The 72,089-nt window shown below is 36.1% G+C and overlaps 3 protein-coding genes across 4 annotated transcripts; 2 read left to right on the forward strand and 1 right to left on the reverse strand.

Annotated features, from left to right (window-relative positions):
- Window positions 1–2,273: 2,273 nt before the first annotated feature.
- On the forward strand, window positions 2,274–17,499 carry LOC141720898 (E3 ubiquitin-protein ligase UPL2-like). 2 transcript variants are annotated; one of them, XM_074523577.1, is made up of 17 exons: window positions 2,274–2,481; window positions 2,576–2,705; window positions 4,135–4,230; window positions 4,315–4,521; window positions 4,688–11,159; window positions 11,701–12,677; window positions 12,748–13,047; window positions 13,135–13,339; window positions 13,464–13,735; window positions 13,857–14,152; window positions 14,591–15,704; window positions 15,791–15,937; window positions 16,142–16,222; window positions 16,305–16,530; window positions 16,620–16,759; window positions 16,993–17,099; window positions 17,216–17,499. In XM_074523577.1, exons 2-17 carry the CDS (start codon window positions 2,610–2,612, stop codon window positions 17,316–17,318), a joined length of 10,839 nt encoding a protein of 3,612 aa, XP_074379678.1. In that variant the 5' UTR covers window positions 2,274–2,481; window positions 2,576–2,609; the 3' UTR covers window positions 17,319–17,499. The 2 variants fall into 2 exon arrangements, with proteins under 2 accessions (XP_074379678.1, XP_074379677.1); XM_074523576.1 differs by having other exon boundaries at window positions 2,274–2,455.
- A 3,392-nt stretch (window positions 17,500–20,891) lies between these two features.
- LOC141719571 (uncharacterized) lies at window positions 20,892–22,013 on the reverse strand. Its single transcript, XM_074521948.1, has one exon. It carries the CDS (start codon window positions 22,011–22,013, stop codon window positions 20,892–20,894), a length of 1,122 nt encoding a protein of 373 aa, XP_074378049.1.
- A 4,679-nt stretch (window positions 22,014–26,692) lies between these two features.
- LOC141719572 (uncharacterized) lies at window positions 26,693–27,352 on the forward strand. The gene has a single exon (XM_074521949.1). It carries the CDS (start codon window positions 26,693–26,695, stop codon window positions 27,350–27,352), a length of 660 nt encoding a protein of 219 aa, XP_074378050.1.
- The last annotated feature ends 44,737 nt before the right edge of the window (window positions 27,353–72,089 follow it).

Genomic DNA, 72,089 nt, shown 5'->3' on the forward strand with positions numbered 1-72,089 from the left:
ATGGAGTAGTTAAGTAATTTGAATTCAAAAACATGACCATTTTAGTTATAACCTAAATGGGTTATGGGTGGATAGTACATGGATACACAAATTAATATGAAGTATGGGTTAGATAATTTTTTTTATCCATTGGGGGTCAAAATTAAGTTAATTGGATAATTCATGGGTCTAGTAAAGTGTATATAATTTAGGTCGTGGGTAATTTTTTTTACCCATAGGTAAATTAAGAAGTAGTCATTAAGTATTATAGATGTTGTGTCGGTGTAATAGTTTTAGAGTTGAAAGATTTTAAATATTGTATCAAATTTTGTGCGGGTATAATTGTTATAGAATTGAATATATTTTATCTTGTTTTAGGAGGTCATGGCTTCAATTGGAGGGAAAAGTATTTTTGTAAACTAATAAATATATATAAAAGGATATGTAAGTAATTTACTAAATATATAAAAAAAATCATGTTATATATTCCCCTTTCTTTTGAGAGTGAAGTTTGGTTTTAAAAAGTTAATATTTTGGAGTGCACAAGGAGCACTAAAGATCAATTTTTTAGGAGAGGTTAATTTTGAGAGATTGAAGGTTACATTTTGCATATACACCAGGGATATAGATAATTAAATCGGCCCTTCTAATGACATAAATTCTAGAACGAGTTTAATGTTATTAAATATTAATTCAATCCGGTAAATAATTAATTCTTGCATTATCTATCTAAATACCATAATTAAATTATTTAATTCGGCTTCATATTATTTGTTTATTAATTTTTTCATGTTTAAAAATTGCATGCCCATTAATTAAATTAAATATATGATAATTAAATTTATTAATATCTTTTATCCTTGATAAACTACTCAATCTTATAATCATGAAAAAACAATTATGCCTGCTTATATATTATTTATTGAAATTTAAACAAAATTATCATATTGATGCGGGTTTAAAAAAATAAAATAAATATTAAAAATAAATTATTAGTTGAATTTGGTGGATATAGTGTGGTTAAAATACAATTATGTAAATTATTTATCCGTGATAAAATAAAAATTAACATTAGACTAAATATAATTCATATGATATTGATCTGAACTAAAACTTAACTTTTTAATAAAATATAATTATTTTATATAAGCACACATATAAATATCAATAAAATTATATCATTTAATCAGTAATATTATGTTTTTCAAATAATTCTTATTAAATAATCATATACTTATTTATTTTATTAATATATTTATATCATGAAATCATTCATTTAATAATTTTAAATAAAAATAAAAAATTCCATTCAAATTAGTATTTTAATAAATTATATAATATTTAAAAAATATATATGCATCGCAAAGATTTTAAGTTATTATTTTTAACTTGGATATCAAATTCTTCTAAAAAAATTGAATATCAAATTAATCTTGTTGCTCATAGGTTCAAATTCCTTAAAAAAATTGAACCAATTTTAAACACAGGCCCATAGCTCGTAGGTTCGATGGAGGGAACTTTCAGTGATTAATCGAATAATCGGTGATTAATCGGATTGATTAATCGGAGTATTAATCGGAAACAATTTATTTAATAAATAATAATAAATAATTCTATTTAAATGTCACTAACATTTCATATGATTTACAAAAATAAAATCACATATCATTAATTTAATATTGATATTTAAATGGTAAGATTTTTTAAAAAAAACCATCATCACTAGTTCATAATTGATATTTAAGTGATTTATATTTTATACTAATTAATTACTACCGACTATTCATTAATCACAACTTGGTAGTTAGAAAATTACCCCTGCTAATTCGAACATTAAGATTTAAAATATTATTATTAATATTAATTACTAAAATTTAAATATTAATTATTATTTTCAAAAACCTTTACTAAAATTTAAATGTTAATCATTATTTTCAAAAACCTTAAATTTTTCCTAATTTTTTTTTATTAATTTCAAACTTTAACTGATTCGACTGTTTTTGACCCGAATCTACCGATTTTTTCCGAATTACCCGATTTTTGATCCATTTTTAAAAAAATCGTATTTTGACATGATTAACGATTAATCGAGACGGAAATCATCCAAACTCCGATTAATTGGATTGGCCGATTTTCAGAACGCAAACACCAGGTATACAAGTAAAATAATAAATCACATGAAGTACCATATTTCTGGTAAAAATAATGAAATCATGGAATATCCAAATTAATAACGTACAAAGAAAATGATATCTAACATATTTAAAATGCGTTACTATAGTCTATAGTCGCACTATAAAATCCCCCTCACCTCCCCCCCTCTTCTACAATTACACACACTAAACCCTCTCGAAAACACACACTAGTCCCCTGCTCTGTCTCTATATCTCCAAACATATACACACATCTCTCTCTATCTCTCTGCAAGCTTTATTATTCATATACATATCAATCAGCGATTTTCCGTCTCAGTCAGGTGCGTATATACATACATATATCTGTGTAAGTATAGTTGTTTTATGATCTGTGTTTTATATAATTGTTGGTTTTGTTTTTATGTAGATTGATTATAATGATGCGTACATGTTTTTTACAGTCTATGAAGTAGTGGAGAAGCGAAAAGAGGCGTTATGGCAACCCTAAGATCGAGCTTTCCGTCGAGGCTGCGGCAACTCTTATCAGCCCAAGGAGCCATGAGGCCGTCCCTTAAACTCGTCTCCGAAACTGTAAGACTCTTCAATTTTGCTTTTAGTTTTTGTAAATGTTGTCATTTTTTTTAATGTTAAAAGTGATTGTTTTAATAGACTGGTAGAGGCTTATGGTTTTGTGTGGTTATGTATAGTTTCGTTTTTTCCGTTGCCGGAATGATTGTTTTAATTGATTTTTTGTGTTGTGTAGATATGGATTGATTGAATGAATTGGTTGTGTGTATGTGTGATTTTTATTGACTTTTAATTGAACGAGACACATTTTGAAAAGAACGATATTTGTTGTAAATTCTTATATTTGCTAAACTGGTGATGATATTATTCTCACATTACTTGTAATAAACAATAATGTATCTTTGGATTGTAAAGATTTTTAATTTGAATTAGATGATCTTGCAACTGATTGAATTCAACAATGTACCTTTATTTGGATATATATATATATATATAGGCCTTTCTTCAAGAGAGAACCCTAGAACCGTAAAGAACCCTAATTCTATTATATAATTTCATCAAATTTGTTGCTAATGTAGAATAATATTTATATTTAAATATAATAAAACGTTTAACAATTGAAATTTGAAAAAAATAATAATTTTAAGTTTGATTCTACTGTGCAATAATTTTGGATAAGTGTGATTTTACTGTGATTCTACTAAACTATTTCGTCAAATTTCAGTGATTTTTTAAATAAAAAAATTGTGCAACTTCGTTTTTAATTTGGTAATTAAAATTTGTAACTATATATGATGAGCAATGAAATAAATTCTGTATTTATATTTTTTTAAATAATGGTTCTATATGGACCTCTATCTAAGGGAGCCCTCCATGGATTGCAACTATATATATATATATATATATATTTGTTTTTCAATTACATTTTTTGCTGTGTGATATGGTTAGTCGACTATTATTTTTAATCTAGTGGTTGAATGCTGATTCCAAACAAGCTGATAATTTATAGTTTGATTCGGGGAGCTCTTGTCTGATATGTTATATCGAGTCAGAAGATGGAATCCTGAATTCCCTTGGTTACAGAGGGTATGCTACCTGTAGTGGTATAAGTCCTTGCTTTTGCAACTCTAATATACGAGAAAGAAGTGATAAAAAGCAAGAATTTTTATTTTAGGGTATCCTTTGTATTCATTTTAAGAGGCTTAGATAGTCCTTGTAATAAATTTTTTACTACATTTTAATTATCTATATTTCTGTATAATGTGCTGGTAGTGTAGGTATCCTAAAATGACATGATCCTGATGATGTATTCTAGTGGTCATTCCGTAGATCAGTGTTGCAGTATGCTTTTTGATGGACAAAAGCAATAACATAACACTGTCTGCGATAAAAAGAGTGTTTTATTGTACTTTCTGTGCTTAATTGTGGTTAGCTGTATCATTTCACTGTTCTCACTTTACATTTTTTCTTCTCCATCTATTTGTACTTGCAGCCTCCTGCGATACAGGTGTTCATTGATAAAGTCATCATGTGCCCATTACAAGATATAGAATTACCACTTTTCGGTTTTCGATGGGAGTACGGAAAGGTAGTAAGCTATTTATACTTGTTTGTTATATCTCAGTGCTTCATAGGTCTTGTGGTTCAAAAACTAATTCTACTTTTTGGTCAGGGAAATTTTAATCACTGGAGGCCACTGTTTCTTCATTTTGATACGTACTTTAAAGCATATATATCAGGTAGGAAAGACCTCCTTTTGACAGATGAACTTTTAGAAGACGATGCCCCATTTCCAAAGCAGGCAGTCCTTCAAATTTTACGGGTGATGCAGATCATTTTGGACAACTGCCACAACAAGGTCTCATTTAGTGGCTTGGAGGTATAATGGATGATTATGTAACTTATCTGTAACATATTAGATTTTGTGACTTGGTGGACATATATCGCTTATACACATTTTTGTGCATCTCATTTTAATTTTTAGGCCATTATCATTGTGTTCTTACAACCTTTTTGATGTCTATCCTTTTGGTGTTTCCATTCAGCATTTCAAGCTCTTGCTTGCTTCAACAGATCCTGAGATTCTGATAGCATCTTTGGAGACTCTCTCGTCATTGGTGAAAATTTCTCCGAAACTGCATTTTAGTGGAAAGTTGGTTGGATTGGGTTCGATAAACTCTTGTCTGCTATCACTAGCACAGGGGTGGGGAAGCAAAGAAGAGGGTTTGGGTTTATACGCATGTGTCATGTTAAATGAGAAAAGCCAGGAGGGAGGGCTCAGTTTGTTTCCTTCTGATCTACAGAATGAAACTGATAGATCACAATATCGGGTAGGATCCACTCTTTATCTTGAATTGCATGGTGTCAATTCTCAAAATGTTAAAGGCGCAGGTGTTATTCACATCCCTGATCTCCATTTGCGGAAGGAAGATGATCTCTCCCTCATGGAAATGTGTATTAAACAGTACAATGTTCCTCCCGAATTAAGATATCTATTGTTAACCAGAATCAGATATGCTCATTCTTTCCGGTCATCTAGAATATGCAAGCTGTACAGCAGGGTTTGCCTTCTTTCCTTTGGTGTACTTGTCCAGGCTAGTGATTCACACGATAAACTAGTGTCGTTCCTTGCTAATGAGCCTGAGTACACAAATGAATTGATCAGGATTGTGAAATCTGAAGATACAATCTCCGGAAATATCAGAACACTGGCAATGCATGCCTTGGGATCTCAGTTAGCTGCGTATTCATCATCTAATGAAAGGGCACTTATTTTGAGTGGATCAAGCATCAGTTTTTCTGGGGTAAATCGAATGATTCTCCAAAATGTTCTACAGAGAGCTATTTTATCAATGAATAGCTCCAATGACCCATCATCAATTGCTTTTGTTGAAGCTCTCCTGCAATTTTATCTGCTTCATGTCATATCTACATCAAGTTCACGTAGTAGTACTCGTGGGTCAGGAATAGTGCCCACATTTTTGCCTCTATTTGAAGATTCTGATATGTCGCATCTGCACCTTGTGTTTTTAGCTGTGAAGACTCTTAAAAAGCTCATGGACTACAGTAATTCAGCAATGGCTCTCTTTAGAGACTTAGGGGGAGTGGAGCTTCTGATGAATAGATTGCATGTAGAAGTAGACAGAGTGATAAATGCAACTGCTGATGATAAGTTGATGAACAGTGGTGAATCCTCAAGGCATTATGATGACATTATCTATTCTCAGAAGAGGCTTATCAGGGTTTTATTGAAAGCACTAGGATCTGCTACGTATTCACCAGCAAACACATTAAGATCTCAGAACAATGTCTCCTTACCCTCCACTCTTTCCCTCATTTTTAAGAATTTAGAATTTTTTGGCGGTGATGTATATTCCTCAGCTGTGTCAGTTATGAGTGAAATTATTCATAAAGACCCAACTTGTTTTCCTGTTCTGGATGAATTGGGTCTTCCGGATGCTTTTCTGTCATCAGTTGTAGTGGGAATACTTCCTTCGTCTAAGGCTCTTATGTGTGTTCCAAATGGCCTTGGTGCAATTTGTCTCAATGCAAAAGGCCTAGAGGCTGTGAAAAGAACTACAGCGTTACGGTTCCTTGTTGACATATTCACGAACAGGAAGTATATATTAGCAATGAGTGGTGCTGTTGTTCCTCTGGCAAAAGCTGTTGAAGAGCTTTTGCGCCATGTATCTTCGTTGAAGAGTGTTGGTGTTGATTTAATCATTGAAATTATCAATAAGATTTTCTTGATAGGGGACTCGAAGCTTACTGCACCCTCGGAAAAAGTAATCGGAAGTACGTCAATGGAAACGGATACTGACAATAAGGAAAACCGGAGTTGTATACTGGTTGGTGAAACAGATCCAACTCTGGGAGGAGTCAATGATGAACAATTTATCCAACTTAGCATATTTCATGTGATGGTCCTGGTTCACAAAGCAATGGAAAATTCTGAAACATGTAGGTTATTCGTGGAGAGGTCAGGAATCGAAGCTTTACTTGCGCTTCTATTATGGCCGAGTATTGCACAGTCATCAGAAGGAATGTCAATTGCTTTCTACAGCACCATGGTCTTTAAGGGTTTCACCCAACATCACTCTGCTCCTCTGGCACGTGCATTTTGTTCCTGTCTTAAGGATCAATTGAAAAAGGCTCTGACAGCATTTGACACAGTTGCAGGTTCCTTTTTGCTGGACCCTAGAGTGGCACCAGATAGTGGGATATTTTCTTCACTTTTTGTTGTTGAATTTCTTCTATTTCTTGGTATGTCAAAAGAAATTCGCTGGGTAAATGCACTGCTTACAGAATTTGGTAATGGTAGCAAGGATGTTTTGGAAGATATTGGTCGTGTTCAACGAGAAGTTCTGTGGCAAGTTGCTCTGCTTGAAGATGCTAAGCTTCAGATAAAAGACGATGATACTGAATCTGGAGAGGAGCTGCGGCAGTCAGAATCAAGTATTAATGAATTTGAAGACCAAAGAGTCAACTCATTTAGGGAATTTCTTAATCCTTTGTTAAGCAGAAGAATGTCAGGTTGGAGTTTTGAATCCCAAATTGTTGATCTTATAAATATGTATCATGATCTTACTCGTGCATCCGGCCTTCAACAAAGACAGGGCAGGAATGGCACTTCAGATTTGCGGCTGGGAGCCAGCCAGCGTCTGCATCAGCCTAGTGCCACTGTTAGCATTGGGTCTAGTGGCAAGAAGGAAGATGACAAACAGAAATCTTATTATTCTTCTTGCTGTGACATGGTGAAGTCACTGTCTTCTCATATCACTCGTTTATTTCAGGAGCTGGAAAGAGCGATGTTTCTTCCCTCTCGTCGACGAGATGATTCGGTAAACGTGTCTCCTTCCTCAAAATCAGTGGCTTCTATTGTTGCTTCTGTATCCCTTGACCATATGAGTTTTGGAGGTCATGTTATCGGGGGGTTGGAGGTATCTGTTTCTGTCAAATGTCGTTACTTTGGTAAGGTTATAGATTTTATTGATAGTGTTCTTCTTGATAAGCCAGAATCGTGCAATCCTGTTATTTTAAATGCTTTATATGGACGCGGGGTTGTTCAGTCAGTTTTGACCACATTCGAGGCTACCAGTCAGCTGCTTTTTACAGTTAACAGAACTCCTGCATCTCCGATGGACACTGATGAGGGGATTCTAAAGCAGGATGAATTAGATGCAACTGATCATTCATGGATACATGGTTCATTAACTAGCTATGGTAAATTGATGGATCACCTTGTAACTTCATCTTTTATACTAGTCCCGTCTACGAAACACTTGCTGACACAGCCTGTAGCGAATGGAGATATACCATTTCCTCGGGATGCCGAGACATTAGTGAAAGTCTTGCAATCCGAAACACTCAAGGTACTGCTACCTGTTTGGACACACCCCCAGTTTACTGACTGCAATCATGATTTCATTGCAACTGTTGTTTCTATCATTCGACACATTTATTCTGGGGTGGAAGTGAAAAATGTGAGCAATACTATAGCACGTTCATCTGGTCCTCCACCAAATGAAACTACTATTTCCACAATTGTAGAGATGGGGTTTTCCAGGCCTCGGGCTGAAGAGGCATTAAGACAGGTTGGATTAAATAGCGTAGAGCTTGCAATGGAATGGTTGTTCTCACATCCAGAAGAAGTACAAGAAGACGATGAATTAGCACGTGCACTTGTTATGTCTCTTGGAAGTTCTGGGTCAGATATACAAGAAGATCTTGCGAATGAGATCAGTGAGCAGATAGAGGAAGAAATTGTTCAACTTCCTCCAGTTGGAGACTTGCTATCAACTTGTAGAAAGCTTCTGCAAATGAAGGACTCCTTGGCTTTTCCAGTTAGAGACCTTCTTTTACTGATATGTTCCCGAAACAATGGGGAATACAGATCAATTGTTATTTCATACATCATAGAGCAGGTGAAGCTCTCTACCGCAATCTCTGACAGTGGTACTAGTAACATGCTAGCCTCACTTTTTCATGTTATTGCTCTAATTCTGAATGAAGATGTGGCGTCACGAGAAGTGGCTTCAGTGAGCGGACTGGTCAAGGTTGCCTCAGATATACTTTCTGTCTGGGTTTCTGGTTTACATGATAAGGGAGTCCCCCAAGTTCCTAATTGGGTTTCAGCTGCTTTTGTTGCTATTGATCGACTTGTGCAGATGGATCAGAAACTTAGTGATGATATTTTGGAGCTGTTGAAGAACAGTGATGATGGTAGTCAGAGGTCTTTGGTAATAGATGATGAGAAACAACACAAGCTGGGGTTGGCCAATGGATTGAAGTATATTGATATACAGGAGCAGAAAAGCCTTGTTGAGATTGCTTGTTCTTCTATGAGAAATGAGCTTCCTTGTGAAACAACACATGCTGTTCTACAATTATGTTCTTCACTTACCAGAAACCATTCTGTAGCACTTAGTTTTCTTGATGCAGGGGGTTTGCCTTTGTTGCTTTCCTTGCCAACTAGTAGTATGTTTGTTGGGTTTGACAATGTTGCTGCTTCTATAATCCGACATATTCTTGAAGATCCCCAGACACTGCAGCAATCAATGGAATATGAGATTAAGCATAGTATTGCAACTGCTGCTAACCGACAGTCCAATGGTAGACTCACACCTCACAACTTTCTCCTAAATTTAACCTCTGTCATTTCGCGAGATCCTGTAATCTTTCTGCGGGCTGCACAATCTGTATGCCAAGTTGAGATGGTAAGTGAAAGACCATATATAGTGTTACTCAAAGAACGCGAGAAGGATAAGCTAAAAGAGAAAGGGAAGGAGAAAGAAAGGGGAGAGGAGAAGGACAACTCACAGTCTCCTGATGGAAAGGGTGTGCAGGGAAAACTTTCTGATATAAATTTAAAAATTGCTAAAGTTCATAGGAAACCTCCACAGAGTTTTGTTAATGTAATAGAGCTTCTTTTGGATTCAATTATTACTTTTTTCCCTATGAAAAATGAATTGGCGTCAGGCGATTGTTTATCATCAATAGATATGGACATTGATGTTGCTGCAATTAAGGGTAAAGGAAAGGCCGTTGCCTCTGCTCCTGAAGAGATTGAAGTCAACAAACAGGACTCTTCTGCATCCGCGGCAAAGATTGTGTTTATTTTGAAGCTCTTAACTGAGATTCTGTTGATGTATGGTTCATCTGTTTATGTTCTCCTCCGGAAAGATGCTGAGGTTGTTAGTTGTAGATCTCTTCCTCATAGGGATCCTGCTGGAATATGCTCTGGTGGTATACTTTACCACATTCTCCATGAATTTCTTCCATGTTCCCAAAACTTTAGGAAGGACAAGAAAATTGTGGTTGATTGGAGGCATGAGCTGGCAAGCAAGGCTGGTCAGTTTGTAGTTGCTGCTTGCGTTCGTTCCGCGGAGGCAAGGAAGAGGGTGTTTATGGAAATTGGTTATGTTTTTAAGGATTTTGTTGATTCTTCTGAAGGTTTCAGACCACCAGAAAGCATCATCCAAGCTTTTGTTGATTTGCTCAATGATATTTTGGTTGCTCGTACACCCACAGGTTCTTGCATTTCAGCTGAAGCTTCTGTCACTTTCATAGATTTAGGTCTGGTGAGATCAGTTACTCGGACTCTACATGTCTTGGACTTGGATCATGGTGATTCACCTAAGGTTGCTTCTGGGATTGTGAAAATTCTTGAGGTGGTTACCAAAGAACATGTTCAGGCCGCTGAAAATAATACCGGGAAAGTTGAAAGCTCCACAAAGCCTTCTGAGCAAGGTCCGGCTGGAAGAACAGATAGCGGTCCTAACACATCACAAGCTATGGAAACTGTGCTTCAACCAAATGTGGCTTATGTGCCAACTGATCATGTAGGGTCTATTAACTCTGTACAGATTTATGGTGGATCTGAGAATATCACCGATGATATGGAACATGACCAGGATTATGATGGATCTGCTCCACCAAATGAAGATGATTACATGCATGAAACTTCAGATGATGCAAGGGTTCTACAAACTGGACTTGATACTGTAGGCATAAGATTTGAAATTCAGACTAATGTCCGAGAAAATCTTGAGGAAGATGATGACGAGGATATGTCAGGTGATGAAGGTGAAGAAGACGATGAAGACGGGGATCATGAGGAACACAATAACCTTGAAGAAGAAGTTGCATATCTGCCACATACTGATACAGATCAAGATGACCATGAAATCGATGAAGATGAGTTCGATGAAGAGATATTAGAGGAGGATGACGATGAAGACGCTGACGCTGACGAGGATGAAGGTCTTATAATTAGGCTGGGTGATGGAGTGAATGGAATTAATATGTTAGACCATATTGAGGCCTTTGATAGTGATCAAAACATTTCCAATGAACTTCATGTGATGCCTGTTAATCTCTTCGGCTCAAGACGTCAAGGACGTACTACCTCAATATACAATCTCCTAGGGAGAACAGGTGACAGTGCTGCTTCCACCCAGCATCCACTCTTGGAGGAGCCTGCTTCTTCGTTGCCCAGTATCCCCCCCAGACAATTAGGTATCTGCCCTGTGTTCAATTTATTGTAATTTATCTTCATTTTTTCTCAACAAATTTTGGGACTTCCTACACTTCTTTTCTGGTTTTTATTCTATATATATACATGCTTATAACCCGTGCAATGCACGGGTTTCCTTTGGTATTTAATTATTTTATGTTTTAAATATATATACATATATATATATAAAATATTCTGTTATTTCTTTAATTTTTATTAAATATCATGTATAGATATTATTATTATACTTTAGCTTATGAGAGTTTGAATGTAACAATCAAACAACTCATATCGTTTTATTACCAAAACTTTTCTTATATTATATTATTCATTTAATTATACTTTATTTGTTTGATTATATCAGTACCATACCAAACTATAAAACCAACTAGCCAATCTTTTAATCTTTTGGCTTTAATAATATTGTATAAACATGTATGGAGTTGCATGATATATTTCATTATTTTCAGACCTCAAACAATTATTATGATGCTTGATGATGTAAATAAGACTAATTATTTATCAATTTTATCTTCTCTGCAGATAATGTACGTGGCATTTTTGCTGGAAGGAATTCTGAGAGCTCTTCCTTGAGAATGGATTCTCTTTTCAGGTCATTGAGAACTGGACGCCATGCACACCGACTAAACTTGTGGGCAGATGGTAACCAGCAAAGTGGTGGGTCAAATGCTTCTGCTGTTCCTCAAGGCCTTGAAGATTTGCTTGTGTCCCGATTGACGCTTGCAGAACCAAAGAAACTCTCAGGCGAAAACACAGCGGTACTTCATAGTAAAGGTGAGGCAATACAACCACAAGGGATGGTAATAGAGACTGCTGCTGGAGATAACAGAAACAGTGAGACCAATTTCACAACACCTGCACCCTCTTCCACTTCGCAGGATGATTCTGCCAGTTGTCATATTAGACCAGAAGTAAATGAATTGCAGCAAGTTGCGGATTTGTCACATTCTATTTCTCAATCTGTTGAAATGCAGTTCGAGCACAGTGGTGCTGTTGGACGAGATGTTGAAGGCATGAGCCTGGCAGGAATTGAGGCAACAGTTGGGGAGAGCCTTCGTGGTCTAGATGTTGAAGTTGGCCTTGATGATGCTGTGCCCCGAAGTGCAACGGATGTTCCTCTTCACAGTGCAAATGAGGTCTCAGAACATCCCAGTCAAGCAGGCCAGGCTGCTTCAGCTGAGGAACAGCAGAATGGTGGTGATGCTGACTCTCGATCAATTGACCCAGCCTTCCTTGATGCTCTTCCTGAGGAGTTGCGTGCAGAGGTTCTTTCTGCTCAGCAGGGTCAAACTGCCCAGCCTTCAAATACTGAGCCTGAGCCTCAGAATGAAGATATTGATCCTGAATTTCTTGCAGCGCTCCCTCCAGACATTAGAGAAGAAGTTTTAGCTCAGCAACAGGCGCAAAGGTTACATCAATCACGCGAATTGGAGGGACAGCCTGTGGAAATGGACACAGTTTCGATAATTGCTACTTTTCCTTCAGAATTACGGGAAGAGGTAAATTTTAGCTGTTTTAAGTTGCACACCTTTTTGGGTTTAGCGTTTCTTATTGTCTCTAAATCCTCAGGTTCTTTTGACATCATCTGATGCAATCCTTGCCAATCTTACACCTGCTCTTGTTGCGGAGGCAAATATGCTGCGTGAGAGATTTGCACACCGTTATAACAGGACCCTCTTTGGCATGCATGCAAGGAATCGTCGCGGGGAATCTTCTAGACGCGGCGATGGTATTGGGTCTATTCTGGATAGAACTGGGGGAGTTATTCTTCGTAGATCTTTGGGAAGTAAGACAGTTGAAGCTGATGGCACTCCTTTGGTTGATATTGAAGATCTGAAGGCATTGGTTCGGCTGCTTCGTGTTGTCCAGGTACTAATGTGGTGTATGGTTTTAAGATTACCTGTTACCCTCATAAGTTTTTGTATCCTGATGTTCTACTTCTGAACCTTTTTATAGCCACTTTATAAAGGTCAGCTACAGAGTCTTCTCTTGAATTTGTGTGCTCACAATGAAACCAGAACTGCTATAGTGAAAATTCTTATGGAGTTGCTGATGCTTGATATGAGAAGGCCCACTAATCTTTTGGGTTCTTTAGAACCGTCATGTAGGTTGTATGCTTGTCAAAGCCATGTGGCATATTCTCGTCCTCAATATTTTGATGGTAAAATATCTACTTCTCATGTTTTCAGTTGACTGCTGTGCATGTTTAGTTTTTTGCTGGTGTTGATTACAAAGCCAATTTTAAACTATCTACATTAAGTGTTAATCACTATTTCTATTTACAGGTGTTCCGCCTTTAGTATCTCGGCGTGTTCTGGAAACTCTAACCTACTTGGCTCGAAGTCATTCATTGGTGGCGAAACTTTTCTTCCAATTTAGCGTGCATCAATCTGCACCTGAATCTTCTAGACTTGATAGGACTCGCGGAAAAGCTGTCATGGTTGATGAAGACAAGATTGAAAAACAGGAGCATCAGGATGAATACTTATCCATCAAATTGCTTCTGAGTCTATTGAATCAACCTTTATATTTGAGAAGTGTAGCCCATCTTGAACAGGTACCCAATTCCTCATTCCTCTTTTTAACACTGACGGTCAGCCACATGTTCTTTTATATATCATGACCATAATATGCTACCAAAATTCGGCTTACTCATTCTGATGCATGTTCTGTTTCAGCTGCTAAATCTGTTAGATGTCATCATTGATAATGCTGAAAGCAAATCAAAATCTTCAGATGTGCCTGGATCATCTTTAAATGAACAAATATCCGCCCAGATTACCACATCTGTTGCTGAAATAAATACAGGTTTTGCTGGCACGTCATCTGGCTCTGATGCTAGGTCTTCCAAGGCTGATGACACCTCCAAACTCCCAGTTAGCAATTCAAAGAGAGAGCTTGATTCTGTAGATGTTTTGCGTAATCTTCCTAAAGAAGGACTTCGTTTTCTATGTTCACTTCTTGCCCTTGAAGGGTATGCCATTGAGTCTTATATGTTGTTTGCTAGATTGTTCTTGTTTTTCTAGTGTTCATTTCTTTTATAGTTTCTTCTGAGTTATTACAACCTTGCTCCTTCGTGGTATAGTTTCTTCTGAATTTCTTCTGGGCCTTGCATGATTGTGTTAATCAATATTTGAAATATATGATATTACTGAATTATATGTACTGATACTATAAATAGCAATTTACTCATAGCTGGAGTAGTTCTTGGTACATCATATTATACGTTATGGTTTTGAATTTTTTTGTGTTCTGCTTTGTAACTGCTTTATGTTTCCGTCTTGCCTATTTTTGTTGCAATCAGATATAAGTTATTAGCTTGTGGAATGCTTATCCGCCTTTAGGTTGCAGCTTCAATTCAATTGTATGTTCTGTACCTGTTGATAATTTGGCTAACATACATTTTTTTCAGTCTGTCAGATAAAGCTTATGCCTTGGTAGCCAATGTATTAAAGAAGCTGGTCACAGTTGTGCCTGTACATTGTCATCTATTAATTTCTGAACTAGCCGGGTCTATACAAAACCTCACCAAATCAGCTATGAATGAGTTACATATATTTGGGGAAGTTGAGAATGCTATCCTCACAGCAACATCTTCTGATGGAGCTGCTGTCCTTAGGGTTTTACAGGCACTAAGCTCTCTTCTTGCTACCCTGTCTGTGAAAGATAATAATGGTCAAGTTCTTTCTGAAAAAGAGCACGCTGCTGCCCTTGCTCTGCTTGGGAGCATTAATGCTTCTTTAGATCCTTTGTGGTTAGAGCTGAGCACCTGCGTGGGCAAAATTGAAAAATATTCAGATTCCCCACATGATTTGTCAACCTCTTCCGTGGCTTCAACATCAAAACTGTCTCGTGTAATGCCTCCACTTCCTTCCGGAACACAAAATATACTACCATACTTAGAATCCTTCTTTGTGATGTGTGAGAAGTTAAATCCTGTGCAGACCGGAACAGGTCATGATCTTGGTGGTGATGTAGTTTCTGATGTTGAAGAAGCTACCACTTCTGATACTAAGCTAAAAGCTTCAGGGTCTGCTCATAAAATGGATGAAAAGCAAATTGCATTCATTAAATTTTCGGACAAGCACAGAAAGCTTCTCAATGCTTTTATTCGGCAAAATCCTGGTTTGCTTGAGAAGTCTTTCTCACTTATGCTGAAGGTTCCCCGCGTTATTGATTTTGACAACAAACGTGTTCACTTTAGATCCAAAATTAAGCATGACCACCATCACGGTTCTTTGAGAATTTCTGTTAGAAGAGCTTACATTCTAGAAGATTCATATAATCAGTTGCGCATGAGGTCCGCACAAGATTTGAAGGGAAGACTGACTGTTCACTTTCAAGGGGAGGAAGGTATAGATGCAGGAGGACTTACCCGGGAATGGTATCAGTTGTTATCTAGGGTTATTTTTGACAAGGGAGCACTATTATTTACCACAGTTGGGAACGAATCAACATTTCAGCCGAATCCCAACTCTGTTTACCAAACGGAACACTTGTCATATTTTAAGTTTGTTGGAAGAGTTGTAAGTGTATTTTTTTTTGTTTTTTATTCGGTAATAGTGATGATATATCTACGTGCATAAATAATGCAAGTGTGCCTGTTGCGCAGGTTGCGAAAGCGCTGTTTGATGGTCAACTTCTAGATGTTCATTTCACAAGATCCTTTTACAAGCATATTCTTGGAGTTAAAGTGACTTATCATGACATTGAGGCTATTGATCCTGATTATTTTAAAAACTTAAAGTGGATGCTTGAGGTGTGTTCGCATTTAACCTCCTCTCTCTGTGATCTTACTTGCAGAAAGTAATTCTGTCCCTGTAGTTTCACTATGTTTAAGTTTTTTGTATTACATGGTTCTTGAATGCTTTATTATCTTTGTAGATCCTTTACACTGTAAATTTTGCATTTGATTAAAAAAAATTTAATTGTGGGCATCAAAAATGATATTTTCTTTGTGCAGAATGATATCAGTGACATCTTAGACTTGACATTTAGCATAGACGCAGATGAAGAGAAACTAATTTTATATGAACGGGCACAAGTAAGATGTTTCTTCAGGAATTTTATATTAGTTTTAAGTTGCTTTAATCTTTTGTACTGAGAACGATTATTGTGGGTGGCAGGTGACTGATTACGAACTCTGTGAAAATGGCCGCAATATTCGCGTTACTGAGGAAAACAAGCATGAATATGTTGACTTGGTCGCGGAACATCGTTTAACTACTGCCATTCGTCCTCAGATTAATGCATTTTTGGAGGGGTTCAATGAATTGATTCAAAGAGATTTAATATCTATCTTTAATGATAAGGAGTTGGAACTTTTAATTAGCGGGTTACCGGATATTGATTGTGAGTCTTCTAATTTTTAGTACTCAGGGTTCGTGATTTCTTCGTAATGAAATCATCCTGTATTAAATTTAATAATTTATTTTGTTCAGTGGATGACTTGAGAATGAATACCGAGTATTCGGGGTATAGCGTAGCATCTCCTGTTATACAGTGGTTTTGGGAGGTTGTACAAGGATTTAGCAAGGAGGACAAAGCACGCCTCTTACAGTTTGTTACTGGCACCTCCAAGGTATGTATAATTGCTCTGCCCTGTTTGGAGTGGGTGTTATGTGTTCTCCCTGGTTTGGTCACGTTATGTTTATCTTTGACCTTTTGCTTAATTTGGCGATCTTTTAGCATGATTGTATTCTTTACTTGCGTTATGATGGCCTTTGTCTTGTGAAGCCAGCTGGCTAGATAATTTTTCAAGTTAGTAAATAAATTGAGTAGGCCTTTAAAAATTTCTTTGGCGGATTTTTGAAGGTGCCTTTAGAAGGGTTTAGTGCTCTACAAGGAATTTCGGGGTCCCAGAAGTTCCAAATTCACAAGGCATATGGCAGCCCAGATCACTTGCCTTCGGCCCATACATGGTAATTTTATATATCAACCATTGTAAAAGATTTATGGTGCATATAAGATGGATGTTCAGTCTCTTGATTAATGGTAACAAGTACTTTGAACTAACTTGATCTCTCGTTGGGCACAGTTTCAACCAATTGGATTTACCGGAGTATCCATCCAAGCAACATTTGGAGGATAGACTGCTTCTTGCTATCCATGAAGCGAATGAAGGTTTTGGGTTTGGTTAGGGTAGAATTTAACAACATGAAAGGAACATGTAGATAATATCATGAGATGTGGATTGGACAGATGTTTTTGGAATTCAAGCAGGCACATGTTTATGTTTAGTACTGTACAGTCAATTAGCTGTTACAAATACTTTCAGTGGTTTTTTAATTTGTCAATTATTCAAGTTTTTAAGCTTTCTAATTTTATTTGCCACCAAGATAAACATAGTGATTCAATCTTTTGATCACCCATTTTATGCAAACCCTATTTGGGGGCTTAAGCATTGCACACGGAAGATTTATTTTGTTTTTTCTCTTTACCATTTTTTGTCAAGAATGCATTGCTATTTCAGTGTTAAACAGGGATGCAAGTGTATCATATTTTTCTGCATCTCTCATTTCAGTGTAATTGTTTGTCCTTGGTTTTTAAGCAGGATGCCAGGATTTGATGAAAACAAATTAATGTTTGCACTAATGTAATCAGAAAACAGAATAATAATATTCATGAAAGAAACCATGGCTTTTATAGCAGCCAAGCCTTACAACGTGTGCAGCAACGTGCATCAACAATAAGCCAGAAAAACAAGGAAATAACAAACCTACACCTACATGAACTCTAGACCAGGTCATCTCCTAAAAACAAGCAACGGGACATGACTTATTCAAATAAACACAAACTAAATAAAACCAACAAATCCTCCCCTTAAACTGAAATGCTAGACAGCATCAGTTTAATACTTCAAGCTTCTGAACTCCAAGCAAATTCCTGAGCTTCACATACTGTTCCAATTTGATTGGCTTAGTCATTATGTCTGCAATTTGATCATTTGTTCCACAGAAAACCAACTGCATAGCTCCTTCCCCACATAAATTACGCAAGTAGTGGACCCTTACATCAATGTGTTTTGTCCTGCGATGCATAACTGGATTCTTTGACAACTTAATTGCTGAACTGTTATCACATAAGATGTCAAGGCACACTGCACCTACAGCTCCCAATTCCTGCAACAAACCCTTTAGCCAAATGCAATGACACGCTGCTGATGTTGCTGCAACATACTCAGCTTCAGTAGAAGACAAAGTAACTATGTCCTGTTTCCGTGAACTCCAACATATTGTTGCACCATTTAGCAGAAATACATACCCAGAAGTGCTCTTTCTGTCATCCATATCACGAGCATAATCACTATCTGTATAGCCCAGAAGATTTGTGTTCAAAGACTTTCCATAGAAGATTCCAAAATCCAATGTTCCCTTCAAGTACCTCAACACTCTTTTAATAATCAACATATGCTCCTCCCTGGGATCAGCCATAAAACGAGATACTGAACAAACTACAAACATTAGATCAGGTCGTGTTACCGTCAGATACATAAGACATCCAACCAGCTGCTTATAAAGCGTTGTATTTACCCGATTACTTCCTTCCTTTGAAATAATTGTCCCTGGAACAATTGGATTCTTGACTGCATTGCAACTCCACATATTGAACCTTTCAAGAACTTCTTTGACATATTTCTTCTGACAGATGTGTATGCCATCATTTGTTTGACAAACTTCTACCCCCAGAAAGAAACTCATTTTTCCCATGTCTGTCATTTCAAACTCCCTTTTCATTGAGGCCTTGAATTCTGCACTCATGAGCTCATCATTTCCAGTAAATATTAAATCATCAACATAAAGACTTACCATTAAAATTCCATTTCCTGCCTTCTTCAAGAACAAAGTGTGATCATAGTTGCTTTTCTGGAATCTTTCCTTCAAGAAGTAACTCTCAATTCTTCTGAACCAAGCTCTTGGCGCCTGTTTTAGACCGTAGAGAGCCTTTCTTAATCGATAAACTTTGTCTTCCTCCCCTACTTTGATGAACCCTTCAGGCTGATCTACATAAACTTCCTCCTTTAATTCACCGTACAAGAAGGCACTCTTGACGTCTAGTTGATGAACACACCATCCTTTCTGAGCTGCTACTGCTAAAATACTTCTGATTGTATCCCAACGAGCAACTGGTGCAAATACTTCAGTGTAATCTACTCCTGCAGTTTGCGCATACCCTTTAGCAACTAACCGGGCCTTGCATTTTTCAACCTTTCCTTCTGCATTCAGCTTTGTTTTGTACACCCATTTAACCCCAATTTTCTTTGCATGAGATGGCAGGCTTACAAGCTCCCAGGTGTTGTTCTTTTCTATTGACTGAATTTCAGACTTCATTGCATTCCTCCACCTTTCTTCTTTTGCAGCTTCATTGTAGCTTACTGGATCAGCATAGCAAACATTTAGAGCAAAGTTTGTGAATTCTTCTTCATCTAGTTCTTCTCCGCTTGCAAAATCACGCATCCATCCAGGTTCTTTCCTTACTCTTTGAGTTCTTGTCTGTGAAGCCTCTGTTTCATCCTCAACATTGTCACCATTATCCCCTTCATTTCCTTCTTCTGATTCTGCATCACTATTGTCTTCATCAGTTTCTTCTTCTTCACAAACTCCGTCATCTCCCCAAGCAAGAACATTATGCTCTGATGAGTTGTGTAGATTCCACTCCCACTTAGAGTTTTCATCAAATATGACATCCCTGTTAATAACAATCTTCTTTGTAATTGGATCAAAAAGTCGATAGGCTTTTGTTTCACTTGCTTCATCACTCACTCCAAGCAAGACACATCTGTAACTGCGATCGTCAAGCTTTATCCTTTTCTGCTCAGGAACATGCACATGACCTATTGAGCCAAAAACTCTGAAGTGACCAACTCCTGGCTTGATTCCTGTCCACATTTCCTCAGGCACAATGTCTTTTACTGCCTTTGTAAAACTTCGATTTAGCACATGAGCTGTCCACCTTGCTGCTTCTGGCCACAAATATCTTGGCATTTCCTTTTCTGAGAGTAGACAACGAACCATGTTCATGATAGTTCTGTTTCTCCGCTCTGCCACTCTGTTTTGTTGAGGAGTGTATGCTGCAGTCAGTTGTCGTTTTATTCCTTGATCTCTGCAAAACTTGTTGAATTTTTCTGAATTGAACTTGCCACCCCTATCCGTTCGTAGTCCTCGAATGACAGTTTTAGCTTCCTTTTCGACACAGTTTTTGAAGACTTTGAAAGTTTCAAAGGTTTCAGCTTTATCTACAAGAAAGTATATCCAAGTTTTTCGCGAGAAATCATCAACAAATACCAGTAGATATCTCTTACCACTGTTAGAAACTGGAGTGATTGGTCCGCACAAGTCTGCATGTATTAGTTCCAGTTTCCCTGCTGCTCTCCACTTGCTTTTCTTTGGAAATTTTCCTCGCTGTTGTTTCCCTATGTTGTATATCGTACACACCTTGATTGTGTCCTTGATTTTTGGTAACCCTTCCACCATTCCTTTCCTTTGCATAATTTGAATGGAGTGTTTGTTTAAGTGTCCAAACCTCCTATGCCAAAGGATTCCCACATCTTCTTCTTCTATCTTGAAACAGCTTCCAGACATTTGCTTCCTTTTTGCATTAATCAAGAACATACGATTAGCCGTCATTCGTGCTTCTACGATCATTCCTCTTTGCTGATGATAGATCTTGCATACTCCATTTTTTATGACAATTGTCAGCTGTTTCTCTTGTAGTTATCCCACACTCAATAAATTGCTGGTCAGATTTGGGATGTAGTAAACATCAGTCACCACTTGTGTTATTCCTTCCACCTCAATTTTGATCTTCCCCTTTCCTTGGACATCCATCTTCGAACCATTTCCCAATCTAACAGTGGTTCTAAAGCTTTCGTCAAGTTCATTGAACCATGATTTTTCTCCTGTCATATGATTCGAGCACCCAGAGTCAAGAAACCATACCCCATCGCTGTCAACACCACCCATGTTTGTGTGTGCCATTAAGAGTAGCTCTTCTTCTTCATTAAACTCAACATAATTGGCCCCTTTCTCCAGGCTTGTACATTCAAATTGGTAGTGACCTAATTTTCCACAACGAAAGCAGTTAATGGCTGACCTATTGACATATGATCTGCCTCTCCCTCGTCCTCTGACACTGCTTCCTCCTCGTTGAGATGTCCACTTTCCTCTTCCTCGAGCACTCCTTGGCTCGTTTTCAACTTGCAAAACCTGTTCTTCAACTTTCTTCTCAGTCACCTTGCGTTCATGAACAAGCAATGATGCCTGCAACTCATCCACTGTAAGAGCATCAATATCCTTTGATTCTTCGATAGAGCAAACCACATAATTAAAATTCTCCGTGAGACTGCGAAGAATTTTTTCAACAATTTTGACATCATTCATTGTTTCTCCACAGTTTCTCATGTCGTTGACTGTCTCCATGACTCTTGCAAAATATCCTGTCACTCCTTCTCCAGCTTTCATCTCCAAAACTTCGAACGTCCTTCGTAACCGTTGTAGTTGTGCACGCTTCACCCTAGCACTGCCTTTGTACTTGACCTTCATAGAGTCCCATAATTGTTTAGCAGTTTCTTTCTGGGTGATCGTTTTCAGAGTGGTCTTGTCGATTGACTGAAACAGGTAGTTCTTCATTTTCAGATCCTTGAGTTTTGCTTCTTCAAGGGCAGCCTTCTGTGTTGCATTCGGAGTTTCAAGTTTTTTTAGATCATCAAAACCTGGATCAATGACGCTCCAATACTCCTTTGAACGCAGAAGATTCTCCATGACTAAGCTCCAATTGTCGTAATCTCCATCGAATTTCGGAACAGCTGGTGCATTAAAATTGCCTTGTTCTGCCATTTTTCCTTTAGTGTTTTTCCTCTCAAACACTCACTTTTCTTAACCTTGCTCACACTGTATTTGCTCTGATACCATATGATGAAAATAAATTAATGTTTGCACTAATGTAATCATAAAACAGAATAATAATATTCATGAAAGAAACCATGGCTTTTATAGCAGCCAAGCCTTACAACGTGTACAGCAACGTGCATCAACAATAAGCCAGAAAAACAAGGAAATAACAAACCTACACCTACATGAACTCTAAATCAGGTAATCTCCTAAAAACAAGCAACGGGACATGACTTATTCAAACAAACACAAACTAAATAAAACCAACAGTATTAGATCACTGACTCTTTCCAGTCAATTAGTGACATGGGGACTGGCGAGATCATTCCAGCTTGAAGTCTGCCTCTTGTACTTCAAGGTCTATATAGTAATTTAGAAGTCAACGTGGGAACATTTTTGAAATGCTAATATAGAAGACTCGTTGATCATGAAAGCAAAGTTATCCTAGAAGATAACTTTGTTAATTGTTACTGTATAAAAGATAAATAATATATGTAATTTACTTGATTAAAATAATATTTACTCCCCAAAATTGAATGTAAATACAAGATTCACTCTTTATGAAGAAACGATTTGTATTGAAAGCTGACAGAAGAAAGAGGATGGCTCTGTTTGGAATTGTTTTGATATTAGAGAAACTGAGAAAAAAATGTTAGTAAAAACAGTTTAGTAATATTTTGATATGTACATATTTTCATGTAAAAGTTTTTTAAAAAAACATAATACTTTTAGTCTGATATCAATAACTGATTATTACATAAATTGAAAAGAAGCTTTTCTCCCAAGTACGGGAACATTTTTTTTAGAGTAGTTTTAAGGTTTAAAGCATTTTTATTAAAGTATTTCTAAGGTTTAAAGAATTTTTTAGAAAAAGTTGATGATATTTGTAACAACAATGCGAAAAAAAACTTTACGAGGAGGCAGAACTTGTAGTCCTTGGATGACTAGGTGTGGCTTGCTTAGCGAAAACAAAATGAGTAGGTGTGTGTTTGATGAATAAAGAAATGGTCTTTTGCTCATAGTCACGGAATACTAACATTTATATACATTGTTTACAAGCTGATTATTTCATGAGTATTTTTGTCCACAAGACGGATAAGAAAATAATATCAAATATTCTATTATGTACCCGTTGACACATTAGAGAAAATTCAATAAAATACGAAAGAGAAAAAAGAAATAATGCGTGTATTTTTGTAATACATGGAGCTTGTTTTCGTGTTGGTGCAGAAAATTTTATGTGCTACTAAAAGCATCTCTAATACTGTTAGCTAAAATGGTTGGCTAAAATAACATAAAATAATATTTATGGACCTGTTTGAAATTTTTTTAAAATGTAACTTATAATTTAAAGTTGAAAAGTGTCACATAAGTTATATAAATATTGTAACTTATAAGTTATTTAGGTGTTTGGATAAATTTGAGTATATGTTACTTATAAGTTGATAAGTTGTTCAGTAAATCATAACTTATAATTTAAAAAAAATTAAAATATAAATTACTAATTAGTTAATTAATAATTTTAATACATTAATATAAATAAAAATAATCAAAAATAAAAATAATGACCTCAGGATATAAATATTTACTTTACACTATTCATCCCACCTAAAATAATAAAAAGCATATAATTAGTTGAATTTAGTTTGGTCGGTATAACAGTTTCGATTTAAAACAAATAATATATAATATTCACTCGGTTAAAAAAATTATAGGATGAGAACGCGCTAAAATAAAATTAAAATAAAAAGATAACTAGCTATCATTTTAAGATTTTAAATGAACATAAAATTTAAATATTAATATAATAATTTCAAAACATAAGTATAAAATTAATACAATAACTAAAAAAAATTGTTTAGCTATCGCTCATCTTATAAATGCAGGAAAGCAATCAATGAGTGGGGAATGTACACTCTATCTAGAGCGGGTAATCGGGCGTGTCGTATACTTTTGTGTCGTATAATTTCGTGTTTTATGTACGTAAACATGAAAGTCATATCCGACCCGGAATAATTTTGTGTATCCATATGTGAAATTCATATCCGATTCGAATCGTGTCGTATACTTTCCGTGTACTTTTCGTGTATATTAAATAAAAAATTATTATAATATATATATACATATAATATATAAAAAATCTATTTTAATGTATAATTTAATGAAATATGGAGAGTATATATAAATAAATATATATATATTACATAGTATTAACTTGTAAATATTTATATTATATACATAAATATATGCATGTATTATATATATTAATTTATAAATATATTTATCTCGTGTACTTTCGTGTACCTAAATTGAAACTCATATCCGACACTAAATCTATCGTGTAATTTCGTGTTCGTGTACATTCGTGTTTCGTATACTAAAAGTTAAACCCATATTCGTATTTTTTGTGTCGTTTCGTGTAGTGTTCACGTGTCGTGTACTAAATTGTCCGCTCTAACTCTATCTAACATTCAAATTATTGACTTTCTTATATCAAATATGAGCATTTCTATGGTTCGCCAAACAGTCCTTTTAAAATGTGAATGATCATTTACTCATATTTCTATCGTTCGCCAAACAGTCCTTTTAAAATGTGAATGATCATTTAGTCCATTTAAGTTCTCCGCCAAACAGGTACTATGTAAAATTTATCGAACATGTCAACTGATTTACTTCAATAGAGTTGACTATAATGATTGATTATATTTTTAAAATAGTAAATGTTTATCATTTTAAGTTTTTAAAAATAGAATGCATAATTTTAATATGGTAAATAGATTATGTGTAATTTAACTACAGGTCTGTGCATGTTCGACAAATAGGGTTGTGCAATGGTCGGTTTGGTCGGTTTTTACGATCAAATCGGACGGGACCATATATAACGGTTTTACAGAATATCAGACCGGAACATACCATTTAAAATTTCGGACCAGACCGCAAGTTAACGGTCCGGTTCGGTCGTTAACGGTTTGAAACCTAACTAAATACATAAATATAAAATTTATTTTTTTAAAAAAATTTAGAATACAAATATTACATGTAAAATACAAATTTGAAGATATTAATTATAAAATAAATATATAAAGTATAAAATAAACTTAAGTAATTAATATATATATACATAAAAATGGTTTATAATTATAATAAATATATTAATATATATTGAAACGGTCCGGTTCGACCTTAACTGTCCGGTTTGGAGATGAAACCAGGTTGAATCGTAAAATAACGGTTTTTATTCATACTAAACCTAAACCAAGTCGAACCGCCGAAAAAACCATAAAAAGCGGTTTGGTCCGGTCCGGTTCGGTCGATTTGCTCACCCTTATCGACAAATATAGCTAATATAGGGAGGTATGCTAAAATTTTAGCTAATAGTTGGAGTGGATTAATTTTGATATAATACCTATAATATTTATTTATGGTATCTTTGACACATTTCTAGCTCAGGTTTTTTATTTATCAGATATGCTCTAACAATTTAGTGACTTTTTTTTATCGTAGATAACTCGCAGCCGCGCATAATTATAAATTTCCTCCCGTGAGATTCGAACTTGTGACCAAGAGGATAGTTATCGACTCTTTAACGAAACCCTTGCGGTGGTTAATGAGTTTTGAGTTTTGAGTTTCGATTTCTTATGGTAAATGAGTTTCAGGTTTTGGTTGGCAAAAATTAAAATTTAATTTGTATTATTTGGATTTAAAATTGGCTGTATATGTGAGTTAGATCCGCTCATAAATATTAGAATGATACTCAATGTTTGATTATATATTGCATTTACAATTTGTTTGTGTGTGTATGTTAAATTCGCTAATAAATGTTGGAATAACACTCTGTATTATGTATATATTCTTGATAAGCTTATACCACACAGAGATAAAAATGTACATATTTTCACTATTTTATAATCTGAATTTATTACTATGTCATTTGTGATTGTGGTTGGTAATTTCAGAAAACCCCCACATGTCACGATTCAAACGCACTAAATCAAATCGCTTACATCATTACTTTACATGATTCCTTTTTGACAAGTCTTGTCATTTTGCATTAGGGGTGATCACCAGATCATACAAACTGCATAGATCGGCCATAATATTTTGTAAAATACGGTTTTTAATTTTGTATGATACGGTTACGATTTGAGTTTTTGACAAACCGTGCATTACAGTGCGGTTTACGTTTTAATATTTTAATATTATATTTCAAACCGTACTGCACCAAAATTTCATATATATAAATATAAATTTATTTATAATATATATATATATTATAGATTTATTTCTTATTTATTATAATTTTGTGTTATATAAATTAGTTTACATATTACAAATTACCGACATAATATATTTTTAGTCAAGAACATGTTATTTTTAGCTTTTTATTAATTAAAATTTTATTATATTTAAATGAAAATATTAATTTTTTGAATAAATAAAATGCTCAAACTGCACTATATCGCACAATATTTTCAAGGTGTAATTTATGTAATTTTTGAGATTGTGTGGTGTTGAAGACAACAAGAAATTTAACCATCTTTGACCATTGTGTCCACATTTTTACGATCTTGTATAGGCGGCCCTTCTACAAAAAAATCTGAACAAACTCAACTTTCTCGCTAAAAATGGATTTCGTCAAGAGAGAAGAAAAAATCAAGTTCATCGCAGATATTTTAATCCAAGGCGTGACTGCGATTTTAATTCTCGGCATCTTTGTATTGTTATACAAACTGCCTCAATTTTACATCTCCAAGCTTCGTTCCAAAAACAAATCCAACGTCGAAGCTCGCCGTCACTTCGTCGCCGGCGCTCAGCTCCTCGCCAAATCTCGATCCAGTAAAGACCTCTCCGCCGCGAAACTCGCCGTCGACGAGGCCGATAAGTCGATCGCTTTGGATCCGAACGACGCCGCTTCGCATATACTGAAGGCGTTAGCGCTCGATTTGCTAGGGTTTAAGACGTCGGCGATCGATGCGATTAACGTCGCGTTGTCGCCGCTGGCGGTGAAGTCGTTGGAGAGTGAGGAGAGAGGCGATGCGTTGTTTAAGCGAGCTGAGTTGCGAATTGGAGTGAGTGGAAAGGACCGAGTTGAGGACTCGGTTGTGGAGGATTTGGTTGAGTCTGTCAAGTTGAAGAGTGCGAATTGGAAGGCGTTTGTGTTGTTAGGAGAGTGTTATGAGAAGAAGGAGATGAAGGATAAGGCTGCGGAAGCTTATGAGAGCGCGATTCGAGTCGAGCCGGAATGTAAGGCTGCTGTTAAGGCATTGGATCGCTTGCGAGATTAATTTTTCGTAATGTTCGTAAATTTTCTGTACTAACTCTTTCAAGTTACATATGCAAGCAAGAATAATTGTTCCGCACTTTTTAAATTTTGCAGAGCAATATACCTAATGAATATGTGTTTTCACGCTAAAATTGTTCTCAGGTGCGAGCTGAGACTTTATGTATGTGTTGTATGCTTATGTATTAGATATGTGTGAAATGAACTAAGCATCAGTTGCACAGGGGTATGAATTGTTCAATTTGATCTGTTGAAGATGTTGCTTTGTTATTAACAGTAGATTTATTCGTAGAAATATTGTCTGTTGTTTTTTACTAACACTGTGAAGTAGAAGTCATTGATCCTTGATGATAGTAATGCGGATGAGGAGGCTTCTAAAAATAACTTTTGCCTTGATTTGAAAGTAGACATATAAATTTTAGACTTCTAAAAGAGTTGTTTTCTCTAATATTGATTATTTTTTCAAATTGGTTGAAGCCTTTTCCACAACCTGAATATTCTAGTTAGTTCGAATTCAAGTTCAAAGAGCAAAATCAGATGCAATTCGAGATCATATTTGAAATGGATGAATCCAGGTGTATAGCCTAAAACAAATGCTTAACTACGGAAACAAAAACATTTATTCAATATGAAAACAGGGAGATGGATGCATCAACTGCGAAAATAGAAACTGGTATTTAATATGAAAACAGGGAGATGGATGCATAAGGATAGAATCATTGTCTCTCTTACAAAATTTGCATTAGATTCTTTCTTAACAATCAGGGATTGAAGGCTGGGAGGCATAACACCCATAAGAAAAAGCATGGGTTTGATATTGGATTCTTGGATGATCCAAGTCATTGACATATAGACTTGTGTTTTATGGAGGGATTTAACATATTTTGCTGAAATATATGGAGGCAAATATGCTGCAACTGCAAATATTAGCGGTTTGGATACTGAGATTACAATGCTTTTAACACGTATGGAAATGAAGTATTAATATATCTTTATATTGAAATCGCATTCCTTTAGTTAACCGGATTAAATTTTATAATACAAGATGCTGCATTATATGCATCTCTAGTGGGATATCAAAGTAATAATTTAGCATTTTATACGTTTTCTGGGCAAATTTCTTTTCAATGCAACACCATTTATACTAAACTAGTAATTTTTGTCCGTTGCGCGCGACTTTTATAAATTAATATTTTATTTTTATTATTTAAATTTCTTTGTATATAATTTTTTTTATTTGGATAACAGATTATTATAATAAATACAGAAACCCAATTTTGATTAGCGTACTATAATAATGTATTTTTATATACTACAATTATTTATATATCCGTTTCAGATTTGATATTGAGTGTCTTCAGAAGCCATTCATCTAACATTTCATAGAACAGCATTACACCTCTGGGGCTGGATTATCATCACTATTCAGTCTTCACAACCAGTAAAACCCATTCACTTAATACTCCAACAAATTTACTACCTAATATAGGTTTTTACTGAATACTCCAACAAATTTACCACCTAATATAGGTATATTTCTTGCTACTGCTAATAAACGTGTAAGAAATAAGAACCAACAAGTATCACATCCCGCTAATCATATGTATGTACATATTTTTATAAGATTTACCAACATACAATAATTTAAATAAATGATTTTGATTTAGCCAAGGAATTATTTGAGAAAATGGCTAAAGCACGATGCAACATGTTGAATGTACTTGAGCATTACTGAGTTTCACCACCACCCATAAAAGAGCTTTAGAATCTCAGATCCTTAAACCACTTCTTCCGGTAAACATTCCAATCCTGCAAATATTAAGTTTTGAACAAAAATTTAGACTTAGTCAATAGGTCATTAAGATGTACTCCCTCCGTCCCAGCCATTTGTATACAAATGGTTTGGGCACGGAGGACAAGAAACATAATAAAATAGTATTACTTTTGTTAAGATAGTGGATGAGAGAGAAAGAAAAATGGTAATTTAGTGAAAAAAAATATAAAGTTGGTTAAAGTGGTGGGATCATTCAATATTTAATGAATAAAGTGAGTGTTGTGGGAGAAAGTAGTGGGTGTAGTTGATTTTTATATTATAAATTTTTTACTATTTTTGGTAAGTTTGAAATGTATAGAATTGAATGGGACATCAAAAAAAGGAAAGTGTATAAAAATGAATGGGATAGAGGGAGTACTAATTTAAAAACATATATTCCTTAAAAAAGTATGGAACATTTTATGAATACATAACATGCCACAACACAAATAAGATGAAGTGGCCAGATCCCGTATAATTAGTACTATCTATCCCCTATGAGGCACTAATAACTCTTTGTTTTACTACATGAGACACTTGCTGATAATAATAGTATAATATCCGTTATACTTTCTCAAGAAAAAATACAGAATTATGAGAAAAAATATGTTTTTGTTTAAATTCTTTTCTAAATTAAAGTACGAGGCTTGTAAGTAAGAAGATGGATGCTCTATTTGGCATGGCACCTCCTCTTATACAATCTGTGCAGAAACAAACCCATATGTGTATGTATGTGAACAAAATGAACAAACATGGTAACAGAAAAAGAGGAGAGAATGATATAATTTGAGTCCAGTGCAGAACTATCTCCTTAAAACTTATTAGCTCTCACCGTCGTGTGCGAGCGAAAAGCCTCCCAGGATAAAACGGATTGCAATTATGTAGAACAACACTCTCAACGAGTTTGAAACAGAGAAAGAAATTATCACTGGAGGAGAGAGAGGTAGGGTTTTATGTTTAGAGGCGAATGTGTTTTTGGGGTTATAACCTTAACGCCCTAGAGGTGTTTATATAGGTGTAGATAGACTTGTGCGCTACTCTTTTCCATAATTAAATATCATTAATTATGGAATCGGTGTAATACTTGCAAGCTACTCTATTCCATAAATAATCTGAAACAGAATCAGATTAAATATATCAAGACATACACCATATCAATTAATCTGAAACAAAATCAAATTAATTTATGCTATACTATTTGAGCCAAATTCTAGTGAAAAATAATAATTTCCATTATTAAGAGAATATCATCATATCTCACACATCTTTTAGTCATAATGCTCAAAATATGACTTACCAATATGGGACTTATACCCATATTTTCCAACAATCCCCCACATGGGTGAGATTGGTGATCTTAATAGCACACACCAGACAGATAGACAAACACAAGGTTTGACTTGGTGATAATTTCTTCGATCTGATATAGCATACGATAGGTAGAGAATGCTCCTTGAACCTTCGCTCAAGTAAATATGTCGACTTTACTAGTAGACAGTGGAAGTACTTATCCTTGAACTGTTCGACCGTTTGTGTAAACGATGATATACTTATCACTATATATTTTCAGACTCGTTCAACTCTCATGGGTATGTCCATTTTGGCCATGGAACATCGTCCTGGTTCTGCAGGAGTTTCTAAAGAATTGTGCCTCGCAATTCTCCTTTGAAGTGGCCCCACTTCTCTTCCACATAGGTGATCTTTATCTTATAGAGTAACCCGCGTTTACTCAACTGAATTCGATGTGTTCACTTTTGAACTTCATGTATTCATCAAAGATCATTAAAAGCTCAAAACTTAACCTCATACCTTACGGGTCTCACTGTTTTTCATCATAGGAACATGCCAGGGGTTACCCCCACAGTGATTTGGTCATCATGATTTAGTTGTCCCAATGAACCAAGTTCTTGGGATTTCCAGTCAGCAATGGTTGAGTGTCCACCATGATGCCGTTAAGCAATAGGCCTAAGGCCCATTCCTCTCGATGATTTCTCAACCACTTCTCTTAATAACCCTTTGGTTAGCGGATCCACGATATTATCCTTTGACGATATATAGTCAATGGTAATAATTCCGGTTGAGATTAATTGTCTAATGGAACTATGTTTTCGTCGTATATGATAGGACTTTCCATTATACATCGTGCTCTGTGCTCTGCCAATAACGGATTGACCATCACAATATATCCCTATTGCAGTCACAGGCTTTGGCCATCTTGGAATATCCTCCAGAAACTGGCATAGATATTCAGTCTCTTGAGCACATTTATCTAGTGCCACGAACTCAGCTTCCATCGTGGAATGAGTTATCACCGTTTGTTTGGAGGATTTCCATGATACTGCCGCTCCGACTAATGTAAATACGTAGCCACTCGTAGACTTTAGTGCCTTCTTGCTAGATATCCAGTTTGTGTCAATATATCCCTTTAATACTGCTGGATATCTGCCATATTGCAGTCTATAGTCTCGAGTTCCCCTAAATACCTTAGTACTCTTATGATTGCTTTCCAGTGATCAGCTCCCGGATTACTCATAAATCTACTCAACATGCTAATTGAGTATGCAATGTCAGGTCTTGTACAACTCATAAGGTACATCAGACTTCCGATTATTCTCGAGCATTCCACTTAGGAGACTCCTACACCTTTATTCTTGGATAGATGTAAAGTCATATCCACAGGTGTCCTAGCTTTCTCAAAGTCGTCCTTATGAAACTTTTCTATGATTTTGTCTAGGGACAACAAATCCTTCAGGTTGTTCCGTATAGATTTCCTCATCTATATCCCCATTTAGAAAAGCTATTTTCACATCCATCTGATATACTGTTAGATTTCGCATTGCAGCAATAGCAAACATCATCTTTATGGATGTTATTCTCGTTACAGGAGAATATGTATCGAAGTAATCAAGGCCTTTCTGTTGCTTGTATCCTTTGATTACAAGTCTCGCCTTATACTTATCGATAGTGCCATCGGTTTTCAACTTTTTCTTGAACACCCACTTGCTACCTAATAGTTTACAACCGGTTGGAAAATCTACTAATTCTCAAGCATGATTCTGCATAATCGAATCAACTTCGTTCTTGATGGCCTCTTTCCACATAGGCCCATCCGGTGAGGTAACCGCTTCCTTATAGGTTTTTGGATCACCTTCTTCGAGCAAATAGGTCATAAAATCATAACTATAGGATTTTATCGTATGTTGTCTTTTGCTCCTTCTCACAACCCCCACATTTCCGTCTTCACTCTCTTCACTCTCATTATTATCATCTATAGACTCATGAGTTCGTTTAGACGTCGTAGGTTATTCGTTTCTTGGATTATATAAAAACGTTGTCTCAAAGAATGAGGCGTTCCTTGATTCCATAATGGTATTCTTTTGAATATCAGGAATCTTAGATTCATGAACGAGAAACCGATATGAAGTGCTATGTTGAGGATATCCGATGAAGATACAATCCACAGTCTTTGGACCAATCTTCACCTTTTTAGGTGTAGGGATTAGTACCTTTGCAAGGCACCCCTACACTTTCAAGTGTTGATAACTTGGTTTCTTCTTCTTCCATAATTCATAATGACTTACATCCTTATTCTTGCGCATCGTAATATTTAAGATATTATTTGCGCTTAAGATGGCTTCCCCCCACATCGACTGCGGAAGTCCAGAGTTTAACAACATCGCATTCATCATCTCTTTAAGAGTGTGATTCTTCCTCTCAGCCACACCATTTGACTGAGGGGAGTATGGTGCAGTGACCTCATGGATTATACCATATTGTGAACAGAATTCCCCAAAGGTTTCAACATATTCACCTCCACGATCACTTCGTATTGTTTTGATTTTCTCAGATTGTTGTGTCTCAACTTCTTCCTTATAGATTTTAAATTTAGCTATAGCTTCGTCTTTGCTTTTCAGCAAATATACATAGCAGTATTTTGTACAGTCATCTATGAATGTAATAAAATACTTGTTTCCTCCTCTTGTTGGAGCGAATTTTAAATCACATAAATCGCTATGTATTAGGTCTAGAACTTTGGTGTTTCTTTCCACACGTTTAAATGATGATCTCGTTAATTTTGCCTCAACACAAGTATGACACTTGTGTTTTAGATCAATTGTTAATTTTGGTATATATTCTTTTACACTTAACCTTCGTAAAGTGTCGTAATTAACATGTCCTAATCTAGCATGGCATAAATTAGGAGACTCAAGCAAGTAAGCAGAAGAATTCTTCATTTCATTAGCGTCCTTAATGGACATAACATTGAGCTTAAAAAGCCCATCGATTACATAACCCTTACCTACAAACATACCACTCTTAGACAAAACAACTTTATTTGACTCTATTACAATGCGAAAGCCATGCTTATTCAATATAGAACCAGACACCAGGTTTTTGCGAATATCAGGCACAATAAATACATTCTTCAAAGTCAGATTCTTTCCCGAGGTCATCTTCAGAATCACCGTGCCTTCTCCTTCAATTGTAGAAGTTACAGAGTTCCCCATGTAGAGCTTCTCACCGGCATTAGAAACTTTGAGGCTAGAGAAAATCGCCTTGTCCGAGCAAACATGCCTTGTAGCTTCAGTATCAATCCACCATACCCTTGGATTTGAGCCAACGAGGTTTACTTCAGAGATTGTAGCACATAAGTCTATATCACCTGTCTCCTTGGACACATTATCAATCATGTTTGCTTCCTTCTTCTTGCTGGGCTTCTTGGGCTTCTTGCAATCGGCAAACCTATGCCCCATTTTATCACAGTTGAAGCACTTTCCTCGAAACTTGGACGGCTTCAGAATTCCTCCTTTGGGTGCCAGCTTTCCCCCTTTCACAAAATTGTTCTTCTTGGGCTTGGAGCTCTGGTGCTCCACCACGTTTGCCTTTTCAGTGGCAACATTAGTTTTCCTCTTGGATCCTCTGTTGTCTTCTTCGATACGAAGTTTAACGATAAGATCTTCCATAGACATCTCCTTACGTTTGTGCTTAAGGTAGTTCTTGAAATCTTTCCAACCAGACGACAACTTTTAAATCACAGTAGCAACTTGGAAGGACTCACTTATGATTATCCCCTCGGTATGAATATCATGGATGATCACTTGTAGTTTTTGCACCTGACTGACCACAGTCTTAGAATCCGCCATCTTGTAATCAAGAAAGCGAGCAACGATCCACTTCTTTGCCCCAGCATCCTCGGTTTTATATTTATGGTCAAGTGATTCACAAAAGACCATAGCTGTTATTTTCGAGCAGTATACATTATACAATGAATTAGCCAAACAGTTTAGCACATAGTTTCGATAGATATAGTCGGCGTACTTCCAGGCATCCGCAGCATACATAGTCTGCATATCACTCTCAGCAGTGAAAATGGTACTTCCTCCTTGAGATATTGTTTTTGCTGCCATCGTTTGAAGTTCGATCCATTAAACTTCTCAGGTTTCTCAGCGTGTGCAGCAGGCACAACAGGATGAGTAAGCGCTACTGGATGCGTAGGCGTAACAGATGTAATAGTCGTAACAGGTGTCTGTACACCAGTATTCTGCCCAAGAGGCACCTGGAACTGTCCAACGACAGTATATCCCCAAGACGTTCTTCCCCAAGGCACATGTCCTGAAGGCACATGTCCAACCGGCGGCTGACCCCCATCAGGTACCAGTACCTGTGCGTTAGGGTTTAGCGGCGGTTGGTGATCCCCATCAGATGTTATAATCTGTGCGTTGGGATCTACCACATCGTTACCAGTCATATTATTCACGTTCTCCATTAGTCTGTTAAACAAAAACACGCAAGATAGATTTGTCAGTCACAGATTAAACAAAATAATAAGTTTTAAGATTGTTATACAATCTGTGCAGAAATAAACCAATATGTGTATGTGTGTGTGAACAAAATGAACAAACAGAGTAACAGAAAAAGAGGAGAGAAGGATATAATCCGAGTATAGAACTGTCTCCTTAATGCTTATTAACCCTCACCGTCGTGTGTGAGTGAAAAGCCTCCCAGGATAAAACATATTGCAGTTATGTAGAACAGCACTCTCAGCGAGCTTGAAACAAAGCAAGAAATTATCACCGTAGGAGAGAGAGGTAGGGTTTTGCGTTTTGAGGCGAATGTATTTTTGGGGTTATAACCCTAACGCCCTAGAGGTGTTTATATAGGTGTAGATAGACTTGTGCGCCACTACTCTTTTCCATAGTTAAATATCATTAATTATGGAGTCGGTGTAATACTTGCAAGCTACTATATTCCATAAATAATCTGAAACAAAATCAGATTAAATATATCAAGAAATACACCATATCAGTTAATCTAAAACAAAATCAAATAATTTATGTCATACTATTTGAGCCAAATTCTAGTGAAAAATAATAATTTCCATTATTAAGAGAATATCATCGTATCTCACACATCTTTTAGTCATAATGCTCAAAATATGACTTACCAATATGGGACTTATTGTGGCGCCCCAAAATTCGGGGTCAGGGGTCTAGGAGGCCATGCCATCTTGAACACTATATACCACATACCTCGCATCATAATACATAATTACTCACACTTTACGACCCCACACTTATCACACACACACACTTATAGGTTATTGTCTTGGAAACGAACCATTCATTACTAGAGTAAGTCAATCCACAAAGTGATAATTATTACAACCCAAAAGTAATTAAGTCTTACCGGGGAGTAACCTTTAAGTAAGGCTAGTCCGTCGCTGAAACATTTTCCTAATAATTTCTCGTAAACGGTTCACGACGTAAATCCTTTCATATTTATTCCTTATGTTTTGAAGTATCGTCCTTGGATATAAATTCGTAGGGTTTTAAATTCGTAATTATATTGTGATTCCCGTAATCCTCGATGATTCGTAAATATGGTCGTTTTTCAAAGTTCATTTTCTTTGAAAACTAATAGCCTTTATATACACTCATTTGGTACGTATAATCATAATATCAACTTTAAAACTCATTTTCCCATGCACAACATAGTGTGGGATAAAAAAATTTCCCCGTCCGTCAGGGTTAATATTCATTAAACGTTTTTACAAAGTCTCAAAAATTCGAGTTATTACACTTATACCCATATTTTCCAACACCTCTAACTTCAAAAGATAAAATGAAAGTATGCTTTCATTTAATTTTGTCTACATAAATAGTGCATTTAATAAGAAGTATAATATGAAATTATTATAATACAATTTTAAAATCAAGAGTTTTTTAATTATTCAAGTAAATGAATAACATATACCTAGATACGACTTTTAGTTTATCTTTTATGGAATAGAAAATTGTTAAAATTATAAAAATCTAGCTATTCAAGTATTCAATACGAAAGATTCAAAAACAATTATTGGATCCATCATCTCAAGATCAAATTTAGCATATGCCAATGATTCCTTTATAATAAATACCATCACAACATATATTAATATTGGAAATATGACCCAAGGAAAAAATTTCTTCATTGCACAACACAGTGATATTGGGAACCTAGCACATTCCCAGCATGAAAGCATAGTTTACTATTTTCTTTTAAGCTTAAACTACCGAGACAGACATTCTGGATGCAATTATTTCTATGAAATATCAAGATCTCATGTTACAAACATTTTAATCAAAATAAAAACGGCCCACCGTAAAAAATATACAACCAAAACAATTCAACCTCATATGACATAATTCTTGTGTAAACTAGACAAATTTATAAGAATTGTACGTGAAATGTATGAGCACATATCAGTTTCAAATCCTTCATTTTAATCACCTGCTCATAACAGAAGCAGACAATCTAAACACATTATAGTTCTTTCTATGTCAGAGGGCTCCGCAAGAAAGTTAGTACTGTGTTCCTTTCCTTGCATCATAAGCTTAACTATATGCCTTCAACCCTCCTACAATAGTCCCATTTTATTTATATTCATTTCGATTTTCTGCAACTAATATTTTATTAACATCTTATGCTTATTTAAATCTATTTTAAAAAATTGTTCATATTCTAACAATGGTGGTAAAAAATATCAATATGTGACTTTCATTCATTAAATAATATATACTAAAAATTAGTATCCAAACTCCACTTTCGCAACAATTGAGTCCATAACACATCATTTTTTGCTCCAAACTCAATAATATATGAAATGCTATAAGTTATATAACCTATAATCTTATTTATTTTGATCATAACACATATGACTGCTAAACTTGTATGAGCAGTGAAAGATCTAGCATCAATATTATCCTCACCTTTGTTAATGGAGACTTCAACAATTGCCCATTGATCAGCTTAACTGCTTGCAATGTTATAAAAAATCATTTTACATCTTGCCACCATTGGCGTTGCCATCTGCAGCTATGTAAACATCCACCAATTAATAGAATTTAATTATCATCAATATTATGTCTGTTAGTGTGAAAAGTTAGCAGTAAAGCTCAAGAATTTAATCAATAACCAGTTGAATGGCCCCATTTTTGCTATCTCTTTCTCCGTTATCACTTCCAGTGGACATCTTGATCTTGTTGGTGTTAATTCTAAACATAAAAGTAACAACAAATCAAAATATTATAGAATATAATTATCCCAAAACTCACCATTTTTGAATAGTGTAGAACAAATTTCTTTTAAAATATCAAAATATGCTGCAACTGCAAATATTTAACACTTATGGGAATGACGTATTGATACATATTTCTATTGAAATCGCATTCCTTTAGTTAACCAGATTGAAATTTATAATACAAGCTGCTGCATTATATGCATCCCTATTGGGATATCAAAGTAATAATTTAGCATTTTATACGTTTTCTGGACAAATTTCTTTTCAATGCAACACCATTTATACTAAATTAGTAACTTACTATGGTTGTTGAAATAAGTATATAAGAAGGGCTAAATTCTCTGGTTGAAATAGGAGTATAAGTATCGGAAAAAGATACTTTTCGTGTTTTTAAAATATAAAAAAGCTATATTTTTCAGAAAATGGTCAAGCTATCCGAGTATTTATTTTGCCATTCCAATTTTTTGAAAAAATGATGGATCAATTACATATTATTTTCTCTCTAAACATAACTAGGTTATTTGGATAAATTCAATATTATTTATTAATATAAGTTATTTAAAAGAAAATTTTAATTTTAACATTAAATTGATATTTATTTGAACACTGTTTCAATTTTATGCCGGATTGCATGCCAAAATTACGTGACTAATTTATATTAGAATTTTCTTTTATATCCGATATATTATTTATAACTAAATCAAACATACTTAATATATCTCGCTTAGAACGGGCCCTTAGGAGAATAAGATATATGCAAATCATGCCCTCATTTCAAAAAAATAGGGATGTCATTTTCTTAAAAACCCCTGATTTAGGTTTAGTGTAATACAAAATATGTGTATGTGTGACATATATTTGAGTCCATGACTTTGTTCAAATAGGACTTACCCATGAATAATGGTCAAAAAAATTTCTCACACAAGTGGATCGAGCGAGAAAAAGAATATTGATTTATCTAAAATATAACCAGGTATAAAACATACATACATGGAATAAAAGGGAAAAGATATAATACCTAAGACGATCATTAATAATCATCTTTACCAAGGGAGATCCGATAAAAATGTGAACCCTAAAAACCAATTCTTCTCATCCGTGAATATGGAAAAATGATTTTATTTTTTGGCAATTAATGATGAACTGATATTCCTATTTATTTTCCTGGCCAAAATGTAGAACCGTCGTTGTCTTTTATAAATCACCAAATGACTAAATTAATCTTTATAAATTGCGCCAATTAAACCAAACAATGTTAGGTATGAAGTGCAAGAGAGAAGGGGATGAATGTGTTTTATTGATTTTTCTTACAAGTGTCTAACTTGAAAATAAAGTTTGGTGTTTATGGTTATGGAATTCAACAGCTAATTGGTGATTGTAGTGATAAATAATTTAATACAGTGAACACAAAACAATTTATCAAAATTACTTGATTTCTTATTAAAATCAAATGAGTTGTACTACAAATCCGTGTTCTTAAAAATAAGAATTCAGTTTTTCTCTTGAGAGAATACAAGAAAATCTAGATCTGCTTCGCTTTTCGAAATAAAGGACCCGGTGACATGTTTGTAGATCAACATGCACAATTTACATGACCTGCACTAAGATATATTAACACAATTTCTAAAGATACTTTGTCAGTTTCTATTTCTAGTGCAGCATATCTGTGTATAATTTACTAGGTTTGTATATTGAAGATGTTGCGCCATTAACAATAGATTTATTTGTAGAAATATAATCCGTTATTTTTTACTAACACTGTGAAGTAGAAATCATTGATCCTTGATGATAGTAATGTTGATCAGTAGGCTTCTAAGAATAACTTTTGTTCTGATTTGAAAGTCTACAGTTATAAATTTTAGACTTCTAAATAGAGTTGTTTTCATAAATATTGATTCTTTTTCAAACTAAGTTGAAGCCTTTTCCAGTGACCTGAATATTCTAGTTAGTTCGAATTCAAGCTCAAAGAGCAAATCAGATGCAATACAAGACCATGTTTGAAATTGATGAATCCAGGTGCACAACCTAAAACAAATGCTTAACTGCGGAAATAGAAACTTGTATTCAATATGAAAACAGGGAGATGGAGGCATAAATGATAGTATCAATCCAGGTGCATAGACTAAAACAAAGCTTAACCGCGGGAATTGAGAAACTTGTATTTAATATGAAAACAGGGAGATGGAGGCATATGGATAGAATTAGTTGTCTCTATTACAAAATTTGCATTGGATTCTCTCTTGACAATCTAGGATTGATGGTTGGGAGGCATAAAACCTATGAGATTATGAGCGAGTGATAACAGTTGACACTTCTCAGTTGAGCGTAAATTATATAAGAAAAAGCATGTGTTTGATATTGGATTTTTAGATGATCCAAATCATTGATATAAACTTGTTTTTTATGGAGGGATTCGATATATTTTGCTGAAATTAATTGAGGTAAATATGTTGCAACTGCAAATATTATAGGTTTGGATAATGAGATTACAACGCTTTAACACTTATGGGAATGAAGTATTAATACAACTTTCTATTGAAATCACAATCCTTTAGTTGGTTGGGTAGAAATTTATAATACAAGTTGTTATATGCATCCCTAGTGGGATATCAAAGTATATAAATTTCTCTAGCATTTTATATTGCATCCCTAGCATTTTATACAATTTCTGGGCAAATTTCTCTTCAAGGCAACACCAGTTTATACTAAATTAGTAACTTACTATGGTTGTTGAAATAAATATATAAAAAGGGGCAAAATTCTCTAGTTGTTGAAATAGGAATATAAGAATTGGAAAAGATACTTTTGGTGTTTTTCAAATATCAAAACAAGATATGTTTTCTAGAAAATGATCAAACTATATGAGTATTTATTTTTCAATGGATCAATTTCATACCATTTTCTCTCTAAACATAACAAAGTCAATTGGATAAATTTAAGATTATTTATAATATATATTTTATTAAAAGAAAATTTTAATTTTAATATTAAACTAATATTTAATGGAACACTTTTTCAATTTTATGTTGGATTGCATAAAAATATTATGGGACTAATATATATTAAATTTTTCTATTTTATACGATACATTATTTATAACTATACCAAATATACCTAGTATATCCTGCTTATAGCGGGGTCTGAGAAGGATAAAATATACACATACCATATTCCCATTCCGAAAATTAGGGAGGGTATTTTTTTGAATACCCCCGGTTTAGTGCAAGACAAAATACATGTATATGTGTGCCCTATATCAAAGTCCATGACTTTCTTCACACGGGGACTTATTGATGGATGGTGGTCGAAAATTTTCCTCACAAAGTGGACCGAGCGATAAAAAGAATATTTATATATTTATAATGTAACCAAGTATAAAAACAAACGTACATAAAATAAAAGGGAAAAGATACAATACCTTGGACGATCGTTGATGATCGTCTTTATCAAACGAAATTCGATATAAATGGTGAACCCTTGAAACCAATTGCTCTCATCTTTGAATGTGGAAAAATGATTTGATTTCTTGGCAATTTATAAAGAACTATTATTCCTATTTATTTTCTTCGTCAAAATGTAGAACTGTCGTTATCTTTTATAAAATAATCAACTGACTAAATCAATCTTTATAAATCACTGACTGGCCAATTAAACCAAACTTAAACTATACCTTCCTCGCACATCTATTCTTCCCACATGTTCCCATATGGGTTGTCTCTGATTTAACCCCAGACTTGCCGATGGCGCCTTGTTAAACTCGTGCCTTTGTGCAACAACAGACGCTTGTATGGTTTTCTGTAATGGAAATTGAAGAACAAGTTTGAGAGTGTTATGGTGTTTGGCGATGAATTATAGTGATTTCATGTATGCATATGATCAAACGAGTAAACTATAATGATATAAATAAAGATGATGGATTGCCTTTGTTATTCCCAGTGGACTAACAATGAGATTTACAGAAGGGGGGTTGAATGTAAATCTCAAAACTTTTTCAAGTTTTGAGCAGTTTCTAAGGCTAAGTGTTTTAGTGAACAAATGTGTGTGAATTGCTTGAAGCTAATACATACAGATATATATTCAAACATAAATGTAAAGAACACAAAGAACTTAAAAACTTTTCTGGTGGATTTATTGTACCACCAGAGATGTTTATTTCAGAAAATCTGTGATTCAAAGAATTAAATCACAGCTGCGTCCTAGTACAAACTAGATGATTTTCTCTCTGGATTTTTCTAAACAGCTCTGGAAAATTCACCATCTAATTACTAGCTGCTACTTGGTTTATATATCACCAAGTTTACAAGTGAAGACAAAACTGTAAAATACAATTAAAAGATTCTTCACATGTTTCTTCTTCATTTCTCTATCCAATGCAATTTAAGTTTAGCTGTGAATCTTTGAATACTTCCTTGTTTGCACCAGAATGGAAATGCTGCATTTTCTTGATTCCTCCTAGAGGCTGCCATATTCCAGTTTGTCTCTGTCAACCCATGTGCCTCTATCAGCTTATGAATTGTCACTATCAACTGCTATTGAACTAAGCATCCGTTGAAGCTTTCATCCGTTGATGACTTTATCCTTTGAAGCTTTATCCGTTGAAGCTTTAGAGACATCCGTTGAAGCTTTATTTCTCATCCGCTGAAGGCCTTTAATATCAGTTGATACTACTTCACTTATACAAAATTACAAGGCATGAAATATTTACAATTAGCCCTCCTATTTGCATATCCACTAGTAGTCAACATGACTGATAATTTCCCACAACATCTAAGAATTACAACTTAAATACAGAGAATGAAATGTGCTACAATACTAAACTTATTTCTAAGTAAAGATACTCCTTCAACGGATAGCCAAAATGGTCTTATCCGTTGAGGCTACAAACACTAGATTTCTACTTAAGTGTTTTGTTTAACTTATCATCAAACTAATACACATATTCCTAACAATCCCCCCCTATTTATGTCTACTAGAACTGTAGGCATAAATTTGGGTTTAACTTGATGATAACAAAACACTTATCAAACATATGAACTGAAATAAAGTAGAAATTCAAAAGTGCTGCAAAAATGTGTATACTGAGATAGAATTGAAGAATTACATTGTTTCCAAGGGTGCTCCTTAAGCCTTAGTAGATTAATTTCTTTTCCTTTGATCCCTTATTTTCTTCCCTAGCCTCCTGTCATTCTCCTCTATTTAGAGTTGGAGTTGTCTGTAGAATTCAGCTTCATCTTCTTCATTGATGTCCAACTTAGATTGCATATCCTTGAGAGTTTCATTACTGGAAATCTTGAGCTGATCTTCAAGTCTGAAAAATCTTCTGACTCCTTTATTGTCTCTGAACTCCATCAACCAATGAGGTGATTTATGAACTGTAATTCCTCTCTCTGGGATGAGTAATGTTCTAGGCAAGGCATTGGGCTCCCACCAAATTTTCCTTATGCTGGCAATCTTGTTGAGAATCTCAGTTTTGGCAGTCCTGGTAAAGCCAGAATCCCTTTTTATAGCTGAGTAGACTCTAACCAAGGTAGAATAGCCTTCATCCAGAATTCTGTAAAGAGGCCAAGTCCTTTCCCCACTTCCTTTATATTTGAACACTAGTCTTTCTGGAAGCTGTCTGTAGGCATCTATTCCCCTTACTTCCTCCAGCTCATCCAGATAGAGTTCAATGTCTGTAAATTCCTTTATGTCACAAATGTGAACATAATCATCCTTTGAGGCTTGTGGCTTAGGTTTAGGCTTCTGAGTGAATTTGATTGAGGTTAGAGGATGTGTTGATTTGATTTTTCTTTTCTGTTTCTTTGATGGTGGAGAAGTGGTTAAGAAAGTGGGCAATTTGATGGTGTCCCAATCAATTGGTTCCTCCTTAGGAGTGATTGTTTCACCATGGATGTTTATGAAGGGGTCAGGCACAATGGGTTCAGGAATAGAAGCTAGTGGTTTGGATTTTGATTGGGTTTCTTCAGTTTCATCTACAATCTTCCTTTTTTCATTGGCCTTCTTTCTGTTCCCTTTCTGCCATTCCTTTCTTTCCTTGCTTCTTTCTTCCACATCATCATTAAGCATGTCCCCCATACCTACATCTTCACCCTTGTCTTCAATTTCTTTCTTTTCTTCAGCTTGACTTGACTTTAGCTATTTTTCAAGCTTTGCTTGTGCTCTTTTGTCAGCCTTTAACTTTTTAGCTTCTTCTTTCAACCTTCTGGCTTCTTCCCTCTTGGCTATTGAGAATTTGGGATGTCCTTGTACCACACAGATACTTTTTCCCTCTCTAAAGATAATAGCCATGTTCATTCTTTCAACCACATCCTTGGTCTCCTTGTGCTTCATGATATTACCACCCAAAACCTTGTCTTCATCAGGCTTTGGAAGAGGAAAATCCACTCCTTTCAACTGAGCAAGGCTTAGAGGGTTCTTTGTAGAGTCCTTGTTGGATCTGTTGTTGGGCTTGAGAACCATAGGTTTCAGATTCTTGGAAGAAGTCTCTCCAACCTTATTCCTCCTTACTGGCTTGAGCTCCATAATGATTGGCTCCACCTTTGTGTTATGCTTCACAGATTGTGATTTTGAAGTCGTGGAACCAAAAATTTGTTTCATCCTTTCATCAATTTTCCTCCTTTGCTCTTTGACTTTCATCTCAACTGCTGCTATCTAGATTAGATCAATTCCATCAAGCTTTCCTTTGATTTGAAGTGTTGGAGAAGTGGTGATGGCAGGAACTAACACTTTAGATATTTGAACTTTTGTTGATGGCTCTCCTTCCCTTTCCCCTTTATTCTCCCCCTTTTTGTTATCATCAAGGATAGGGGTCAAGCCTTGTGCTTTTGCCAGCTGTAATAGTAGACTTGTCTGAGATTGTTGATTTTGAAGAATGGTGACCACAGAGTCTTCAATGACTTGAACTCTGTTTTCCAACTTGGCCAGCCTCTTGTCAGCATCAGATTCTCTCCTCAATCTCAGCAAAAAATCTTGCATTGTACCATAAGGCATGACTGAATCCAACTTCTCAGAATTGTAGGATTTCAGATCAGCAATATCCTTTTTGAGTTCATCCACACTCAAATTTTGTCTGATATGCTGCAACTGCAAGAGATGCAGAGAGTCTAGATGAGCTTGAAGAATATCCTTGGTACCAGCATCTGAAGTGTCCTGAAGGGCCTTTTGAATAGCCATAACCTGCTTGACCAAAGCTACACCAAACTGTCCTGGTGTAGATTTCTTTGTCCATGCCCATTTAGGTAAATTTGGAACAGAACTTGGGCCTGCATCTCCCCCTAAGTTCATGCTCCCATCCAAAGAAATAGAGTCATCATCATTATAATTTACTTCAAATTCTTCAGATGGCTCACCGGCTTGAGAAGGCATCCTATTAACAGCAGCTTTATCTCTTTGAAGAGATTCTGAAGTGTGCACTATGTTCAAAGTTTGCTCCGCCTCCACATTGCCCTGAGCAGCCAACAGTTGATAGGCTGAAACAGGATGAGTAAAAGTGTCAGCATCCAAGGAAATGTTATCAATTTCAGCTTTGTAATGTTGCTGAAATTGTCTTCCCTTTTCAGCATCATCCACAATCATTGACTCACTAGCAATGGCTGGATCCACCCTTATGGATTCTGTACTTGCTTTTCTCTCATTTTCTCTATATTCTTGCATCAGGGGCTCCCCCTGGCTCACATACACCCTCACACCCTCACCCTCACCTACTAAGGTGGCACTCCCCTCACTCACTTTTGCCATGCTGGAAGAAATAGCATGCATATTTTGACTCTCAACCTCTCCTTTTGCCTGGGAGCAATCCGGCCTCTCACTCAAATTATCACTCCCTTCCCTCAATCCTAGAAGTGATTGTACAGTAACCATGTCTTCTACACTTGGAATTGATTCAGTTATATGTGTAGAGATCATCAACGGATAGGGAGTATCCGTTGAAGTGGAAACTGATGATATCAACGGATAACTGCTGTTAAGCTTATCCGTCGAAGAACAACCACTTGTCAAGGGATGAGAGATATCCGTTGAAGAAGGAAAAGATGTAGATATTGAAAGTGACATAATTGTTGAATCTGTGTGAATTGATTTTAAGTGAGGTGACACAGATTCTTCAACTAAGTCTGAAAGAATTGGCTGATGATCCAACAAATCATCTAAAAGATGATGATCACCGGGATTTGAGTTGGGCTCCTCCCTGAGTTTTAAAGAGGGAGAATCAGGAATTGATGTGAATATCATATCCACATCCAGAGATGGTGATGGAGAATTTGGTGATTGATGTGTGTCTATTATGAGAGAATGGGGCTGTGACTCCACATTTGCCGGAGCCACATCAAGCTGAATTTGAGAAGGCAAATATACATGTGGATGTATCTATGCAGTGTGTGCCCTCTGTGTTGAAACTAGGGTTTTAGCCTTCTTTCTTCTTGAAAAGGCTTTGATAGTTGAATGTGTGGCTTCAGTGTCCCTCCCTCTTTTGTTCTGTGTCCCTGGTTGGGGACTATTTTCAATAGCTGCATCCTTTTGGGAGGATGCAACTAGGGATATGTTTGACTCATTTTGAACCACCACAGTCTTTTAAGAAACTGTGGCTTGGCTGGCTAGGGTACCACTCACCTCTCCCACCTTATCCTGGGGGTTTCTTGATGTTCACCCCTCCCCTCACCACTCACACCCTGTTCACTCCCTTCAGGGTTTATGGTAGTTGTTACAACTGTTGTCTTTTGAGAAACAACAGAGGTGGTTTTCTTTGACTTGTGTTTTGGAATTTTGGTTTTGGTGGCTTTGGTAGGAATCTATTGGGACAAAGACACAGATTCCATTGCCACACTAGAAGGCAAAGAAACAATGGGGTTGGAAGAGGTAGGAGTTGCAGAAGTATTTACCTCACTTACCTGAGGTGCATTCATTATTGGTAAATATACCAATGGCACCTGGCTGTTGAGGTTAATTCTCAAAAGGTCTGCAAGGACCTTTTTCTCTTGTGCCCGACATTTGAGTTTATTGCTCTCATTAGTTATGACCAAACCTTCAGCAACATGGTTAACCAATAACATAAGGAATCTAGCATTGTAGATGTTATGAGGTCTATTAGCTTTGTTACCTAACCTGGAACCTAATTCTAGCATGACATAGTTGCTAAAATTAAAGTACCTATCAGAAACTAGCATATAGAGCATATTAACAAGAGATGAAGTTATGGCATCAAAATTGCTAATCTTCCCATAGAAAATCTTGATAAAGGCATCTCCAAGAAAACTCCATTCTTTCCTAAGACCCTTTCTTCTAATGCTCCCTAAACTAGCAGAATCAAAAGAATAGCCTATAGAATCTAACATAGCAGATACATCATTATCAGTGTGTGGTGTCATGGCATTATTCTCAAGTAGCTTAAAGCAAGACTGTATATCATCATAGTTAATATAGTAATCCTTACCTTTGAGAGAGAAAGTAATGGTCATATCTGTGGAGTTGAACTCTGCAGTTGTCCAAATCTCCTCAATTACCTCACAATAGATAGTTGGGGCTTCCAACATTGCATAGCTTAGTTTGCAGTTCTTGATGAAGTCCATCATCTAGTGATAATCTGAGTGGGCTTCATTCTTTTCCACCAAGGCTATGAAATTGTTCTTTTCATAAACAAAGCCAGACTGAGACATAATCTTGACTACTGGTGCCATTGTTGTGAGTAGAGGTTGCAGAGAAAATATTGAGAGTTTTGGGAGAGAAAGAGAGTAAAAATTGCAAGAAAGCGTAAAGTGAAAATAAGAATTCAATGGGCTTTTATACTTTCTCGAATTAAAACGTAAATAGAATGATTAAATAATACTTTTAAGTAAATTACAACCGTTTGAGAATAAAGAAAACTATAAAAATTCTGAAAACTGCCTTTAATACAAATACATACAACTGTGTATATATGTATCAACGGTTAAGTAAATGAATCAACGGTTGTGACTCACTTAAAGTAACTGATGTGACACTTCAACGGATGAGGTAAATTGTTATCCGTTGAAGATTAACACTGTTTTTATCCGTTGAAGGATAAAATTACCAGAAATGTATTTATCTTTCAACGGATAATGAACATCCGTTGATAGAACAATTTTGGCTTTTAACGGATAGGGAATATCCATTGATAGAATAAACTTTACTTAAAGCCAACTTTGTTCTTGCCACAAATTCATTTCAGGCTTCAAAGCAGATTATAATGAGGACATGAATTTATGAATAATTAAGCATACCTAACTCACTTACTAATCTTGTGAATGTTGATTCATCAAGTGGCTTGGTAAATATGTCTGTAATCTGCTTTTCACTTGGAACAAAATGAAGTTCCACTATACCTTTCATCAGATGTTCCCTTATGAAGTGGTATTTGATGTCAATGTGCTTGGTTCTTGAGTGCTGCACTGGATTTTCAGTAATGGCAATGGCACTTGTGTTGTCACAGAATATAGGAATTTTATCAACAGTTAGTCCATAGTCAAATAGTTGATTCCTCATCCACAGTATCTGTGCACAGCAACTACCAGCAGCAATGTACTCAGCTTCAGCTGTTGATATTAAAACAGAATTTTGCTTCTTGCTGAACCATGACACAAGCTTATTCCCTAGAAATTGACAGGTGCTAGTTGTGCTTTTCTTGTCTATTTTGCAACCTACATAATCTGCATCTGAGTAGCCAATTAGATCAAAACCAGACTCTCTAGGGTACCAAATTCCTAGATTTGGAGTCCCTTTGAGATATCTGAAAATCCTTTTAATAGCCACTAAGTGAGACTCTTTAGGGTCAGCTTAAAATCTAGCACAGAGACATGTAGAAAACATTATATCAGGTCTACTAGCAGTTGAATATAAAAGTGAGCCAACTATGCCTCTATAACTTGAAATGTCTACAGACTTTTCAGCATTGTTTAATTCAAGCTTGGTGGCAGTGGCCATGGGAGTTTTTGCAGATGAACAATCCATTAAGTCAAACTTCTTTAAAAGATCATAAATATATTTAGTTTGACTAATGAAAATTCCACCACTAACTTGTTTAACTTGTAAACCAAGAAAATAAGTTAGCTCTCCCATCATGCTCATTTCATATTTACTTTGCATTAACTTAGCAAACTTTTTACAAAGCTTATCATGTGTAGAACCAAATATAATATCATCTACATAAATTTGAACAAGTATTGTAGAGCCATTAACATTTCTAAAGAAAAGAGTTTTGTCAACAGTACCTCTTGTGAAGTGATTATCTAGAAGAAATTTTAACAAAGTCTCATACCAGGCTCTAGGTGCTTGCTTTAGTCCATAGAGTGCTTTCAACAGATAATACACATAGTCTGGAAAATTTGGATCTTCAAATCCTGGAGGTTGGATTACATAAACTTCTTCCTCCAATTCCCCATTCAGAAATGCACTCTTGACATCCATTTGATAGACCTTGAAATTGGCATGGGCTTCATAGGCTAGAAAGACTGATGGCTTCAAGTCTGGAAACTGGAGCAAATGTCTCATCAAAATCTATTCCCTCTTGTTGAGAATAGCCTTTAGCAACCAATCTGGCTTTATTCCTTATGACAATGCCATTTTCATCCATCTTGTTTCTGAATACCCATTTTGTGTCAATAGAACTCTTGTTCTTTGGCTTGGGTACCAGCTTCCATACTTTGTTCCTTTCAAATTTTTGGTTTAGCTCCTCTTGCATTGCTAAAATTCAATCTGGATCCAATAGAGCTTCTTCCACTCTCTTAGGTTCCTCCTGTGATAGAAAGCTACTATACAGACATTCATCTTGAGTAGCCCTTCTAGTTTGTACTTTAGATGTAGCATCACCAATGATCAGTTCAAAAGGGTGATTCTTGGTCCATTTCCTTTGAGGTGGTAGATTAGCTCTAGATGAGGTTGCCTCAGTATTGTCATGATGTGAGATAGAATGTTGATTGGTTGAAACCCCCCCTGAGTTGCTGATCCTTTGAAAGGAATTGGGAGTTCTATCAACTGATGAAGTGAAATGATTATCCGTTGACAGACTGTGATCAACGGATGCTTCATTATGAACTTCAACGGATGATGCACTTTGTCTTTCAACGGATGCTGCATTGATTCTATCAACGGAAGATGAATTATGACTTTCAACGGATGCAGCATTCTGTGCATTATCCAAAGGCAGATTTTGAATTCTTTTCGAGGTACATTCTCCATCATTCTCATCTTCACTATCATCACAATATATCTCAATGTTGTCAAATTTGAGTCCTTCATGATGTCCCTCATCTGTTAGTCCATCAATCTTTTTATCATCAAACACAACATGCACAGATTCCATGACAATGTTGGTTCTTAGATTGTAGACTCTATATGATTTTCCAGCAGAATAACCAACAAATATTCCTTCATCAGCCTTTACATCAAACTTCCCTTTGTGATCAGGTTGATTCCTTAGAATGTAGCATTTGCAACCAAAGACATGCAGAAAGTTTAAAGTTGGTTTTCTTCTCTTGAACAATTGATAGGGAGTCATGCCTTTTGCCTGATTAATTAGAGAAATATTCTGAGTATAACATGCACAGTTAACAGCCTCAGCCCAAAAGTATGTTGGGAGTTTTGACTCTTCAAACATTGTTCTTGCAGCTTCAATTAGTGATTTGTTCTTCCTTTCCACCACACCATTTTGTTGTGGAGTCCTTGGAGCTGAGAACTCATGCATGATCCCATTTTCTTCACAGAACAACTTCATGGTTATATTCTTGAACTCAGTTCCATTGTCACTCCTGATATTCCTTACTTTGAAATCTGGATGATTGTTGACTTACTTGATATGATTGAATGATTTCACTAGCTTCATCCTTTGATCCAAGGAAATAAGCCCATAAAAACTTTGAGAAATCATCTACAATCACTAGGCAATATCTTTTCCTTGAAATTGACAATACATTGACTGGTCCAAAAAGATCCATGTGTAGCAGTTGTAATGGTTCATCAATTGCTGATTCAAGCTTTTTACTGAATGATGCTTTCTTTTTCTTTCCTTTCTGACAAGCATCACACAGTCCATCCCTTGCGAATTCCACTAGAGGGATTCCTCTAACTAAGTCCTTTTTGACTAGATCATTCATTGTCTTGAAATTCAAATGGGACAGCTTCTTGTGCCATAGCCAACTTTCATCTGGACTTGTTTTGCTGAGAAGACAAGTAATTGATTCTGAATCTGTAGAGTTGAAGTCAGCTAAGTACACATTCCCTTTTCTAACTCCAGTTAGAACCACTTTGTTGTCCTTCTTACTTGTGACAACACAGGCTTCAGAATTGAAGGAAATGGTATTCCCTCTGTCACATAGTTGACTGATGCTCAATAGATTATGTTTGAGACCATCAACTAATGCAACTTCATCAATGATGACATTTTCTTTTGAAATCAAGCCATATTCCATAGTGAACCCTTTGATGTCATCTCCAAAGGTTATGCTAGGGCCAGCTCTCTCCTTGAACTTTGTGAGCAGGGTGAAGTCTCCTGTCATGTGTCTTGAACAACCACTGTCCAAGTACCATAGATTCCTTCTTTTTCCCTGCACACAACAAAATCAATCAAGTTGATTTTGGTACCCAAGTTTCCTTGGGTCCAGCCTTGTTAGTCTTTTTCCTAGACTTCATTCCTGCTGCATCTTTTGACTTAGGTAACTTTGGGTCAACCTTGGTCTCAGATGTAGTTGGTTGAAGTGTAGGGTTAGTCACAGAATCATTTAGCACATTTGGTTGAATTTGATAAGGCATGGATTGTGCAAACATAGTATTCCACATAGGCATGTTGTATGGCATCTGAGGCATACTAAATGCAGTAAAATAAGGATTATTAACATATGACATGTTTACAAAATATGCATGAGGATTCTGATGATACATAACAGGCATAACATGCAGAGGTGACATAGACATGTTAGGCATGGAGGGAGTTAAAGGCATGGGAGCATTCTTAACAGATTTGAAGTTATCAGATAGATGATTAACACTTTTACAATGCACACAGCTTTTTCTAGGAGCATACTTATCAGGTGTGTAATTGTTGTGTTTGTTAATCCCTACCTTCCCATTTCTATTAGATTTTCTTTTAGTTTCCTTTTTATCCTCAACCAACTTAAGCCTATTTTTCAACTGATCTAAAGTCATGTGTCCTATATTCACCTTACTGGCATCTTTGGATGTGCTAGCTCCTTCTTTGACAAAGTTCTTGAAAGTTGAACCAACCTTCTTATTGAGATTTTTCTTTTTAGAATCACTTGCCTGTTTTAATTGATTAGCCTTCAACGGATGCTCTTTTTCTTCCTTCAACGGATAACTTTCATCATCCGTTGATTCCGCATCCATTGACAATCCATCAATTAATTCTAACTCCTTTTTGTTTTTCTTCCAGGCATTCTCACAGAATGATTCAATTCCCTGAACCTTGACAATCTGAGCACTAACATCCCTAGATGTTTTCAAGGCCTTGATTACCTCTTGCTCACTTTCTAACTGTTTAGAAAGAATTTTTGCTTTCTTAACAGCTTCTTCTAGTTCACTCTCAATAGTCAAGCATTTAATTTTAATCTTTTCAAGCTCAATTACCTGATCCTCTAACACATCATTCCTATCACTTAAAAACACACTATTCTCTTTGATTCTTGTGTTTTCTTTAGCTAGTGATTTAAGGGAAACACGCAAATGATATAATTCATTGGACATATCATTTATGGCTTCATTGCATTCAATTTTAGAAAGCTGAGAGAGGTCAGTAGTAATTACCTGGTTGCTTGATGAACTATTTTCATTTTCATCAGAATTAGCCATCAGGGCTAGGTTGACATATTCCATATCATCATCTTCATTGGTTCCATCTACTGCCCAATCATCTTGAGTGAGAAAAGCTCTTTCCTTTTGTTTGAGCAAATCAATATAATTCTTTTTGTAATCAACTTGCTCAAATTTCTTCTTATCAGAGGTTGGCTTCCTGCACTCATTTGCAAAGTGTCCACTAATGCCACAGTTATAACATTTGAACTTAGATTTGTCCACCATGTTTTTGTTTGACTTAGTGAATTTTGTATGTTTCTTGAATTTCATCTTTGCAAACCTCCTGGACAGAAAAGCCAGATGTTCATCAACATCATCAGAGTCATCTTGACTGGAATTGTCTTCATCCTCAGCTACTTGCTCCTTTCCCTTGCTTGATTCTGATTTGCTTGTGCCAATTTTGAGACTTGGCATTGTCTTTTCCTCAATCCTGGCTTCAATCTTCTCATTGTCAGCTACAAGTGCAACTAATCCTCCTTTTCTCTTTCCCTTTTCCAATAGCTCATCTTGCTCCATCTCAAGTTCATAAGTCTTTAAAATTCCATATAATCTTTCAAGTGTGAAGTTCTTATAATCTTGAGAATTTCTTAGAGAAACAGTCATAGGCTTCCATTCCTTTGATAGAGACCTCAGAAATTTTAAGTTGGAGTCCTTGACTTGGTACACTCTACCATACAACTTCAATCCATTTAACAGTTTCTGAAATATGTTGAAGGTATCATGTAATGATTCTCCTTCTTCAAAATGAAAATATTCATACTGTTGAATGAGAAGCTGCATTTTGTTCTCTCTAACCTGCTCAGTACCTTCATAGATGATTTGCACAGCATCCCAAACTTCCTTTACAGTTTGGCTATTAATGACATTGTCAAACATATCTTGATCTAAGCCATTAAACAGAATGTTCATGACTTTCTTGTCCTTGCGAATTTCTTCAATATCTTCAATAGTCCATTCTGCTTTTGGCTTGGGAATGGACTGTCCAACAACAACTGTTGCAGTAGCAGCTGTAGCCACCTTGTGAGGGATGTGAGGGCCATTTTCAATGCAGTTGATGTAGCTTTCATCCTGAGAGAGTAGATGTAAATGCATCTTCACTTTCTAGTGATGATAGTTATCTTTTACCAGGACTGGAATCTTTATACCAATATCCTTCCTACTTATGATGGTAGTAGGAGGATTCTTCTGACTCATGATGTTAGTAGAATAGATCTTTAAACTCTTTGTAAGTTAAGAGCTTGCTCTGATACCAATTGTTATTCCCAGTGGACTAACAAAGAGATTTACAGAAGGGGGGTTGAATGTAAATCTCAAAACTTTTTCAAGTTATGAGCAGTTTCTAAGGCTAAGTGTTTTAGTGAACAAATGTGTGTAAATTGCTTGAAGCTAATACAGACAGATATATATTCAAACACAAATGTAAAGAACACAAAGAACTTAAAAACTTTTATGGTGGATTTGTTGTTCCACCAGAGATGTGTTATTTCAGAAAATCTGTGATTCAAAGAATTAAATCATAGCTGCGTCCTAGTACAAACTAGATGATTTTCTCTCTGGATTTTTCTAAACAGCTCTGGAAAATTCACCATCTAATTACTAGCTGCTACTTGGTTTATATATCACCAAGTTTACAAGTGAAGACAAAACTGTAAAATATAATTAAAAGATTCTTCACATGTTTCTTCTTTATTTCTCTATCCAGTGCAATTTAGGTTAAGCTGTGAATCTTTGAATACTTTCTTGTTTGCACCAGAATGGAAATGCTGCATTTTCTTGATTCCTCCTAGAGGCTGCCACATTCCAGTTTGTCTCTGTCAACCTATGTGCCTCTTCCAGCTTATGAATTGTCACTATCAACTGCTATTGAACTAAGCATCCGTTAAAGCTTTCATCCGTTGATGACTTTATCCGTTGAAGCTTTATCCGTTGATGCATTAGCAGTTGAAGCTTTATCCGTTGAAGCACTCATCCGTTGATGGATGTTATCCGTTGAAGCTTTAGAGACATCCGCTGAAGCTTTGTTTCTCATTCATTGAAGGCCTTTAATATCAGTTGATACTACTTCACTTATACAAAATTACAAGGCATGAAATATTTATAATTAGCCCTCCTATTTGCATATCCACTAGTAGTCAACATGACTGATAATTTCCCACAACATCTAAGAATTACAACTTAAATACAGAGAATGAAATGTGCTACAATACTAACTTATTTCTAAGTAAAGATACTCCTTCAACGGATAGCCAAAATGGTCTTATCCGTTGAGGCTACAAACACTAGATTTCTACTTAAGTGTTTTGTTTAACTTATCATCAAATTAATACACATATTCCTAACAGCCTTGATCAAGGATTCTGACAAAGATTAGAAAATTGGTTATGCACTAGTCTGTAACCGCCCTAGAGGAAAACCCAAAGATGAGGCATATCATTTATATTTCTTAAATTAAGATAAAAGGAATGCTCTTTTCTTGTTTCCATAATAAAAAGTATTCATTGTTATAAAAATTTGTAGAAAAGAATATACTTTACGGTTCAATACTAAGGGCAACAAAAATTAAATGCAATAAGATTTAGAATTTTATTAAAAAAGGAAACTTCTTACCTATATTTACCAATTAATGGAAACTGGAATGAGAAAATTGGAGTTAAATTTTGGTTTTTTCCCTAATTTCTTGGGTTTTGTAAATTAATTCGAATGTAAATATTTAAGGCTTTCGGGTCCAGCAAGGGGCAAATAATTGCTGCAGTATATTATATCACATAAATTTTTTTCGTAGTTGTGTAATAGGGTTTCTGATATATATATATATATGATAGACCCTCGTTTAAATATGTGTTGGTTATAATTTAACCATTGAGATTTATACAAAAGTTGGCATTGCAACGTTCAAAATGCAAATTCCAGTCATTGATGTTTGTTGAACCGAATATGTCAACCATCGGATAGAAAAAAATTAAGATTGAGACTCATTCTCTTGATATTGATATTTAGGCATAATAACATGACTTCACGAAACAAAGATAAAACATGCATGTACCATGTCTCTTGTTATGCCAAAATTTGGTACAAGAATTATTCGGGTCAAATTCGGGTCAATTAAATGAAATTAGGTAAAAAGTACAATAATCCAAATAAGAATAAGGGCTTTCCCAGATTCCTAAAAAGTAAAGGGTGCGCCCTAAAATGACAGTTGAGGCCATATTGAAATATTAAGGCTCATCCTAATAATAGCAAGACAAGGAAGGCCCTAACTTCTTGGGAATTTAGGGGGCGACCCATTCTGTAAGAGGGATAAGGCGCGCCCTTAAAAGGAAAATTATTGGCTTCCTCATACTACAGTGCGCACCCTCAATTGATAGACAGTGGAGGATATGACCAATTTCTTGAGGTGGCATAAACACATGAAAGTGTTAGGGCACACCCTCATTTAAAAGATTAACTTAGGAGGAAATATCAACATATTGATTGGATGAATTCTTTGGATACTTTAAGATCGGAAAAGATTATTATTACTAACATATTTGTTGCAGGTACTCTATTGAAGAACTCCTTTATGTAATGCAACCACAGGAAGGCGGTGTTTGTGGTCAGAGAACTCCTCTTGTAGTCAGTGAGTGTCCTCATTGCAGATGTGGGGTGAACACTAGTTTGTATTTTGGAAGCTCTGTCTCTGTAGTCAACGGGTGTCCTTGTTGGGAGACTTCGGAGTGTCCTGTACTTTACACCCGAAATCTTGGGATTACTTTTTCTGCAATCTGGTTGGGGATCCTTATCCGAGGGATAAGGATGCGTCCAACATTTGGGTGAACCACGACTATACCTGCGTCCGCGGACTAGAGAAAAAGCTGGTAGAGGAGGGTTTTCCTCGGCCATGGAGATGCCTTATCCGTGAAGTCTCGAAGCTACAGACGAGCCTCGGGCCTTTGTGGTTGGGCCTCATCGGCGGACATTCCTAAAACTAGTAAAAGACAGCTTCCAGTAGGTTTCCTACTGGGCCTCGGGATGAGAAATCTAAGCCCATTAGGTTTCTTGTTCCCCAAGAACTAGGTTGGATTGATTCCCTATAAATAATGATGCGTAGGCAAATTGGAATGGGTCAGAAGTTAAGAGCGCAATGGAGCCAGCACTAATCCTAAACAATCTCAGCCACCATTAATCATAACCACCCAATATTGTTCATGTTTTTCAACGAAGAACCACCGTCACAGACCTTGTTTCAGCAATGAACCTCGAAATTTATTGCTACCAAATTCCTCCGTTAACAAATTGGTGCTAGAAGGAGGGGCTAATCGAGATCTACATCTAGGTGGAAAGATGTCTCAATATCGTGATGGAAGTTCTTATGATGGAGAAAGTTTTGAAGAAAGCTCTTGGAATGGCTATGACCGTCATGAACCTTATGTTCCAACCCATGTAGACCGCCCTACCCCAGAAGTTAGGGGTCAACCACCGATCTGATCAGCAACGCTGATCTGTTGGAATAGCTATACCACATGAGGGATGCCCTAAATGGATTTGATTTAAGGCTAAGTACGGTAGAACGATGTAAGACAAGGAGAGGTTTTATCCATAACCATTCTGCTCATGCACCCGGAAAAGCCCCCATGGTTGAAAGAGATGCTCTGGTTGTCTATGGGCGAACCGAGAGTGGGCATGTGCTGATTACCCTGCAGCGATTGAATTATTCCAATGATACAACTCCAATCATTGAGCTTGTTGATGAAGATACAGATGGACAAGAGGTTTCGCAGGTAGATAATTAGGTGGTAACTCACCCACACCGATATGGATGGACTCTGGAGGCGCCAGACGAGATCTTTTCCAACCAGTGAGCATCAAGGCTTTGCTGCCCTGAAAGATCATTTGGGGATCCGTTTGGGAGACGATGACCTAAGGATGGTACTTTTGGAATGGCAGAAAGATGCTAACCAAGGAGATATGATGCCCCGTGGTTCAACACGTGTGACCCTAAATCCTTCCAAGAATTAGGAGCAGTACTGCGACCATGAGAGAGATCCTCTCCGTGATCGATAGATAAATATGGCCAGGACTATGAGAGTGATCGCCGAAGAAGGTTTCAATGGCAGGGAAGAAGTGGAGGCCGCGGTAGATACATGGATGGGAACCGGCGCACTAACCATCATGATAATAGAGATACCCATATGTATAACCGAGAAGGAAGAGATAATCGCACGGGAGATAATAGCCAAAGGAACATTCAAACATATAATTTTGAGATCCCTCAAGGTCATGACCGAGGACAAGGAGAGACCCAGGACGGTAATCAAGGTCGAAATCAAGAGATACCAGTAGTACCAGGAGGGGGCAGATAGATGTTCAAAATACTAATCAACAACCAATACCTCCGGGTGGGAACCAAGCAGCACCACCTCCGCCTCAGCCTCAGGATCCACAACCTAACGTGCAAACCATCCCTGGGATTGGGACTTTTAATGTGGATGGCCTAAAAAGACTACTTAACCATTTGGAAGGAGGAAGGCTAATGACGACGGACGAGATTCCTTCGCCATTTTCCAGGGCAGTAAGGAAAGCTCAGTTATCAGTTGGGTATTGTAACACAACTAGTGACCTACGATTTCATGGAAGTTCAGATACAGTCGAGTTTCTGGGGCATTTTAATATAGAGATGGATGTTTATCAGGTTCCGGACCTGGCCAGATGTAGACTCTTCGCTGCAACCTTTAGAGAAAGTGCTCAACAGTGGTTCCAAAAGCTTGGACCTGGAGTAATTACTTCTTGGAACCAAATAAAATATTTATTCTTGATGAAATTCCAAGCGGTTGTAAGGTATGCTCCATTATTTACAAGCTTGGCTAACGTCAAACAGCGGGAGAATGAGAGCTTGACATCTCATTTTAAAAGGTTCAACGGCGAATCTGCCAGTGTGAGGGGGGCCTCAGACGAAGCTCTAAAAAGTTTCTTAATAGCTGGGTTGAGAGTTGGTTCATATTTTTGGAAGAATTTGCAGGGGAAGGATCCAGCTACTATGGCGGATGTCTTGGCCCAAGTGGAATCTTTTAAATTCATGGAACAATCTTTGGCAAAAGTTCTCCCTGTCTCTTAAGTAAGTCAGAAGAGTAAAGCAAGGAAAATGAACAGATCCCCAAGTCCCATGTACGAAAGGGATAGTCGAAGCCCTAACCGAGTAGACGTCGCAACTGTGCAAAGAGAGTGGAGTCCTCCTTCAAGTTATGATAGTAGAACTAGTGGATATACTCATTTGGCAGCTTCGATTGAGCACATCTTTGAGTTGAACAAAAATAAGGGACTTTTCAGGAAATCGGAGGCTCTGTCATCCTGACAGGGCAAGGATAAAAAAATTATTGTGAATACCATGAATCTTCTGGATATAACATACATGAATACTGTTAATTGAAAGATGAGATTGAAGCTTTGATCAAAGAAGGCTACCTTGGCGAATGGGTGGTTAAGGAAGTAAGAAGGCACATAAATGGTTCCGACAAAATAAAGGAGGAAGGTGGCCGCACTACTCATGGATCTAACGATGAAGTTCTAGAAGAAAATAAATTTGTCAGGATGGAAGCATTCGGGAAATATTCGGAGGAGATCCGGGCATGAAGTGCAGCAATCGAGCTTTGGAAAGGTATGTGAGGGAGGCCCGGTATCGGCCCATAACCGACATACATAGCTTAGAAACTCGGCCACCGAAGGTTTTCAAAGGAGAATATATGGATATCACTTTCAGAGAAGCAGACACAAGATGGGTGCATCATCCTCACAATAACGCTTTAGTTATTTCCCTCCAGATTGGGACAAAGAATATGTATAGAGTCTTCATGGACAATAGAAGTTCAGTGAGCATCCTCTACTACAACACTTTTCGAAAAATAGGTTTATGCACTACTATGTTGAACATGAGGATAAATACTCCGCCAGATCAACCCCAGCAAAATTGCTCTTAGAAGATGCTCCCAGGATCAAATTCTTAGAAGAAGAAAAGCTCCCAAAAAATGACATAATCCACGGAAGTTTTAATGGGGAATAGTTTGAAGAGAGAGCTGAAGTTTTGCAAATTTTGGGATAAATTGTGTACAAGGTAGATGCCCCTCATCTTGAGGGCGCGCCCTTAACACCACGAATTTCAAGAGAAGTTGATTCCCCTCTGACACAAGGCGCTCCTTCATCCAAAATAATCTTATAAGAATTCGATGATCCTCCTCTAGAGGACGCGCCTTATAAACTAAATGTGAATAATTATAATCAACTTGACCTGGATCCATGAATTCCACTGCCCATGGAAAAAATGGGGCCAGTTGAGGACACTATTTTAATCCAAATCGATGAGAAGGATCCAAGCAAAGTTCTGAAGGTTGGATCTCAACTAAATCCAAGATTGAGGGAATAACTCTCAAAAAATTTCTTAGCAAATCTTGACGTGTTTGCATGGAGTCACTCAGATATGGTTGGAATCTATCCGAAGATCATGTGTCATCGATTGAACATCAACTCCAAACATAAAGGAGTTCGACAAAAGCGCAGGGCGATAAGTAGAGAAATGGTTGTAGCCCTGACGGGAAAAGTTGATAGGCTTTTGGAAGTTGGATTGATCATAGAATCCTTTTAGCCGATATGGTTTCCAAATCCGGTGTTGGTGAAAAAACCCAACGAGAAATGGAGAACTTGCGTGGATTTTACTAATCTAAACAAAACATGCCCAAAAGACAGTTTCCCTTTTCCAAAAATCGAACAATTAGTAGATGCCATGACAGGGCATGCCCTGTTAAGTTTATGGATGCTTACTCCGGTTACAATCAAATTCCCATGTATGGGCCTGATCAAGAGCATACTTCATTCATTATTGATAGAGGACTATATTGCTATATTGGGATGCCGTTTGATCTTATCAATGTAGGAGCCACATACCAGAGGCTGGTGAACAAAATGTTTAAAAGGGAAATAGGAAAGATAATGGAGGTTTATATAGATGATATGCTGGTGAAATTCGAGGAAGCTGAAGACCATGCAGCACACATGGTTGAATATTTCATATTCTAAGAAAATATGGGATGAAGCTGAATCCACAAAAATGTGCGCCTGGAGTAAAATCAGGAAAGTTCTCAGGATTCATGGTAAATCATCGAGGAATTGAGGTGAATCCGGCAAAAATCAAAGCTCTACTAGACATGAAATCTCCCACTAGTATGAAACATGTACAAAGCTTGACGGGGAGGATTGCGGCTTTGAATCATTTTGTCTCTAAGTCCTCCTACAGGTGCAAGGAATTCTTTAAAGCAATTAAGGGTATGGGAAAAGATTTTATATGGACTCAAGAATGTGGGGAAGCTTTTCAGAAAATTAAAAAACGGTTGGGAAATCCTCCTATGTTGGAAAAACCTGTGGATGGGGAGACGCTAATTTTGTACTTGGCAGTGTCAGAATATTCTATCAACGCGGCTCTAGTAAGGGATGAAGAAACTCACCAGTCACCGGTATATTATATGAGTAAAAGATTGTTGGATGTTGAGACTAGGTATACTAGCATGGATAATTGGTATATGCCCTTATCCTCGCTACACGGAAATTGAGGCCATACTTCCAGTCTCACAAGATATAAGTTTGTACTGCTTATCCTCTAAGGCATATCTTGCATAAGCCGGAGTCATCAGGAAGAATGTTGAAATGGGCAGTCGAATTGGGGCAATTCGACTTGGAATATTGTTTCTGCATAGCAATTAAAGAACAGGCTTTAACCGATTTCTTGATTGATTTTGATTCAGAGGTAGATGAGAAGGCTATAGTATTGGTTGAACCTTCATCCTAAGGGATAACCCCGAAAAGGTGAAAGAAGAGTTCCCACACTTTTGGTGGATTTTTCATATTGACGGAGCTATGAATAATAATGGAACAGGTGTCATGATTATTTTGATTACTCGGAAGGGCATTATTTGATGAGTGTCATCCATTTCAAGTTCTATATCGCAAATGCCGCCGCCGAATATGAAGCTTTGATTAATGGGCTGAAAATGGCATTGGAAGTAGGGGTTGTAAATTTAACAGCTCGGAGTGATCATGAATTGGTAGTTGATCAAGTAAATGGAGGATTCCAAGCTCGAGTTCCTCGAATCGAGCTATACATGAGATGGGTGCAACACTTACTTAAAGAGTATGGTAATGTAAAACTGAAAGGTGTGCCAAGAGAGGAAAACGGTAATGCATATGCCTTGGAAAAAATGGGTTCGTAAATGGAAAATATATTGCTAGGATAGATTCCATTGGGAATTCAAGAAATTCTAAGAATTCCAGTGATAATGTGTTCCAAGAATAAGAAGTTCCGCAAAAGACTTGGATGACCTCGATACACAACTATATTCATATGGGAACTTTACCAGAAGACAAATTCCAGGCTCGGCGCCTCGTTATCAAGCTGCAAAATATATGGAGTACGATGGCATTTTATATAAAAGAGGATTTAATCAACCACTTATGCGGTGTGCAGATCTTGTGGAAGGGAATTATATTCTCAGGGAGGTGCATGAATGTACTTGTGGCAACCACTCGGGGGGTGGTTCATTGGCACTGAAAGTCCTTAGACAGGGATATTATTGGCCATCTATGAAAGAGGATACCCTTGAGTTTGTCAAAGCATGTGATCATTGTCAGCAGTTTTCCAACTATTCCACTGCCCCTGCAACATCGTTGACTTCAATGGTATGTCCTTGGCCCTTCGCTCCCAAAAGCAAAGAGGGGTGTCAAATACGCTGTTGTGGCCATTTATTACTTTACCAAATGGGAAGAAGTTATGCCTTTGGCAAAGATCACGGTAAAGAAAATCAAGAATTTTATTTTCAATTCCATAGTCGGCAGATTCGGGATTCCATACAAGCTCATATCCGATAATGGAAAATAGTTTGATAGCAAAGAGTTAAAAAAAACTTTGCAAAAATTTGCACTTCAAAAAAGACTTTGTTGCGGTCTATTACCCACAGAGTAATGGCCAAACTGAAGCCATAAACCAGATCATTAAACATAATCTAAAGTCCAAGTTGGAAGAAAGGAAAGGTGATTGGCCAGAACAGCTACCAATGGTTCTTTTATCTTATAACACAACTCTGAGGTCAACTAATGACGAATCGCCTTTCATTTAACTTATGGGTACGAAGCTCTGATTCCTGTGGAGGTAGGAGATGGATCGTTATGAAGAAATTTGTTTGTTGAAGGAGATGTAGAGGTCAATCAAAGGCTCCATTTGGATTTTTGGATGAGACTAGGGTAAATTCTCAGTTAAAGCTTATGGTTACAAGCAGAGGATTGCTAGGTATTTTAACAAAAAGGTGAAGTCCATACCATACAAAGTTGGTGATCTTGTTTTGAGAAAAGTCATTCCAAAGACAAAGAAAGCTCAGCATGGAGTGCTTGGAGCTAATTGGAAAGGACCGTGCAAGGTAAAGTCTATACTTTGGAAAGGGACTTATCGTTTGGAGAATTTGGATGGCAAGCTCATTCCCCGAGCCTGGAATGCAGAACATTTGCGAAATTATTATCAGTAGGGCGTGGCTCCAGCCCCTTACTTTTATGGTTGATTTTATGTAATAAACTAGTAGAAAATAAATTCCTCATAGCCTAGGGGGTAGTACTTGTAACTACGTACCTTTGGAACTAGTTGAAGGATCAAAATTTATAAATAATTTCCCCACAGAGCATAATAGCCATGGGAGTGGTGTAATTTCCGCACTAGAGTGCATTATAAATAAAATTGAAGAAAAATTAATTAACTGCATACCTAATAGAACTCATCCAAAGACTTTTTAGGATGCATCTATATTGTTTTGATATCTTCATAAGAATTGCCATATAGGGCACGCCTTGATTGTAGAAGCGCCCTAACAAAGATTAACTTACAAAAATTCTTTATTTTACAAAAAAAATTACAAATAAATAAGTTGACTCTTGTATAAGAAATATCATAAGACATATTTCAAGTTGGGGTAAAACTAATAAATGCGCTTTAACTTAAAAGGAAGTAAAATCCTCAGTGTAGGGCGCACCTTATCTATAAAGTTCCCTAATATAATTAACTTGGAAAATTTTGTAAGATTGGTACAAGTTCACAAGCATTTTCAAGGGCGCACCCTATGGTAGAAGCGCCCAAAATATCTAGAAACTTAAAAAGGAAAAATATGTCTAACAAACAGTAATAAAGTATGCAATGATAAATCTGCAAGAATGAATAAACTGTCACGGCGAAAATATGAAGGATGCATAAAAAAAATCCACCAAGGTAGCAATAAAAGGAACTTAGTCTTACAACATCAAAAGAGGGCTGGCACCTCAAGTATTAATCAAGTAATAGTACAAAAGAAAATAAGCTTAGGGTGCGCCCTGAGTATCTCCACCAGAAGGAATAACCTGAAGAGGAACTAAAGGATCAACATGAAGCACATCCTTTCCTTGAACATCTTCCCCTGTGGGTGCGTCATTATCCTCCTCTAATCCAAGTTCTATCCTCCTTTTTTTGATTTCCTCAGCATATTCTTGCTTAAATTCAAGCATCTCGGCTTCAGTTTCCTCGCCAAATTTCTCGAAGGAGTATTCGGGATCATTGGCTACAAAACCAACTCTATAATGGTGAAAGCCACGAGCAAACACCTCATCAGTGATTTTCCTCTTCTCATCAGGCCATCCATTCTTCTGTTGCTCTTTAAGGTACTCCGCCCTTAGCTTCATCTCAGCTAGTTCAGTGTGAACATTGTCAATTATTTCATTGGAAATCCCGAGTTGGGAACCCTTATTTTCAATCTCACCTTTGAGAAAGTAAATCCGAGAGTTTCTAGCTTTGATATCCTTCGCATGGAGGAGATCCTTGTCTTTGAGATTGTTTTGGAGAATATTGTTATCTCCTTGAAGCCTCTCTAGGTGCGCCATGTTCTCCAACAGCCTATCTACAGTTTACGTGGAGTGGAATATTAGTTGAGCTGAAGCCTTAATGGAAGCTTTAGTGGACTCCTCCAATCTCATTGTTTTTCACTCCTTGACCTCCTTATCTGTGATATAAACAGATGCCAAAGGACCAAGATGGTTAAGTGTTAGAGATCCAGTCTCATAGGGCATGCCATCGGTTTAAGGCTTTTTGGGCGCGCCTTGACCTTCAGTCAGATCCAATACTATTCATTTTACTATAGGAGTTGGTTGAGATATAGGTATCGGAGCAGGAACATGAGTCTAAGTCTTTTGGGCGTCCTTCTTTTGCACTCGTGCTTTGAGCTTGTCGCCAGGGCGCATCCCGAAAGATTTGGGGGTTCTTGGAGGGGCCATATCTATATAAATACCAAGCAAATCAGTCAGTACGATTAATAAACAATCACGCCTTGTTTATAGGGCGCGCCCTTTTAAAATGGCACCCAAAAATAGCATGCTTGACATGATTGAATAAAAGCAAACATATAAAGATGAAAGAAATTATTATGCAACATTATCCAGTGATTGAACAAAAGGACGCACCTTAGGCATACAGGGCACACCATGATATTTAACATATACAAGAAATAATCTAAAGTAATCAAGAAAAAGTAAAGGACGCGCCTTCATATAATGGCGCACCCTAATATGAAGTACATAGTAAAACAGAATGGTTCAAACTTAATGGGGTTTTGCTTTGAAGATTATTATCCTCATATTCTTCTTCATCAATGCCTTCTTTGTCACTATAAATATCAATAATGCGAGAAATAGGATTACCCTTCCTGAATTTTATGTATCTGCACTTTATTCCCACTTGGTCAGGAAGGATTCCCACGCGCATCAAATTGGTCCTAGTGACTAATGTTTTTAAGTTACATTTTTCAGCATCCACTTTAAGTAGGGCTTCCGCGCAATCTTTGGGCATGTTCTCTTATAGTTGGTTTATCTTAAAAATAATTTAAAGATGGAAAATGAGATAAGAAAATATGTGTAAAGAATATAAGATATGATTAGCTAACGTTAAGGCGCGCCCTTTCTTGGAGAAGTGTTGAATCGCATCTTGACTCTTGGGACATCATACAAGTAGAAGAAATTTTCCTTCCAGCCCTTCTCGTGGCTAACCTTGCCAGGAAAATCCCTTTTTGTTATGATGCTTATACACATCCAAATAATAGTACCCATGGTCAGACTTCCTCAAAATGAAAAAAAACTAACTTCATCCATGATAGGTTGAGGAAAATTCAGATCCATGTACAAGATGTACAGAGCTAGAACAAATTTATAACTGTTGGGAGAAAGTTAGAGGGGTGCAATATTATATAACGCAATTATCTTTCTGAGATAAGGATGTAAGTGCGCATTACTCCCAATGAAATCAGCTTTGGACTCGTCACCATTCTAGGGATTCTGAAGTTTCTGCCATAATTAAAAAGATGAGGGCACATCATACTGAGAAGACGTGCCCAAATTCCTTCCATGTTATAGAACTTCATCAACCATTCTAATTGTTTATCAAAGAAACTTGAAGACAGTCCAACACAAAACAATTTTTCTTGCTTTTTCCTGAAGCATTTTTTCACGGCTTCTGAGCATTTCTCATATTTGCTTTAGTCAAAATCTAACTCTCTCAGTCACCTCCCAGTGCTTGAAGGGAATTGGAGAATGTTCAGGAGAATCTGAAAGTGTCGCACAGAGAGAGAGAGAGAGAGAGAGAGAGAGAGAGAGAGAGAGAGAGAGAGAGAATTTTCTTCAAGCGCGCCCTCGGGATTTGGAGAAGAAGGCGCGCCCTGAGATGTTTGGGCAGATAGACTTGGAGAATATGACTTGTAAATCAATTTGTATGGTCCAGCTCCAACGTTCATACCGATTTGTACGCCTCTATACCTATCAGAAATTAGCTTTCTCTTTCCTTTATGTTGGTTCAAGGGCACGTTGTTCATAGAAGAGACGCTAGAAAAATCCACCATAAAGGGTTTCTCTTTGAAATCGTTAATAAGGCACGCCTCAAGTTCAATGAACTCTAGAGTTCTATGAGCGTCTAGAAAGTCTAGTTTGATAGGAGTGATGGGAGGAGAATAAATACCCAACTTGGTAAAAAAGTATTTGAATGGATGGAAAGGGGGAAGAAGAGGACTCACCCTCGTCTTCCAGATGTCAAAATAAATGAAAAATTCTATTAAGGGCACGTCCAAATAAAAAATAACGAATCATGACAAGAAATGGTATAGCAAAAGCTTTAGGCGAGCCCTTACATAAGAGGACGCGCCCTATTTAATGTACGAGCTATTTAAAGTTCTAGTATAACACATTTTAAGAAAAAATGAAAAGTAAACAACTGGAGTTCTAGGCGCGCCCTAACTTAAGATGGCGCGTTCTAGTTAGTGTGAAGGTCATTCACAGATTAAAAGATAACATATCTTCTAAATACCTTCAAGGCGCGTCCTAGATCTAAATTGGGTGCAGATAATTGTAGGGTAACGGTTGGGATTCCATAAACATAAATTTAAATTTTAAAATCCTATAATTATGGATCTATAATGATATATACAGGATATACATATATATACACACAAGAATTGTGGAAGAGCATATAAAAAAGAGAAGATGAACAGATCAATCATATTTCGAATATATTACATAGTAAAATCTGAAATAGAGAGAAGAATCATGTACCTTGTAATGCCCCCAAATCCGGGGTCAGGAATCTGGGTCATCACGCAATCCTTCACTCATGTGTAACTAATATTAATTCAATAATCCAACAGACCCCAATCTCACGCACACACACACACACACATATACAAGTTATAGCCTTAGAAACGATGTACAAAATGTAATCTTCTTTTATTACAACTCAACTGTACTTTACAGGATCGTAAAAAATTATTCATAACATCTACATGACGTTACAATATTCATTACTAACATCTTATACCTATCTGAATACTCTGGTCCACCTGAGACTAAGCTGTAAGGGATTCTCCCCACGATTTCAAGTGACTAAGCCCCACACTGACATACTGGTAATCTGTTACGTTGTGACATTTAAAAGAAAGTAAGAGTGAGCAATAATGCTCATCCATAATAATCAACAGTATAAAAAGACTGTTAAAGAAATTATATTACTCTGTATAAGGATATATATTTATTCAAAGTAGTTTTCTTGGTGATACACACCTTTTTCAAAATAATTCTTTGATTGACTTATTATTATGCAAATACCTTAATGGTAAATCCAACACCTAGGCTTGGGTTACGGCATTGCATCTCAATTCCAATTGGAAGAATAGGACATTCACTAGAGCCACCGCTTACGATGATCAGTCGTAAGACGAAAATTACTAACCTTTTCTACTAGTAGAAGGAAGATTCCCTTTTGTTATCTGTTATCACCCTGGCCACATTCGGGCCTTTTCTGTGTCCATCCCTCTCATGTACACACTTCGAGTCTATCCCTCTCAAGACACGGTTTTGCGTCCATCCCTCTCAGGTACGCATACTCCACATGTTCATCGGTATATAAGGTACCTTCTCATGTGGTAGTAAATTGGTAGTCTCCCCAGTCCACGAAGTACTGGAGTCTACCCCTCCTTGTCCTTGTAAGCATCCCATTATATATTTGGAACTTATATTGTTCCCCAAGCATATTTCTTGTTGATAGGTACATTTTGATATGTATGTATATATATGTACTTCCGAGAATTTTCGGAGGAAGTACCAAGATAATGCGAGTTGACCGTTGTCAACAGATAAATATATAAGGGGGATGTTCTTTTGAAACTATAGTCAAAATATTTAAAGTATGTCGAGATAATATTCTTGACAATCCGAAAGTATTCGAATGACTTTCTGAAACTCAGAAAGTATTTTAAAATAGGATTTATGATTTTTAAAATCATATTAAATCATTTAATAAATATTTAATTATTAAATAATTAAATCTCGAATAATTATATCCTAAAAGAATATTTGAATTAATATTTCTCAACTAATTTATGTTTAAATAATTAAAGTAATCTTTAATAAATATAAATAATCGAGGTTGAAATAAATAATCGTTGGAGAATACTTCTCCTATATTAAAAGAATATCCGAAATAATATTCATTGTTCGAGTGATTAAATATAGTTGAGGGAATACGATCTTTGTAAATCGTTTTAAATAAATTTGAGGTATTTAATACTTCGCAAGTGGACATCGAGTCCCTTGAAATAAAATAAGTACGAACTTTTAATCGTCTAAAAAACCACCGGAATTCTTTCGGATTTTTAAATAAATTATACCGACCGTCTCTCGGTCTATGATATATAATACCACGCTACTCGCTAGAGTAAATATTCTCAAATATAAACACCTTCGAAATATTTCCGAGTTTTTATAAACTTACACTAACCGACTCTCGGTCTAAATATATCATTTCAAATCTGGTGTTTTACTATATCAATAATATTAACAATTACTTGCAATAAAATATCTTGTTTGGTAAAAAAATTTAAGAAGTATCATGCATATATTACAGTTATTCAAAAACAAACACAACACAACAGTTTTGAAAGTTTAGGGTTTGTAAACTTGCCTGAAGTCCAAATTACGTTTCTCGACTTCCTCTCGTTCCGGGTTTTATAATCAACAAATATCATAATCTTAATCAGTATTCCTAATCTCATCACCAACTTATATTTCTAATAAGTACAATACTTCATAATTTTCAATATTCGAACGACTCGAAATAAGTATCAATCCTTAGTCGAAACGGACGGTCAAAGTAGTCTTCAAGAGTTGACTTTACCGAATGTTACTATTACGCGACTCGCACTCTAACATTTTTAATAAATTGAAAAATTAATATTAATACGAAACTACCTTGAGGAGCTTCTTGAGTTCTTATAATATTTATCATTAAAGTTTTATTTTGATAAAATAAATTTAAATAGGTGAAAAGTATTTTAAAAGTTCGGCCAACTATGGAGTTTTACTATTCAAACCGCTTTCACTAAAGCGTTGATTTCTCTCAAACCGTTAACTCAATTGATGCACCATTTCCACGTACGCGATCTAGACAAAATTTATAACACATTATTTTAAAATGGTTTTCTGATAACAGGGGTGAAAATCCCGAAAAGGTAGTTTAATGGCAGTGAGTTGAGTTTGGGGTTCTTACTCCACGCGACCTCGGATCCGACAATTTTATAAAATTGGAAAATCAATATTTTTAGTTGAAATTTTTATGGAAGTTAATAAACTCTATTTTTTACTCTCTGTAAAAATTTCATGATTTATAAATCTTATTAAGTTGATCATTTCTATTTCCAAAGTTCAGAATTCCTAGCAGTTTTTGTCACATAAATCATTTTCACTAAAACGGACTTAACTTTTGAACCGTAAATCGAAATCAATTGATTCAAGTGCCTAAATTATCCTTAAAACAAGATATATCATTTTAAGGTCTTATTTTTCAAGAAATCATAGCTTATACATTCTGTATTTCTGCAGAAAACCTATGGTTACGTTTCCCTCATTTTATCGACGTTACGCTCGCTACTCAGGTTTCGTTTTCACTCTAAATCATTAATCATACACCATCAATCATCATACCATCATTTTAATACTTACTCCTCTCAAGAACATCATATTATTGAGGCCAAAATATCAACCTTAGTAACTAACTAACTAAACATTAAGAAAATATCAAATCAATCATTAAAACCATACTTATATCTCAGATCCTTACTTTTCTTGAAACTTAAAACTTAAACAAAGTTTGGATAAATTTTTGTACCTTTCTTGGTAGCTTGGGAGGTTATCTTCTTTATGGTTGAACCTTGGGAGGGCTTGGTTGTGCTTAATGATCCTAAATCATGCCATGAAAATTAAGAAAATAAAAAGACATTTTTGGATTTACTATTCATTACCAATTTTGAGCAAGGATTTTACTATTCTATACTAATCCAATGGCCATGAAATTTCGTACGTACCTTCTACATGATACTAGGAAGCTTTGGTTAAAATTTGGTGATTTTTGAATGAGTAGAACATGAGATATGAATTTTTCTTTCCATGGTATTCTTGAAATCGTGTTTTATAGAGAGAGAGAGAGCGAGTTTTTGTGATTTTCTTGGATGCTTCTTGTGAAATAATAATATGTATTCTTTGTATATATCTTCTAGGACAAGCAAATCTTGCCATATCTTCCTAGGTTTCCTATTTTCCAAGCTATAACACTAGCTCAAGTACCTTGGTTACCATTCAAGCCACTATTCACTAGCTAGGCAATCATATTCTCTAGATAGGCTACTATTTGGTTATTAACCATGGTTAGTTTATTACCCTAGTTATCTTGTATGGTTAGCTTGGCTTGATACGTTTATTTATTCGCCTACGCGTTCGCTCGGGCGCTTATTCATTTTCATAATAAATCTTCGTAAGCGGTTCACGGGATAAATCCTTTATTATACGTCCTTTACATTTTTGAAGCCTCGTACTTGGGTTTGAAATTGTAGGATTTTAGATTTGTAATTGTATCGTGATTCTCGTATTCCTTGTCGGTTCATAGATATGATCGTTTTTCAAAGTTCATTTTTTTCAAAAACTAATAGCGTTTAGATACACTTATTTGGTACGTATAATCACAATATCAATTCGGAATCTTAATTTAAAAACTCGTATATGGTGTGGTCGCAAAAGTTTTTATTAAACCGCAAAGTTACTATTTATAAGGGTCTTTTACCGGTTTCAAAAATTCGGGTTTTTACATACCTTTTTAAGTTTTTGAAAGGTTGATCAGAAAATGGTGAAGAATCAGTAGATTTCGAGCAAGTTTTCGGCTTTGATTGACTCCGGTGGCTTTCTGGAGAGAGAATAGATAATGAAAAGAGTAAAGGTAAAAAGAGAAATGACTTTTCACATGTATTTATAGGTAAAAGGGATGTGGGTGTTAGTCGCTAAACACGCGCTAAAATTACACGCAAGTATACGCGTTTGCAAGTAGTATAAGATATAAATCAGATTTGTTCCCACAGAGACTGGTTTAGGTTATCTTTATAATTTATGCACTTAAGAAATAATGTATGGTTATTATTCAATGCTAAGACGAATAATAATTTGAGGATGTTTATAACTAAGAATTAAACTAATAATTGTAACTAAGAGAATAAGAATGATTGAATTAATATATATGACAAACATGGGATTCTTACTTCATTAAATACTTCATTCAATAGCCTTTTCGTTCTTAACCTTAGCATATAATGGTGATGACACTAATCAGACAACGGAAAACTGATAAACGCCAACTTTCGTTGCACGAATACCATACTACCAGACATCCACAAAAGAGATAGAAGCTGAATAGACACCAATTATATTGAGACCCTATATGTCTATAAAATTTGACAATATAACGGTTTAAGCACAAGTTATCTACCTTGATTACATAGGGCAAGTAAGATGATTTAAAATTATCTATGAATCATGCATAACAAATACATGAACCTATGCTAGCATGGCAAGTTCTAAACCCTTAAATTCACTTTCGCTTCATTAAAGATTAACACACTATCTTATAAGTTTGCGACACTCATAAGACGGATAAGCACATCCAATACTAGG

The sequence above is a fragment of the Apium graveolens genome, chromosome 4 (genome assembly GCF_009905375.1).
Source record: "Apium graveolens cultivar Ventura chromosome 4, ASM990537v1, whole genome shotgun sequence".
Taxonomy (NCBI): domain Eukaryota; kingdom Viridiplantae; phylum Streptophyta; class Magnoliopsida; order Apiales; family Apiaceae; genus Apium; species Apium graveolens.

Coding starts and splice junctions, on each gene's coding strand:
- LOC141720898 (XM_074523577.1), top strand. CDS start 2,610: ATGGCAACCCTAAGATCGAGCTTTCCGTCGAGGCTGCGGCAACTCTTA. Junction 4,231..4,314: donor TTCGATGGGAGTACGGAAAG/GTAGTAAGCTAT, acceptor CTTTTTGGTCAG/GGAAATTTTAATCACTGGAG. Junction 16,531..16,619: donor CGGGTTACCGGATATTGATT/GTGAGTCTTCTA, acceptor TATTTTGTTCAG/TGGATGACTTGAGAATGAAT.
- LOC141719571 (XM_074521948.1), bottom strand. CDS start 22,013: ATGGCAGAACAAGGCAATTTTAATGCACCAGCTGTTCCGAAATTCGAT.
- LOC141719572 (XM_074521949.1), top strand. CDS start 26,693: ATGGATTTCGTCAAGAGAGAAGAAAAAATCAAGTTCATCGCAGATATT.